At 46.2% G+C, this 71800-nt stretch overlaps 3 protein-coding genes and 2 pseudogenes across 4 annotated transcripts; 3 read left to right on the forward strand and 2 right to left on the reverse strand.

Moving 5' to 3' along the window:
• Positions 1–25902: 25902 nt before the first annotated feature.
• LOC112893455 (rust resistance kinase Lr10-like) lies at positions 25903–28507 on the reverse strand. 2 transcript variants are annotated; one of them, XM_025960800.1, is made up of 4 exons: positions 28378–28507; positions 27604–28297; positions 27335–27513; positions 25903–27220 (listed from the first exon to the last, which is right to left on the reverse strand). In XM_025960800.1, exons 2-4 carry the CDS (start codon positions 28065–28067, stop codon positions 26127–26129), a joined length of 1737 nt encoding a protein of 578 aa, XP_025816585.1. In that variant the 5' UTR covers positions 28068–28297; positions 28378–28507; the 3' UTR covers positions 25903–26126. The 2 variants fall into 2 exon arrangements, with proteins under 2 accessions (XP_025816585.1, XP_025816584.1); XM_025960799.1 differs by having other exon boundaries at positions 27604–28454.
• Positions 28508–30726: 2219 nt separating this feature from the next.
• LOC112893457 lies at positions 30727–33973 on the forward strand (annotated as a pseudogene).
• A 2343-nt stretch (positions 33974–36316) lies between these two features.
• On the forward strand, positions 36317–36962 carry LOC112893459 (G-type lectin S-receptor-like serine/threonine-protein kinase SD2-5). The gene has a single exon (XM_025960803.1). It carries the CDS (start codon positions 36411–36413, stop codon positions 36870–36872), a length of 462 nt encoding a protein of 153 aa, XP_025816588.1. The 5' UTR covers positions 36317–36410; the 3' UTR covers positions 36873–36962.
• Positions 36963–41031: 4069 nt separating this feature from the next.
• On the reverse strand, positions 41032–43607 carry LOC112893456 (rust resistance kinase Lr10-like). The gene is made up of 3 exons (XM_025960801.1): positions 42793–43607; positions 42509–42699; positions 41032–42394 (listed from the first exon to the last, which is right to left on the reverse strand). Exons 1-3 carry the CDS (start codon positions 43548–43550, stop codon positions 41301–41303), a joined length of 2043 nt encoding a protein of 680 aa, XP_025816586.1. The 5' UTR covers positions 43551–43607; the 3' UTR covers positions 41032–41300.
• Positions 43608–46811: 3204 nt separating this feature from the next.
• Positions 46812–49944, forward strand: LOC112893458 (annotated as a pseudogene).
• Positions 49945–71800: the final 21856 nt, after the last annotated feature.

Raw genomic sequence — 71800 nt, forward strand, 5'->3', positions numbered from 1 at the left:
AAGTTCCTCAGATCTACCTCAAGCCTCACATTTATCAGGCCCCAGGTGAAATTGGGGTAACTGTGAGAAGTTAGTAGCCTAGTTTAGACACAGATATGTGTATCTAGGAAAAGCCATTATCAGTTTTATTTTTTCCCAAGTTACTATAATTCTTTTGTTTGGTTTCCCATTGTAACACTAATCTGTTCTAGCAGTTTTCTTTTTCTGAAAGTTATAATCAAAATGCTAATATAAACAGGCTCAAAGCAAATTGGGAGTTGGGTTTTTTTTATCTCCAAAATGCTGAAGTGGAAAGAAAGGGAAAAAAGCAGTACTAGCACATAAGTGGCTGGTATTGCATATTCTCCAAAGTGTTTCCAGTCATGGATTTTCTACTGAAATTAAGTTTCCTGTCCTAGCCGTGAACTACTTTTCCGTGTATCACAAAAGTGTTACGGCCTTGCTGTTGTGGGGATTTATCGCCACAACAAACCTTGATTATCAGTATCAAGTGACTTTATGCAGCTGCACAACGAATTACCTACCACATTGCACAAGCCATCCAGAGTGAGCAACCGGAAGGCAAGAGACACTCACCTAAATTAATGCAGAGAAGGCATGTGGCGATGGATGAGGCACCCCGCAGGGCGGCCTGCTTCCCCTATGGTGGTGGTCGGTGAGGACCGACTTTGTACCGGGGGCGCCTGAGAGGACGAGAAGCAGAGATTCTTCAGCGGAACAGCACAGCGGCGGCACATGCAAGGAGAGCAGATTGTCCGGATCAACGCTGTCACCGCCTCAGTCGGAGCACCGGCAACGGGACTTGGGAGAAGGAAGGAGATGGAGATGGACGGATGGTCTCCCCGCGATAGTTTGGGCTGAGGCTCTCTATAGTTGAGGTGGGCTGGGCCTCCTTGCAATAATAACGATTGGGCCTTGAGGCACTAGTACACGGTTGACTGGGGAAGCAGTCCACCAAAGCTCAGCCCATAGAGGGTAGGCCTCTCACGAGGACCGTGTTACTTTGATAAAAAAAACCCGTTAAAGTGAGCTTATGGTCAAACAGCATATCAAGAGGATCCAGGCTGTTTCTCGCGGTCAAAAAGCTCGATGCTTACAACTTCAACAAACAGATGTGTTTAGGGCTACGTGGGGATGCAATGCATTGTGATGATCATCTGTGCAGATCAAAATGGCGTAGCATGCATCGGGCATGCATGACAGAGACTGCTGCAGCACAATCGCTGAATGAAAAAAAAATCATCTCTATGCAATTGGCAAACATGAAGTTATCCAACGGCCATACTGCTACTATTGATCTCCATCAAAATGACAAATCCTGCCTGCCAGAGGCCACTGGTTCTGGTTATAGTGGATCGAGCCTCGACCCTGGAGATCAAGCACGAATGCCCAAATGTTTCCGGCCTTTCCTCCAATACTTACATTTTACAACTTCACTTTACGAAGCTGGATGTGCCTAATATCGATACGCACAAGAAATGCAATGCTAGGAAAGCCTTTATTTGTTGTCTTTTGTTTTTAAGGAAGGTGTCCAAAAGGCAGCGTTGGATTGGATGAGGCACCCAATATGGGCCCTATGGCGGTGTCCAGTGAGGACAGACGGTGTGCAGACCTCGCGCCGCCGGGATTAGGGTTGGGGGCTGCCGGACCGGCGGTGGGGTCGGTCGAGACGGAGGCGAGGCGAGGCTGTGGGGGCGCCGCCCGCCGGAGCGGTAGGAGATGGAGGCCGGACAGGGATGGTGGGGGGGGGGCGTGGAGCTCGGACAAGACTAGCAATGGCCGCGGTGGGTGGCGGAGGCGTCGGAGCGACACCGGAGCCGGAGGAGGCGGTGGTAGGCAGAGGAGCTGGGCCAGCTTGTCTGCGCCCCTCCTTCTTCCGCTTCTGGGATGCGCTCCCTCGCAGTCGCACCTGCGACTGCGAGTAGCGCCCGCCATCGCCGCCACGGCCGGGGCATCGGAGCCGCCGGGACGCCTGTGCGGAAGGGGATGGTTCCCCGCAAGAGTATGGGCCTGCGACGCTCCATATCTGAGTTGGGCTGGGCTTCCCTTAAATAGTGAGTGGGGTGCGTTTCTTCGACCAAAACCAAACCGAATAACCAGCCCGCGCGCGTGCTATCGGGGGAAGCGCACGGCGAGCAGCAAGCTCGTCAGCTAGCGCTGCTGGTGGGGGCGGCCGCCGCTCAAAGGAGAAGAACTGAAGAACCAGCACGCCGATGAAGCTTCACAATGCCGTGCATGGCTCAGACCTGGAAGTTGGAAGTGCAGCAGAACCCGTGGATGTATGTGTGCTGCGAATGCGCACTGGCCACTGGGGCTATGGAAAGTTCAGAAATGCTGCAGAATCTATCCACATGCCATGATGCTTTCGGCTAACCATTAGATGAGTTTGTTCGTTCACCTGTATGAATGAATCCACAAAGTCGGAAAAAAATCTATTTTAATCGGGAACAGCAAGCATATTTCCTGCCTGAAAGTGAACATTTCTCGATTTGTGAAGTACAAGGGTTGACGATATTCACAACAAAGGTCAGGTATCTACAAATGTAAAACGTGAGTGTTATCCGCAGTTGTCTCCATGGATCAGTCAGTAACAACCGATGTAAGTATAAAAAAAATAACAACCGATGCGTACAATAGTCACTCAAGTTCGGTTACTTTATGAGAGAATAGGCATTAGAGAAAGGTAGCAAAGCAGGGGGATAAATACTAGAGGAAGGGCAATGATAGAGATTGCGACCTGTTTCTGAATCTATTGATCAATGATCTGATTCCATGCCTTGCCCTGATAATTGTATAGCCCCTGCCTGTGACTTGCGAGTTGGTTGGGCCAATCCCATTCCAAGTGAAGTCAGTCTCCAGACCACCAATATGAAGATACAGATAAGCCCTAAAACTGAACTCCAGTGCTTCTTCCAAGGATTCGTCCAGGGACCATATGACATGACAGTGTTACTTGCAGCCGCATAACTGAATGAAAATACCCTCTCTCTATAACATGCAGTTCGCAAACATAAAAAAGCTTATCCAACATCCATCATACTTCTCTAGATCTCCATATCAAATAGACACACACAACCTTAACCACATGAGGCTGGAGATGCTCGCTTCAAGATCAGTTGCCAATAATTTTCTTAAATTTCTCGCCTTTCTCCATAGGATAAGCATGGCATGCATATCCTTGTCACTAAGGTCTTGATTGGTTCCCTTCCAAAATGTGCCGTATCAAAATGTAGGCAAACTCATAAATTTTTGCACTCGTTTGGTTGAAGGCCAAAAAAGTAGCCCAGCTAACCAAGTGCTATTCTAAACTTGCCAAGATTTTGGTAAAAAAAAGATGGGCCCCCACGTTTTGGTATTGCCCATATTTGGACATGCCCATATTTTAGCATCCATCCAAGTACGTCCTAAAATATTTGGTAATCTAGCTGGATTATAAGAATGTCCGGTAGCCAAGTCATAGAAAAAGAATCGACCCATAATGACCGACGACGTCACGATCGCAAGGTTATGTCTTAGAATGAGACGTCTTGGCCCATAGTTGAGGCCATCACTGGTCAGTCAAAGCAACTAAGGCTGAGCTGACTCCACGTGGCTGCATCTGAATAGTAGCTTTCACATATGCCGTGCACACTGGGTCACATACTAATTTTCATTCCACCTGCCGCCGGGAGGCTGTGGCAACACGCGCATGGTGTTCAATCAGGAAAAGAAGTGCTGCAATAATAGGGATGGTGCCTAGACTAGCGAACCCACCACTGACTCGGTGCTCTTCATCCGATGTGCCTAGACGCCTGTAGCTACACGTTCGACGGTAGCTCGAGCACTGTGTGTTCAATTGCAGTCAGAATTCTTCCCAACGCATTCGCTCACGTTTCAGAACTCGCATGACCTGATCAACAAGTCCTGATTGTTTAACTGCCGCCTCGCATGATACAGGGCATTTCGACTGCGCATCCTGAGTTCCTGACCCGTGTAAAGAATAAGATGAACACCTTACTGGAATGTGCAGAGAGGAGTAGTATACACATATGGAAGGGTGCAGAGATCATGTCAACAAGTTCTAGGAATTTAGTGAAGTGCTAAATTGGAACTTTGGAACTCAAATCTGATGCAGTATGTTTCTTGTTAAGAGTAGTACATGGTGAAGACCGGCAATTCTTGCCTCAGGAGGATAATACAGGGGAATGATAAAGCATTACATGATAGTGCTGGCATAAATATGTGTGGATTATGCATAGCTGCCATATACTCCTGAGGCAAGAGAAAACAACGTGTTCTCAGAGGTCTTTTTAGGAAACCACACAATCACTGTATCACACACTAACAACCATGAGCTTAGTATGACAATCTACAACGGACAGACATCTGTCTCCATACATTTAAGACACACGTACAGAAATAAAGTATTTCACTCATCCTCCTCTATCACATTCAGTTCGGAGGACAGAGAGTACGAAGCCACTTCAGGAAGCATCTTCTCATTACAGAAGAACGGCCTGGGGGGCATTTGCAGAGCGTCTGCATCCCCTTCGAGCATCTCTATGACCTCGCTCATCGTCGGCCGATCACGAGGCTTCATCTGGATGCACCAGCACTACCGGATTCAGACCCTTTGTTAAGTATCTGGGACACTCGGCAAAGCCCGGATTACACTCGGCAAAGGGCACTCGGCAGCAATTTTATCGGCAAAGACGCAAAAGGCACTCGGCAAAGGCTTTGCCGAGTGTCCGGGACGGCACTCGGCAAAAGAAAGTAGCCGTGACGCGTTTCGGGCCGTGACGGCGTCTTTGCCGAGTGCCCTTGAGTTGGCACTCGGCAAAGTCTAGGCTCTTTGCCAAGTGCCTAAGACGTGGCGCTCGGCAAAGTCTAGGTCACTTTGCCGAGTGTCTGCCCTTGGCACTCGGTAAAATTTAGACTACACTCGGCAAAGTATTTTTTTATAAATATTTTATTTTGTTTTTTCTCCATCCCCGATGGGGGGCCTCCATTTTACACAGGCACATATTCACACAGGCATATTATTTGAAATTTCACCTGCACAACTAAATTCACCCAAGTCTTATCATCACACAACCAAATTTACCAAAGTCTCATCATCACACAACTAAAATCACATACACAAGTTCACCACACAAGAGTTAACAACGATAAAGGTTCTCAAATGCCAAGTCTACAAAGTGCAATACAAGTTTTACAACAACTAGTCTCTTTGCCATCGCCAACAAGTCTTTCCAATGTCAAGTGAAGGTTCTCAAATCCCTCTCTTTCCTGCATAGACAGTGTACCAATATATTATGAAATTAAAAGGCATTGACTACAAAAGATTTCATACTCTTTTTGACCAACAAGCATGCATAATATTAGGAATGCAGATTTGTAACCAAAATGATAAGGACATACCGATTTCGAGAACCATCACCAAGGTGGCAGATTTGGAGATGGCTGATTTGGAGTTGCCTGATTTGGAGATGGCGTAGCATGCGGATCATTTGATGCCGCCGATTGTCTCTACATAGAGGAGAAGAGATTGCATGTGAGACAAGATAAATGACGATCATACATAAATACAAATTATCCCCACTCACAGGAGTAGAGTACGGATCAGGTGGTGGAGGTTGCGTGAACAGAGAAGCTGGCGGAGGTACACCCGTTGCAGCTCTAAGACTCTGCATGTAAGTAAGTACATCAGTCATCCTTTGCTCCAACTCCTGTCGTTTCCTCGTCTCTTCTTCCAGCCGGCCCTGCACAGTTTTCATCCCAATGTTACAATAATGCAAAGAAAAGGTATGTAATAATTAATGAATGATGGATAAAGAAGGAATAATCTGGAGTGCCTGTATCTGATGGCGTGAAGTGTCCTGCCGAGGTCGTATGGCTGGGCTCGCACTCGTGCTCCTTGCTCAAATCTGAGAAAGAGTAGGAGTAGAGGACGAGTCGATTGCGCCATCGGCAATCCAGTACCGTCCTTTCTTCTTACCTCCTCCGACCCTCATGACGATCTCTGTGTCAAGGTCCTCTGTGGTGGGATCATATTCTGGGCCATGGACCTCCCTTGCCATCGATGTGTACTCACTGAGGCGGGTGTGGATGCTCGCATTGATGTATGCCTCGGACCTGTCCTCCGGGTTGTAGCTGACGTCGGAGGTCGCCTTTCCCTTATGGGACAGAGCAAATACCGTGAAGAGGTTGCAAGGCTGGCCACCATGTGATGATGACTGCAAGAAAAGCAACAAGATGATTAGAAAGCATGCATAATTGAGTGTTAGATGAAATAAATGTATTCGCGTACCCATGCTTCAGCGTATCCGTTGAGGTTGCGGCTGCCTTGATGGTGTGCTACACCTGGCATCATCAAACGTCGCTCCCGGCAAGCAACGTGATTCTCCTCCCACTCCTCGGAGCACCACTTTTGCACTATGCGTCGCCAGCAATCGAAATACGAGATGCACCAATTAGGAGTCACCTACAAGACACCAAGTACATGCATGACGTATTAGAAGATGAAATTAAGCCGTCCTAATGTAGAAAAAGAATCAAGCCATGGTGTTCTGTTCTTTACCTGTATGTACTGCTCCGGAGTCAAATAAATTGTTCTTGCTTCTTCTTTAGTGACCCTCTATCCAAGGACGGTGGCGTGGTAATTTCTGACGGCTTGGATACGCGCCTCGTAGTGCATCTCCCAGACTAGTTTCTTCTAGCAGTTGGTGATCACCACATCCGCCTCGCCCTCTTTACTAGCCTCGCATCTGAAGCAATCCTACATATACAAACACAATAGATCTCATTCATTTAATGTATAAAATTGTGCAATTAATATGCGATTTATTGAGCACTTACCCACAGCTCTTTCTTCACCCGCTCCGCCTTGTTGCTGAATACCCTGCGCTCCCGATCTTCAGCATCGGGGGCTGCGGCGTAGTGCTCGAACGTATAGGCCGGCTCCCACACTCCGCCGTACTCAACCATGCCAGGCAAATGTTGCCTGCATAGAACACCGATGATGCCATTGACGGTGCGCTTGTGAGAAGCTCCAGGGTGCACTGTGATATTCAGGTAATTAGAAATATAGACACTAGATTTTTGTGTGAAAAGTGTATGCTTGCTATGGTGTATGTGTGTAGCACAAAGGAATAGGGGTATAACTATAATTCTATAAAATATAGGTCCTTTAGTGTTAATAGGGTAAAATGGGAGGTAGCATCAAAATCTAGGCCAAATATAACACTAGGTGTCAAATTTATATCACCATAGGAAAGAAAGTGCAATAGATATGTTAAATTCTAAGAAAAATGGGTCTTTGTGTGAAAATAGGGACCCAAATGTGATTAATGCAAAAATATGGGTCCTCTTATGAAAGATAATCGAAGTATAAGAGTAGCTTCTAAAGTTTACTTAGGACTAAAATGTAAGAATACAAGTCATCATGGCATTCCATGAAAATTTACAAATGTGTACAAAATTACATCAAATCCATTTTGGTAAGGACAAAAGTAATTCAAATTCCACCTTTGCTCAAAATTTAACATGTAAAGCTGTAAACTTTGGCTTTCTGAACTTGAACCCTAAAGCAATGTTGTAGAGTTTGAAAAACTCTACAACTTCTATTTTGGTCATTTCCTCAGTAGGGATTTAGATCAACGGGAAATTTTACTTTACAGGGAAGTCCCTAGATCTTTTTAATTTTCCAAATGAGCCCCTCGGACTTTTCCCCTCCTTCTTCTTCCTCTGAGCCCCCTCTGTTCCCCTGCCTCCCCTACTCTGCTTCACACTGTCGCCGGTGCAGCTCCCCCGGCCACCGCCGCTCTGCCGCCGCCGCCGCGCCACCTCCTGCGGGGATGAACTTCACGCGTCGTCCTCCCCCTGCCCCGGCCCTGTTCCCCTCCCCTGCTGCCCTCCTCCGCGCGCGCCACGAATTTCCGAGCCGTCCGCCGGCCGCCACGCCCTCGCCGCCGTTGCCAGCTCCTGCTTGCACCGTGACCCCGCTCCTGGCCTTAACCCACGCCTAACGGCCGCCCTATGATCTTGTTCACCTGTTGCCGCCCTCCTTTTCCCCAGCATTTCCTTTCCCGAGCTCAACCCCCTCACCGGACCTCCTGAAAGTGCATCTAGGCCTAATGACCTATTTTGGTGATTAATAACAACCTAAATGAGTATCTAATGTTTCAATTGAGTATAATGAGCAGGGGTCAAAGAAACCAAAAAGGAGAAAAGAAAAGGAGTGAATCTTGACGATTATTCAAAGTTGGAGAACGGTACCGGATCAAGAAAAGAGTTGCAAGCAGAGAAATTTATTTATTTTATGTTTTCTTGAGTTTAGGTATACCGTACTATCAAGGGGGATGTGGAAAGTGTGTGGAAGATCACCAACAAATCAAATCCGGAGTGTAAGCCTTGTAGAAACTTATGAAAATCTGAGAGCTCCTGGCGGACTGTCCGCCAGGAAGCTAAAACAGCCTAAGTCCGAGAGCTCCTGGCGGACAGTCCGCCAGGCCTGGCGGACAGTCCGCCAGGTCACTGGAAAACTGTCTAACGGCTAGTTTCTAGTGAGACCATATAAATACCCCACGACCCCCATTCGAGAAATACTCTTGCCTAACCAGTGAAACCAAGTCTCAAGCACATTTCAAGCACTCCAAAGCTCCCCAAAGTGAAACCCTAGCTTCTCCACTCCAAATCTTTGGTCTAGGGTTGGGATTGAGCAAGATTCAAGCAAGATTCGTGTTCTCCCCAAGAGATCCACCTCTCTTGGGCATCTCTTGGCACTCTCCATCACTTTCCACATCTATTACTCTTGGAGCTTGGCTCCTAGACGGTTAGAGGTGCTCAAGAACAACCAACTCGTGGTGTGGTTGGATTGAGAAGTTTGTATTACCCTTGTTGCTAGTGAAAAGCTCAAGTTTGACCTTTGTGGTTGCTTGAGAGAGGAAAGGGTTGAGAGGAACCCGGTCCTTTGTGGACTCCTCAACGGGAACGTAGAATCCTTGAGTGGATTCGAACCTCGGGTGAAAATCTTGTGTCTCTTGTGCTTGATTATCTTACTTCATTCTAGTGTTTTTGTTATTCATACCTTCATCTAGTATTCTTGCCCGATCTGCTTGTGTACTTACTTTGAGCTAGATCTCTTCCGCATTTAGTGTTCCTTACTTGTTTTAGAGTCTTTCTATTCAAGTGGATTTTGGTATACAAGTTTTATTCTTCGAAAGGTTGCATTCCATTCCCGAGACGTCCCAGCGGACGTTGGAAGTGCCCAGCGGACACTCCCAGCGGACAGTCCGCCAGGCAGCCTCGGGCTGAGATTTTTGGGTGCAGGTTTTAAGCGACGATCGCCTATTCACCCCCCCTCTAGGCGTACTTTCAAGTGGTATCAGAGCGTGGTTCCTCAAATTTGAGTCTAAAAACTCGAGGAGATCATGGCCGGAGAAGATTCACACAAGAATCTTGAGAAAAATAAGGGCAAAGAAGATGAGACGCATAAGAAAGATGACAATGCCAAGTTTGATGTATCCGATTGCTCCAAGAAGAGTGGAGATCACAAGAAAAAGAGTAAGAGCAAAAGCAAGAGCAAGAGGATAGTGATTGAGTCATCCTCATCCTCAACATCAAGTAGTGATGAAGGGTCCATCTACATCAAGAGAAGAAAGAAGAAGAAATTGGTTAGTTCTAACTACTCTCGCACTCTTTTCAATTATGATAACATGAGTTCCAACAACAATTTTCTTTTCGTTTCTCTTGGAAAACCCCCACACTTTGATGGAACTAACTATTCTCAATGGAGGACTAACATGAGATGGCACTTGTTTTCTCTTCACCCTAGTCTTTGGGAGATTGTTTGTGTAGGCATTGAGCAGCCAGACAGCGACGATGAAAGTTTTGGACCAACCATGCAACAATTGTTCCACCGCAATGCTCAAGCCGCAACCATCCTCCTTTCATCCTTGAGTAGAGAGGAATTTGATAAAGTGGATGGATTGCAAAGTGCAAAGGAGATATGGGATACTCTCAAAGTGGCACATGAAGGCACCAAGACCATTCGGAACGCAAGAATTGAGATGATTGAAGGAGAACTTGGGAGGTTTGCCATGTTGGATGATGAAACCCCCCAAGAGATGTACACAAGGCTCAAGAAGATGATCAATCAAGTGAGGAGTCTTGGAAGTAAGAAGTGGACCGACCATGAAGTGGTCAAGAGGATGATTAGGGCCTTCTCGGTAAGGAACATAACCTTATATACTTTGATAAGGGAAAGCCCCAACTACAAGAAGATGACACCGGAAGAAGTACTTGGCAAGATCATCAACCATGAGATGATGGAAAGTGAAGCCAAGTATGTGAAGAGCTTGTCCAAGGGGACCTCAACCTCAAGAGGGCAAGACATTGCCCTCAAGGCAAACAAGAAGGAGAAGAGCAAGAAAGTAAAGCAAGAATCCTCATCAAGTGACAATGACAGCGATAGTTCAAGTCTTGATGATGATGACATGGCTCTTCTCATGAAGAACTTCAGCAAATTGATGAGAAATCGCAACTACAAGGGCAACAAGAGGCATGAGAGCTCCAAAAGAAGGACAAAAAGAAATTGCTATAATTGTGGCAAGAGTGGGCATTTCATTGCAAATTGCCCATATGAGAAGAAAGAGGACAAGGAAGAGAAGAGGAAGGACAACAAGGAGAAGAAGTACTTCACCAAGGACAAGAAGTTCTTCAAGAAGAAACGAAGTGGTGAAGCACATCTTGGCAAGGAGTGGGACTCCGATGATGAGAGCTCCAGCTCGGATGAAGAAGAAGTGGTCACACTTGCCTTTAACAAGACTTCTCTCTTCCCCAACCTCAAGGATGGGAAAAACATCACTCCCACTTGTCTTATGGCAAGGGGAGGTAAAAGAAAGGTAAAAACCATCCCATGTTCTTCTCCTAAGTATACTACTAGTGATTGTGAAAGTACATCTAGTAGCTCTAGTGAAAATGATAGAGATATTGATATGATTGCCATGCTCAAGAATCTAGATAAAAATGCTATTGCTAAGTTTAACGAACTCATGGAAGAATTGAATGAGAAGAATGATCTCCTTGATAAACAAGAGGACTTGCTCATTCTTGAAAAGAAGAGAAACCTTGAACTCAAGGAGATCATAACTAAGCAAGAAGAAAAATGTAAGGCCTTGGACAAGGAACTTGTGGAAAGCAAGGAGACTAACACTAGTCTTAAGAGTGCAAATATTGCACTTTAAGATGAACTTATTTGCTTAAACAAAAGCCTTGAATTGCAATTTGACACTCTCTTGTCCAATGCCTCAACATCTTAACATGACCCATCAATTAATCCCGCCATAGCACAATCATGCTTTAGATGCAAGGATATTGATGTTGATGCTTGTGCTACTAACGTAAAGTTGATTGAAAGCTTAAAAGTCAAGATCACGTCCTTAGAAAGTGAAGCACAACAAAAGAAGAAGGTTCTTGAGGAGGAAAAACTCAAATATGCAAGAGGTGCCTACTTGAATTCAAGACGACCTAACATCAAGGATGGTATTAGTTTTCAACGTTTTGAAAAGCATAATGCAAGAGTCAAGATCAACAGGCATGAATTCCCCAAATTTGTGAAGGAAGAAGCAAGTGGGAGAGTGGCTCCCAGAACTGGGCACCCGAGAGTGCCTGGCGGACAGTCCGCCAGGAACCCTCGGGTGGCAGATTTTCAGTCTTCCGCCCCACTTCTTCCAATGCATCAAAGCTTCCTACTAATCATTTCTATGACTTTAATGCATCTTATGTGATTATGAGAAATAAGTTTGGAAGAGTGTTTGCTAAATATGTTGGGCCACACCACAAGAGTCCAAAGACTTGTGTGTGGGTGCCCAAATCACTTGTGACTAATGTAAAAGGACCTAAGCAAGTTTGGGTACCTAAAAACAAAGTCTAAATCTGTTTTGTAGGGCTATGCCTCCGGTGGATCGAAGTGGATCATTGATAGTGGATGCACTAATCACATGACCGGAGAGAGGAACATGTTCTCAACTTATGAAGAGAATGACGATCCGACCGACTTAATCTCCTTTGGCAACATCAGTCAAGGAAGAGTATTGGGTGTCGGTAACATTGCTATATCTTCCGAACACTTCATTTCAAAAGTTTTTCTTGTTGAAACCTTGGACTACAACTTATTATCCGTATCACAACTTTGTAACATGGGCTATAATTGTATTTTTACTCATGAGGGTGTGATCGTCTCTAGGAGAAGTGATGGTTCAATTGCGTTTAAGGGTGTATTAAAGAGAAAGCTTTATGTAGTGGACTTCACCAAAGATAAAGCTCAACTTGATACATGCTTAATCACAAATTCCAACATGGGTTGGTTGTGGCACCGCCGCCTAGCCCATGTTGGTATGAAAAATCTTCACAAGCTCCTAAAAGGTGATCATGTCATTGGACTAACCAACGTTGTGTTTGAAAAAGATAGGCCTTGTGGAGCATGTCAAGCAGGAAAACAAGTTGGGTCTAGCCATCCCACCAAGAACATCATGACAACAAGTAGACCATTGGAACTACTTCATATGGACTTGTTTGGTCCTATTGCCTACATAAGCATCGGCGGTAACAAATATAGCTTAGTCATTGTTGATGATTATACACGTTTCACTTGGGTATTCTTTTTGCATGATAAAAGTGAAACACAAGGGGTTCTCAAGAAATTCTTAAGGAGAGCTCAAAATGAGTTCAACTTAAGAATCAAGAAGATTAGAAGCGACAACGGGAGCGAGTTCAAGAACACTCAAGTAGATGACTTCTTGGATGAAGAAGGAATCAAGCATGAGTTCTCCGCTCCCTATGCACCTCAACAAAATGGGGTGGCGGAGAGGAAGAACCGCATGCTAATTGAGATGGCAAGGACAATGCTTGATGAGTACAAGACTTCCGACCGGTTTTGGGCGGAAGCGGTCAACACCGCTTGTCATGCCATCAACCGACTATATCTTCATCGCTTGCTAAAGAAAACTCCTTATGAGCCTCTCACCGGTAACAAACCTAATGTTTCATACTTTAGAGTCTTTGGGAGCAAATGTTACATTCTTAACAAAAGAGCTAAGAGTTCTAAGTTTGCTCCTAAAGCTATGGAAGGTTTTCTACTTGGTTATGATTCAAACTCACGAGCATATCGAGTTTTCAACAAAACCACCGAGTGTGTTGAAATCTCATGTGATGTGGTGTTTGATGAGACTAATGGCTCTCAAGAAGAGCAAGTTGATCTTGATGAACTAGATGATGAAGAAGCTCCAATTGAAGCCTTAAAGAACATGTCAATTGGAGATGTACGCCCTCAAGAATCAAGCAAGGATCAAGGTCAACAATCTTCAACCAAGGCATCTCCTCCAACTCAAGATGATGATCATCAAGAAGATGGCAATGATCAAGGGGGAGGTGTTGAACAAGATGAAGAAGAGAAAGATGATGAACAAGAGGAGTCAAGAAATCAAGTGCCACATCCTAGAGTGCATCAAAGTATTCAACGAGATCACCCCGTGGACAACATCCTTGGTGACATTGCAAAGGGAGTAACTACTCGTTCTCGAGTTGCTAATTTTTATGAACATTACTCTTTTGTCTCTTCTTTTGAACCTCTTAAGGTGGAAGATGCTCTACAAGATGCGGATTGGGTAATGGCCATGCAAGAGGAACTCAACAACTTCAAAAGAAATGAAGTGTGGTCATTGGTGGAGCGACCCAAGCAAAATGTTGTTGGAACCAAATGGGTGTTCCGCAACAAACAAGATGAAAATGGTGTGGTGACAAGAAATAAAGCACGACTTGTGGCAAAAGGTTATTCTCAAGTTGAAGGTTTGGATTTTGATCAAACTTTTGCTCCCGTAGCTAGGCTTGAGTCAATTCGTATTCTTGTTGCCTATGCTACTCACCATAATTTTAAGCTCTATCAAATGGATGTCAAAAGTGCATTTTTGAATGGCCCAATCAAGGAAGAGGTATATGTAGAGCAACCACCAGGGTTTGAGGAAGCAGCATATCCTAACCATGTTTACAAACTCCATAAGGCGCTCTATGGGCTTAAGCAAGCTCCTAGAGCATGGTATGAATGCCTTAGGGATTTTCTCATTGAAAATGGTTTTAAAATTGGAAAAGCCGACTCCACCTTATTCACTAGAAGAGCCGGTGATGATTTATTTGTTTGCCAAATATATGTCGATGATATTATATTTGGTTCTACTAACAAAGCTTGTTGTGATGAGTTTAGTCAAACAATGATCAAGCGATTTGAGATGTCTATGATGGGAGAGTTGAACTTCTTCCTAGGATTTCAAGTCAAGCAACTCAAGCAAGGGACATTCCTATGCCAAACCAAGTACACACATGACATACTCAAGAAGTTTAACATGGAGCATGCAAAGCCAATCAAGACCCCCATGGGAACAAATGGACACCTTGATCTTGACATTGGAGGTAAATCCGTGGATCAAAAGGTATATCGATCCATGATTGGCTCACTACTTTACCTTTGCGCATCTAGGCCTGATATTATGCTTAGCGTTTGTTTATGTGCAAGATTTCAATCAAATCCTAAGGAATGCCATTTGAGAGCTGTTAAAAGAATCATGAGATATTTAGTTCATACATCTCACCTAGGTCTTTGGTATCCAAAAGGTTCAAATTTCAAACTAGTTGGCTATTCCGATGCGGATTATGCCGGATGCAAAATCGATAGGAAAAGCACATCCGGGACTTGCCAATTTTTGGGTAAGTCCCTTGTATCATGGGCATCCAAGAAACAAAATTCCGTAGCTCTTTCCACGGCCGAAGCGGAGTATGTTGCAGCCACACATTGTTGTGCTCAACTTTTGTGGATGCGACAAACTCTAAAGGATTACGGTTATACTTTTAACCGTGTTCCTCTCCTATATGACAATGAGAGCGCCATTAAAATAGCCAAAAACCCTTGTGAGCATTCTAGAACCAAACACATAGATATCCGGCATCATTTCCTGAGAGATCATAATCTTAAAGGAGACATAGAGATCTCTCATGTGAGAACAAACGACCAAGTTGCAGATATCTTCACCAAACCCTTAGATGAGAAAAGATTTTGTGCATTAAGGAATGAGCTAAACATCATTGATTCTAGAAATTTGGAATGAAGTGTTGCACACCTACTTGTCTAATGGTAAACCTTTTAACAACAAAATGATTTTCAAAATATTGTATGCCTTGTTTGTGAAAATCTTGGATTCTCTTGATCGTTTGGATCGAATTGGTTAACATGGTCATTTTATGTGATGTTTTCTTGAAAAACCATGTACTATATCCCAAATGTCTTACATCATATACATCCAATATACTCTCTAAGTTATTTGAATAATTGGATAGGTTACGTGAGAGAGGAATGTTGCTGGCTGAGGGCTTCTGGCGGACAGTCTGCCAGGCCTGGCGGACAGTCCGCCAGGAGGCTTCGGGTCCAGTCAACCGAGCTGACCAATTTCTTGTATCTCTCGTGATTCTCTTGTGGGCCCATTGTCTCTTATCCGGGGTAAGGTGTTGAGAGGTCATTTTCTTTGGGTGTGGCTCCTCATTCACTCTTCACCACCTTCTTCTTCCCCACGGACAACACCTTCCTCTCACTCACTTCCTCTTCCTCCCCACGGACACCACCTCGATTGTCCGTGGAACCAAGTCCTCAACCCCTCCACGGCAAGGGAAGCTCCTCTTCGTGCAGCAAGGACCTCCTCCCTTGGATTTCCACTCTTTGGAACCTCTTTCGTCCAACCTAGGGCAAGAACAAGGTATATGCAATCTTCCATCGATCTCTCTACTCGATGCATATCTTGAGGAATGCTTTTATATATGGATTCCTGCTAGGTAGAGCATGCTATTCCTTGAAAATCTTGAAGAATGGATGGCTAGGTTTAAAGTTCTCTTGTTCATGCTCATTTCATGCCTAAAACTTTGATTCAACCCGATCTCCAAATCTATCCATCCCAAGTTGCTCAAAATTTATTTCTAGCCTTACATTATCATCTAGAACATGCCTACAAAGTTTGAGCCTCAACAAACTAGTCCTTAACATCGCGCGATTTCGCGGGAAGGTTCAAAACCGAACCCTCCTGGCGGACAGTCCGCCAGGAAGGGTCTGTTCTGTATTTTCCCGCCTACTCCCGTGTTTGTTAACATTCATTCTTTCATTTCTTCTAATCAAGCACAACACTTCCTATACATGTCCAGATGGTGCATGAGAGGCGGACCAAATTCATGCATGATCCCACTTCCGACTCCAATTCGGATGAAATTGAAGAAGTGGAAGTCGTTCCTCCACCCAAGCGCCCCAAGAAGCCAACTCGCAAAATTCCGCTTAGTCGTGCTAGCCAAATTGGTGGTTCTAGCCATGGGGCATCGAGCCGTAGAGGTCAAAGAGCTGCTCCTCCACATGAAGCTGGACCTCAAGAGCCGGTTCCTCTTTTTGATGACTATCCTCCACTCCAACCCTACCGAAAATACATCATGCACAGACCGGAGTACACTAGGATCAACTTCGGTGATGTTGGAGTAAAGCGAATTGATTACACCACAAAGCAAGGAGGTGCTATCTTCAAAGAAAGAAGGGAAAATCCTTATGATTATGAGAAATACATCCCGGATAGGAGGTTTTGGAGCAAATTCCAAGCTGATTGGTACATATCCGTCTTTATTGAAAAGAAGAATGCTATCACTGTCTCAAAGTACATCAATTGGGCTGAAATGAGTGAGAAAAATAATCCAACCTTTGACTTGGTCATAAGAGAATGTGAGAAGAAATGCCTCTATGAATTCTTGGCCCTCAACCAAAATTGGAACAATAAGCTAGTTGCTCAATTTTGCTCCACTGCTTGGTTTGAAGGTGAGGACAAGAATTCCTTTATTCACTTCAATCTTCAAGGGCGTGCTTTCTGGGTTTCATACAAGCAATTTGCCACTATCCTCAAACTTGATGACACTCTAGATGAGATGGAGATTCACGATAAAATCAATCCAACGGATGAAGCTCTTATGACTCTCTATCGGGATGAGGATCCGGATTTAGCGACGACTCATGGACTACGTCCATATATGGAGATCATGAACAGGATATTCTGGGAGACCTTGACTCCCAAGAGGGGTGATCGCACCAAGATTCATGGTACGGTCAAATTGCTTCTCTTGGCTATGGATTTTGATCACCCGCCCTTTAGTGTCTTTCACTTTTTCTGGACGGAGTTGAGGTACATGCTCCATCATGGCAGTAATCCAGTTATCTACGCTCCATACATCCAAAGGATGATTAATGCTGTGACGGGAATGGAGTTTGGATATGACACGGTCCATGCACCATACTGTCCACAGCCTCCCAAGGAGCAAGAATTTCCACTAGAAGGCGAGTCTCCTCCATCAGCTCATTCTCCACCCCAGCCCACTATGGATATGCCCTCCACTTCAGTGATGCCTTCCTCCTCTAGGACTCGTCCTCGCAGGAAACGCAATGCTTTTATTTCTAGCTTGAAGGCTCTCTTCAAGGTATGCCGCAACACCAATGATGTAGTTCGCGCTTATGCTCGGGCAAATCAGCAGGGCATCAACCGGATTGAGCGCCACCTTGGCATTGAGGAGACGGCTTGGCCCGAGTTTCCACCATCTCCTCCTAGTGACTTTCCGGCTGAATGGGAGCATTATGATGTTGATGATGATGAGGATGATGAGTGATTGCTGCTCCTAGCTTCCATTTGTCTTTTCTCTTTTTGGTGCTTGATGCCAAAGGGGGAGAAAAGATTGTATCCTAGCATGTGTTCTTAGAGTCACGGTGAGCTTGAGTGTCGTCAAAAAATTATTTGAATATTTGGATGTATGTGTGAGACTATGTGTTTATTGCTTATCTCGTATTTGAACTAAGTTGGTTTGTAATAACTTATTTATGGATGATGCTATGCTATGATTGTGAACTTATTGCTTATCCTTGTTTATCCAATCTTGGTTATATCTCATCATGATGCTATAACTTTATTTGGTATGCTCATTATGAAATGGAGTTCATGAATATCTTGTGGATGCATGGATTTAGGGGGAGCTCATCACATATATATATTACCTCAAGCTCTATTGAATTCATTGTTTCTTATTTGGTTCATTTGGGTTGTCATCAATCACCAAAAAGGGGGAGATTGAAAGTGCATCTAGGCCTAATGACCTATTTTGGTGATTAATAACAACCTAAATGAGTATCTAATGTTTCAATTGAGTATAATGAGCAGGGGTCAAAGAAACCAAAAAGGAGAAAAGAAAAGGAGTGAATCTTGACGATTATTCAAAGTTGGAGAACGGTACCGGATCAAGAAAAGAGTTGCAAGCGGAGAAATTTATTTATTTTATGTTTTCTTGAGTTTAGGTATACCGTACTATCAAGGGGGATGTGGAAAGTGTGTGGAAGATCACCAACAAATCAAATCCGGAGTGTAAGCCTTGTAGAAACTTATGAAAATCCGAGAGCTCCTGGCGGACTGGCGAACAGTCCGCCAGGAAGCTAAAACAGCCTAAGTCCGAGAGCTCCTGGCGGACAGTCCGCCAGGCCTGGCGGACAGTCCGCCAGGTCACTGGAAAACTGTCTAACGGCTAGTTTCTAGTGAGACCATATAAATACCCCACGACCCCCATTCGAGAAATACTCTTGCCTAACCAGTGAAACCAAGTCTCAAGCACATTTCAAGCACTCCAAAGCTCCCCAAAGTGAAACCCTAGCTTCTCCACTCCAAATCTTTGGTCTAGGGTTGGGATTGAGCAAGATTCAAGCAAGATTCGTGTTCTCCCCAAGAGATCCACCTCTCTTGGGCATCTCTTGGCACTCTCCATCACTTTCCACATCTATTACTCTTGGAGCTTGGCTCCTAGACGGTTAGAGGTGCTCAAGAACAACCAACTCGTGGTGTGGTTGGATTGAGAAGTTTGTATTACCCTTGTTGCTAGTGAAAAGCTCAAGTTTGACCTTTGTGGTTGCTTGAGAGAGGAAAGGGTTGAGAGGAACCCGGTCCTTTGTGGACTCCTCAACGGGAACGTAGAATCCTTGAGTGGATTCGAACCTCGGGTGAAAATCTTGTGTCTCTTGTGCTTGATTATCTTACTTCATTCTAGTGTTTTTGTTATTCCTACCTTCATCTAGTATTCTTGCCCGATCTGCTTGTGTACTTACTTTGAGCTAGATCTCTTCCGCATTTAGTGTTCCTTACTTGTTTTAGAGTCTTTCTATTCAAGTGGATTTTGGTATACAAGTTTTATTCTTCGAAAGGTTGCATTCCATTCCCGAGACCTCCCAGCGGACGTTGGAAGTGCCCAGCGGACACTCCCAGCGGACAGTCCGCCAGGCAGCCTCGGGCTGAGATTTTTGTGTGCAGATTTTAAGCGACGATCGCCTATTCACCCCCCCTCTAGGCGTACTTTCACCTCCGCCGCCCCTCCTGGCTACCGTCGACAGCCACTGTTGCCGCCGCTCCATCCTAATTCAGTGCTCCCACAGCACCGCAGTGACCCACTGATGCTCTACAGCTCATCCAATTTCACCCTCCCGCATCCAAGCTTCGTCTTCCACAGCTCCGGCTAGCTCGAGTTCCACCGCAGCCTTCTACTCACCGTGGGCAGCCCACTCCGAGCCCTCCCGCACCACGACAACACCTCAGGTAGATTCCTCTCGACCCCGTGAAGCTGTACGACCTCCCAATTGAATCCCTAGTGCACCTCACCAGCTCCCCGACGTGCGCCGGCGATCTCCACCCGCCGCCGCTTTCTGTTCCTCGTGGGACACCTCTCTCCGGCCCTCCTCGACCCCAATTGCCTCTTCCCCAAGCTTCTCCACATCGCCCTGAAACTCCTCGACTACTTCCCCGCCACCCCCGACCACCGGAGCAAAGTTCCCGCCGTTCATCTCCACCGCCGGCCGCACTGTCCCCGTCGCGTCACCGCTACAACCCACCCCGACCCGATCCCGACCACCCCCAGATGCGCAAGACCTCAGTGACGCTTCCCCACCCCTCCACCCTTGCCGCCGGCGATCGCCGTCGCCGGAACCGGCCGGTCAAACTCCTGCCTCCCCTTCTGACCACGGCTAAGGACTATGGGTTGAAAGACCCAAAAGCCCAGGGGGCTGTCTGCAAAGAGTGTGACTCATAGGAATAGTACCCTAAGGACCCCTTTGTGTTATTTTTGATGCAAACTTTGAAATCCCATATAAATTCAAGGAAAAATCATAAAAATGCAAACTAAAATTTGTTGGGTTCCATATTTTAAGATCTACAACTTGCCTTAAAGGTTGACTTTCAGTTTCTGAGTAGATTATGCTCTAATTTAAATGCTAAGTTTAATTAGTTGTAGGCTTACGAAATGCATAGTATTTGGCAAAAAAAATGATAAAAATGTGAAACCAATTGTGTTAATTTTGTTTGGACATGTAGTATTTAAGAAAAATAATTAACCTACTATTTATATAATATTTTCATAAGGATAAGTTTAAATATGAATAAGGCTTAATTGATCTTGTATAATTAATATATGTAGTTTTAGATGTTTAAAAATTCTAAAAATAATTTGAAGTATTGTTCTTAAATAATGTAACATGTCCCTAAATTCTCAACCTAGGATTAAGTATAAAACAACCAGAACAAATAGTGCAGTATATGATTAAGTCATATTCTTAATTAATCAAAGTAAGTCTATAGTTAAATAATAACCAAGGGTCATTATAAGTAATTAACTAAGCAAATAAATAAAGTTAATAAATATAATTAGTTTAAATGTTTAAAGCTAACCCAACCTGCTACCTCATGCCATTAGTTAAATGTTTAGGGTAATCAACCCTATTACTTAATGTAACTAGGTAAAATAATTAATACCCGATAAATGACTGCCCAGTAGAAAAGTAAAGAATATGTTCAGTGAATAAACTATGTTTTCATTGGATTGCAACTTTATCATGAAATGAAATAACGATATATGCATCCGTTAAATTACATCTTTGCATATCATGTAGACTCAACGACTCTCGCCGACGGTGACTACGAACTAATCCCGGAACAAGGAGTGGAATCAGCTGAAGACCCCGGGAACGCCGTCGGAAATCTAACTGAAGCTCCGAACCAAAGTTCGGAAAACTTTAACACTACTGCCCCCAACCCCACGCAAGAAGGCAAGCCCCGAACATAACCCCTACTTTATTTACACTGCAATCTATATTATTTATATCTGTCTATGCATTACGTTCTTAGGAATTGTATGAGAAACCTAGTTACATTTTCCTAGGGACCAATGTATTGAACACTAGCACCTAAATTCGAATAGCCGCTCTGCTAATAGGACCGGTAGAAGTCGGGTGATTTCCGGTCACTCACACGATATAGGAGTTGCAATGTTTACATGCCTGTTATCACTATAAGGATGACAGACGGGATTTATATGGAGTATCATGGTCGAAATGATACCCCATCTGTGTTGGCGAATTTGATAAGGTCGCAGTGTGTGGTAGCGGTGGTTAAGCATTTGAAAGTAGTAACCACATGCCGCGAAATATGGTAAGCGGTAAGCCTAGTAACCAATCGGCCCGAGGAGTGGACATACCTCCCACCACTCGTAATTTGGTTTTTCCTGTTACTCGCTTCGACGTGTGGGAATACGTGTTGCTGGGCAACCAGGAGTACGGTCGTGTAGTCGCTCTACAGACGTACGTCCTGCACATTGGATGTGTGTATGGTCCTGCAGTCGCTTGTGGTGGATCTGATCCACGAGTCGGAATGAAAGGCAAACGGTTGCTTCGGAACAATCGTTGAATGTTCCAAGCGTGTGAGATTGAGACTGCTTGATCCCTTTACCACATAGAGTAACAAGAGCAACTTTATAGTTATCAAAGATGATGTTTGGCTAAAAATTCTACCATGCTTGAGTAGCTATAGGTGCTTATCTAGAATGAATAATCACATAGAACTTGAAAGCTAAAAGTTGAAATTAAGGATATACTCTTTGTTGCTTTTCAGCTGAAAACTTTACCCAAAACCCGAAAAGCCGTCATAAGTCTAGTTACATGGCTAAGTATACCATGAACGGGTAAGCCTTGCTGAGTATTAGTATACTCAATCTTGCAATGTGACCTTTTTGTTCAGGTGTTTCCCCTGACGACTCCGCTCTACCTATGCCATGGCCTTACCCTCTGCCTGATGGTTGGTCCGTGGAATGGGACCCATCCCTGGCCAATCCAGATCCCTCCGAGTGATATCATGCCAGGGCTAGCATGATATCTGAACTGGTGACGTATATAGTGCCCGTGTTTAAACTCCGCTGCCATGACTTGAGACTTAAAACTGTTTTGTAATAATTTCCATCAGTAAGAAACTGATGTTACTTTTAAACACTCATGCAATATATGCCTGCCTGTGATGTAAAATGTGGTGGCAATTGTATCTCTGGACTCGCCTTCGTGCGAGGTACCTTGTTTGATCCTGCATTCGGTGGTTCATCGGGACGTTACCCGACAGGCCAAGGGATTATACCGTTTAAAGCACGTTGAAGCCCTCAAATGTGGACTCACGTACTTGAGCCAGTGTAATTCAGGTTGGTTCTGCCACATGCACAATCTTCCAGCCCCTGCACAAGTGATTAAGAAAAATCATTAGTTTCTTTTCCAGATTTGAACATATAACATGTAGAAGTGGTGAAAACATTTAAAGTTACCTGTCCTTATCGGGAGTAATCAGCGGGCGCCTGTCACGAGGTATTGGTTGGTGAGGGAGACTCGAGGGACCTCGCAAGTAGACTCTCGACGCACCAGAGGCTGCGGAACCAGAGCCCGCGGAACCAGAGGCGGTGTGCTGCGCCTCCTCGTCCTCCTCCTGCGACTCCTCGTCCCTCTCCTGCACCTCCTCATCCTGCGTAGGCAACTGTGCCTCCTCCTCCGTGTCATCCTGCGAGGGCCCCTGTGAGCTCCCCCTCCCCCTCCTCCCCTTTCCCCTCCGTGATGACCCCTCTGCTACATCGCACGGTGCAGGGGCACTCCTCGCCCTAGAGTAAAGGGACCGTACGTTCCTCAAGTAACCACCGCCCACCATCTTTGTTCAATCACCTGAAATTAAGAAGAGTAAACCAATAAGTACAGATAAACATGACATACTTAGAAAGAGATGCAAAATAAATAAAACATAATTACATAATAATATAGTATTACATTGATTAAAAGTAATCTTCATCATCAGAATTAGCTGGATCATAAGTCTCATCATCACTATCAACCATGTCATAATCCGCATTATCCGAAGCATAACTATCGTCATTGACATTGCCTAAATGTAATGCTTCTAGCATTTGTAAGTCTTTCGCATTTTGCACCTCCTCCTCCTCCTCCTCCTCATCAGCAACCATTTCAACTTCCGTTCCGATCACTTCGGTTAAGTCTATCTCAAATCGCCCTTCTAGCCCCTCTTCTTGAAAGAACTCTCCGTCATATGTGTTTGGGTCCAAGTTGTAATCCTCATCGATTGGGACAGGTACTTTGCCATGCGGTGATACCTTGTACACAACATACCAACCCTTAAGATGCTCCTTGGTTTGGCACGCATATGGGAGATAATAAACTTGTATGGCTTGTTGGGCCACAATATGGACATCATCTCCTGGTAAGACGGAATCATGTCGGACCTCCACTAGCCCAAGATTAGAATATGTCCATCTCGTTACCTCTGGATCAAACCAATGGCATTTGAATATGACGAGATTGAGAGGTTTGGAACAATGAAAACTGAGTTCGTATATTTCTTCAATTCTTCCATAATACTCGACATTATCAAGGCCGGGAGTAAAAACTCCAGAATTTGTGGTCTTTCGATTGGGTCGACTTGCCTCATGGCTTCTCGTCCAAAAACGATATCCATTAGATAGTCAAAGCCATCGGCAACCTGTCTCAACTCAGCACTCATCCTATGACCCTGCAAGTTCAAGCACGATAGATCATTATATTATTTGCACGTAAGAACAACTACGAATGACAAACTAAGTACGAGCTAGATTGGACGGTACCTGTTGTTTGAACCAAGCAATGAAAGTGGGCGATCCATTCCCCGCACCCTGTCTAAGAAGGGTGTCACATTCCTGCTGGGTAGGATCTCTTGATTGACGCCAGAACTCACGAAGAAATCGCTTCATGTACGGCACCACCTCTTCAAGGTTGGTCAACACATATAGCATGATCTGACGCCACTCTTGAGGGCTCAATGTCTTAGTGGTCGAACCACTTGCACTACCGAGTTGCCCTTGCAAAAGGCTGAGGTTTGATTCATTTTCGCTAGCATTGTAACGAGGGGGAGGATTATGCACGCTAGGGAGGTTGTCACCTACAGGACAGCAAGTACATGCATGACATATTAGAAGATGAAATTAAGCCGTCCTAATGTAGAAAACGAAGCAAGTACATGCATGACATATAGCATGTTCTGTTCTTACCATAGTATGTTGTTGTGAAGTTGGACATCTCTTCATGAATGTATGCCTCTGCAATGGAAGCCTCAATTTTGCTTTTATTTCCACATTTCTTTCGAAGCACCTTTAGACATCTCTTGATTGGATAGCACCAACGACCCTGCACGGGCCCCCCATTCGTGCCTCATACGGGAGGTGCAAAATCATATGCTCCATCGGATTGAAGAAGCCGGATGGCAGGATCTTCTCCAACTTACAGAGCAACACTGGTGCTATTCTTTCTAAGTCTGCAACCACGGTCCGAGATAACTCCTTGGCACAAAGCTGGCAGAAGAAATAGCTCAACTCTGCAAGCACTAGCCAGACATGTAGGGAAACTCATAAATCTTGGCACTCGATTTGGTTGAAGGCCAAAAATGTAGCCCAGCTAACCAAGTGCTATTCTAAACTTGCCAAGATTTTGGTAAAAAAAAAGATGGGCCCCCACGTTTTGGTATTGCCCATATTTGGACATGCCCATATTTTAGCATCCATCCAAGTACGTCCTAAAACATTTGGTAATCTAGCTGGATTATAAGAATGTCCGGTAGCCAAGTCATAGAAAAAGAATCGACCCATAATGACCGACGACGTCACGATCGCAAGGTTATGTCTTAGAATGAGACGTCTTGGCCCATAGTTGAGGCCATCACTGGTCAGTCAAAGCAACTAAGGCTGAGCTGACCCCACGTGGCTGCATCTGAATAGTAGCTTTCACATATGCCGTGCACGCTGGGTCACATACTAAAGGCCTGTTTGGAGGGCCGCCGCACCTGCCGCACCGCGCCTAACTTTTTCTGCCGCGGGTGCGGCGGCCGTTTTGGCCGCCACCAGTTAGGCGTGGTGTGGCGTCCTAGGCGCCACACCAAACAGGCCTTAATTTTCATTCCACCTGCCGCCAGGAGGCTGTGGCAACACGCGCATGGTGTTCAATCAGGAAAAGAAGTGCTGCAATAATAGGGATGGTGCCTAGACTTGCGAACCCACCACTGACTCGGTGCTCTTCATCCGATGTGCCTAGACGCCTGTAGCTACACGTTCGACGGTAGCTCGAGCACTGTATGTTCAATTGCAGTCAGAATTCTTCCCAACGCATTCACTCACGTTTCAGAACTCGCGTGACCTGATCAACAAGTCCTGATTGTTTAACTGCCGCCTCGCAAGATACAGGGCATTTCGACTGCGCATCCTGAGTTCCTGACCCGTGTAAAGAATAAGATGAACACCTTACTGGAATGTGCAGAGAGGAGTAGTATACACATATGGAAGGGTGCAGAGATCATGTCAACAAGTTCTAGGAATTTAGTGAAGTGCTAAATTGGAACTTTGGAACTCAAATCTGATGCAGTATGTTTCTTGTTAAGAGTAGTACATGGTGAAGACCGGCAATTCTTGCCTCAGGAGGATAATACAGGGGAATGATAAAGCATTACATGATAGTGCTGGCATAAATATGTGTGGATTATGCATAGCTGCCATATACTCCTGAGGCAAGAGAAAACAACGTGTTCTCAGAGGTCTTTTTAGGAAACCACACAATCACTGTATCACACACTGATAACCATGAGCTTAGTATGACAATCTACAAACGGATAGACATCTGTCTCCATACATTTAAGACACACATACAGAAACAAAGTATTTCACTCATCCTCCTCCTCTATCACATTCAGTTCGGAGGACAGAGAGTACGAAGCCACTTCAGGAAGCATCTCCTCGTCACAGAAGAACGGCCTCGGGGGCATTTGCAGAGCGTCCGCATCCCCTTCGAGCATCTCTATGACCTCGCTCATCGTCGGCCGATCACGAGGCTTCATCTGGATGCACCAGAGCCCAACGACGCACAGCTTCTTCTCCAGCTCGTGCATGTCGACATCTTCACTGATCTCCCCAACCTGCTCCCCAGTCAGCTGGCCATACACCAGCGATGGGTAGTACGCCTGGCTGGAGCTCCCGGCGTCCGGGTCAGCGTTCCTGCGCCCTCCGGCCATCTCCAGTAGCAGCATCCCGAAGCTGTACACGTCGGACTTGCTGGATATGGCGCCGAAGCTCCGTGACACCATCTCCGGAGCTATGTAGCCGATCGTTCCCCGCATGGCGCTCAGTGGCACGAAGCTGTTATCCCTTGGGAACAGCTTGGCGAGCCCAAAGTCAGCAACTTTCGGGATGAAGTTGCTGTCGAGAAGGATGTTGTGCGGCTTGATGTCGAAGTGTACGATCTGCATGTCACACCCCTGGTGCAGGTAGTTGATGCCTCTAGCGATGCCTAGGGCAATCTCATTGAGCTTGTCCCACGAGAAGCTCTTCTCCGACGAGAAGATGTACCTGTCGAGAGATCCCCGGGGCATGAACTCGTAGATGAGTGCCCTGACCGTTTCCTCGGAGCAGAACCCGACGAGGCGCACCACATTAACATGGTGGATCTTGCCAATGGTGGCGACCTCGCTGATGAAGTCTTCTCCGTTGCAGCTGGAGCTGCCTAGCATCTTGACAGCAATGGGAACGCCGCCTGGCAGCAGCACGCCCTTGTATACGGAGCCATAGCCTCCTTGGCCGAGCTTCTCTCTGAAATGGCCTGTGACCGCAATGATGTCTGTGTAGGCGTATCTCGTTGTTACAAGCATTTGCTGCATTCGTAGAAACCTCTCGACTGCATCGACGGTTATTCTTGTTTTCCAGTACCTATGGGCAAGGAAGGCAAACACTGCCAGAGGCACCAATATGTACCTGCGAAGAACTGCACAGAAACCAAGGTTGTGTATATGAAAAAAGAAATGCTTTGGCGAGAATGTGTTAATTCAATACAATGATGCAGCTAAGACGATGATGTATGGAGATCTGAAGTGAGTACCATGAATAAACTTGAGAACCAACGTAGCATAAGGTAATATTGCACTGATGATGATGTCGCGGAGAAAAGATGTCACACGATTAGCTGATATAAATTGCTCAGCAACGCAGTCCCAGAAATCAAAGTCAACTGTAAGAATGTCCAAAGTCCGATGCTTGGCGCCCTCGTTAAAGAAGTCACTGCAAGACCATGCCATAGCATAGAAATTAAGGAATTACATTGGGACGAACCAAATAAACGCCTTTACCCTTCGAGTAATGATCAGATACCTCTTCGTCGACCATGCGAGGCACTCTCTGAAGTTCTTACCATACGTAAAAGGAAATCGAAGAGCAAATCCTTCCCTCATGACCTTAATAACATCTAGATAGCTTAATCCCTCAAAAGCATTATCATCTAGATAGCTTGCATTCCTAGACACCAGCATTTCTGGACCACCCCAAGGAGTCCTAGCCAGGAAACCGCATGAGGGCGCAAAATAATCAGCTGGGACAGAGTAGGAAGGGCTTATTGACACATAGATGAAAGAATCTGCTGTGCTCAGGCATTTGACCGATGAACCACTGTACTTTATTTCCTGCGAACAATTCATAAAGATAGCCCAATAACCGGGGTGGGCCAGCTCAATGCTGCGATGTGAGTTGCCACCGGGGGCCAGCTCAATGCTGCGATATGAGTAGTAATAATAATCATCTCTGTGATCCCACCGCGGAAGGGGGCAACTGTTTTGCATGCCCAAGTTGGTGTCAACAACCCAGAAGTGAGAAAGAGTGTAGTTGATGCTAAGCACGTTGTATGTTCCACTGCCGATGCGGATCGTAGCGCTGGTCTCTGTGCAAACCAGCTCGTACGATTGAACACCACACCCATGTGGATCACCTTGCCGACGGAAGGGATACGATACGTTGCTAAAACCACCGCAGGAGAAAGGAGGACAGAGAACATGATGCCGTCCCCCTACATCTGCAACAAGAGCAGCAAACACAGATAATAATACAGAGAAGGCTCGCAGGGAAGTAGTAGAGCAATGAGATGAAGCAGACATCGCCATGGCAGGAAGGTTCGCGCTACATAGAACGGCAAGCCAACGAACGGGGGCAAAGATGACTGAGTAGCTATAAAGTCACTACTCAAGGGTAGTAGCAGGGGGAGCAATCAATCACTATTTGTGCGAGAAAACTGCGTATACTGGCATTACATGATTGTGATGCCATTGACTTTTAACTTGGTACTCTTTCTTCTCCGTTTCTCCTTTTTGTCCGCGTGGACCTTTTGATGGGACCGAATGGCACTGCACGATTGTGATGCCACTGACTTTTGACTTGGTAGTCTTTCTTCCATTTCTCTTTTTTAGTATGCATGGCCCCTTTGATGGGACCGAAGAGGAACAAGTTTAACCGTTTATTGAGGTATAATATAATTTTTTACTTGGATATTGAATTATGTTGCGTGTGTTTACGAAATAAAGTACAGATACAGATATTTACATGCATGCACACATACTCTCACTTATACAAGCATCTCTACGAATCTGAACCAGTAAATCTCGAGATTGACAAGTCAGCATATACGCCTCACCGTGAGCGGGCACGCTATCTACCACTACAAGAATAGTTTTAGGAAAATGTAAGCACCCGTACCAAGTTAATAACTCGAACCCGGATATGCAAATTCTACCATAAGAAATTTTACCAGCTAAACTACCTTCAATCCGCATGTTCTGTAAGTTTCACTCCTTAATAGAAAATAACGCACTTGGTGTGTTCTCCAAAAAAAATGCATCCTTAGTGGCATGATATGAATTTTCCGTAGGCTACAGAACAAGGCAGGCATCAGGCCACCAGCAAAGAAGAAATAATTCATTAATAATAGTGGTATAAAATACGCAATTTAAAAAATCTGTAAGAAAAATACTCCGGTTTTAAATATATGATATGATCTAAACTAATTAAGCTGTCCATAACACCATATATTTAATATCGGAGTACGTGACCTTCCTCAGTAGATTTTCCAAGCACTTCTGTGGTGTCTGGTTGTTTCCTGCGAACTAATTAAGATGCACTACACACAACGCAATGCAACCACCGTAACCCGGCATCAGTTTCCCTTTTAAACTGTAATACTCCACACCAGTCACTCAGCTATCACCGTAAACCTTATTGGAATTCAAAACTTGGAAAATCATATTACTATTCAACCCGGAACTGGCTGGCCAAGACAGGTTCCCTGCTGGCCATGCTCCAGACCTGGTCCTGGCCAACAAAAAACAGTGGGAAAAATACTAGGAAAATTCAGAAATGTTTATTAGGAAGGTCTTAATTACTTCTCCTATTTTAAATTGTAAGTCGTTTTGTCTTTACTATATATATAATATTTACTATGTATTTAGATAATAGTGTATATCTAGATAGATGTATAGTAAAATCTATGTGTCTAGAAAACTAAAAAGATTTACAATTTAGAATGGAGGGAGTAACTGATTTGGAGGCGGACTCATTTTTTATTTTACCCATAGGAGGGCATTAATAATAATAAGACGAAGATACATTAACTTGCAAAAAAATCATACATCTTACAAAGTGCTCAAATGGGTCATACTCACGCATCTTGACCCGAGAGGTGCAATTGTGACCTGGGCCCATTTTGCGTGGCCTGGACGGCTAGACTAGACTGCACCGGTTCACTCCCATTTGCTGATGTCGTCTTCTAACTTTCACATGCCATCAATCCCATAGGCTGCTAGGCAGTAGTGACCAGACCATCACATATAGCAACAATCAAGCTAATCCTCGCCATAGGTCCTCTATCGTCTCATCAGCAGCTTCCAGCCGGGCCGATGGAACCTTCTTCAACATTCTGTGGCTCGTACTGTACCAAATCACCAGTTTGTGCAGATAGATGCGCAAAGATTCCAGTACCAAATCACCAGGTTGAAGGGGTTAGATGTAAGAGCTGCAGAAATTGCTTCATCCTAGCTACACGCTGGCACGCTGCCGTCATGGTCTTAACCACCACTTTTTGTTGTGCACTGCCGTCGTGGTTGCGCAGGTGCCGACCCAACTCTTCAGCCACTGAAACACGGCAGTAAGTTCCCCCCAATGGCCGTAAAGAATCATCGCCAATTACTCATCTATCACAAACCCATCAGAATTCAAAGCTCTCATGTAGTGCTTTGACTATGGAAAATATTAGTCAAGAATGCATCAATACCAAGTAACTGATAAGAATAGTTTTCGTATGATGTGACAACAAATAAATTATCACTGGTTTCCTGAAACCCTGTCACTATCCCAGCAATTGAAGTTCCATTGGCAGCAGGAATTCCAGCAAGCAGCTATCATGATAAGGACGGCATCCATCCGTCCAAGAGGTTAAAGCAAACATGTGCTCATTCTGAATCACTTGCAAACCTTCTCTTCGCCCACCTCCATCCCCAAATACACTCCATGGATTTGCATAAATTTCTTCTCTCAGCGCTGCTGCTTTCACTTCTGAACTATGCATCCTCTGCTGCCAAATCATGGGAAGAAGAAGACTTCCACAAAACTTGTCCATCACATAGATGCAGCAAACATCATGGGCCAGAGATCAGGTTCCCGTTTCGGCTTTCAACCCACCCTCGATCATGTGGCGCACCTGGGATGCAGTTGTCATGCTCTGGCCATGACACAATCCTAGATCACCCAATTCTTGGTTCCTGCAAAGTGACTGCAATATATTACAGGCATCTTGTCATGAACGTCATCCCACTCGCGTACTCATCATCAAGCTGCCCGCTTCAGAAGCTCATCTCAACAAATCAATCTACTGATGTGTATAGACCTATTCAGCGGTATTTTTATGATTCAGTACTAGTAGGTTGCTCAATTGATTCTATAGCAACAAATCAAGAAGGTATAGTTGGTCCAAGCACTTGCCTAAGCCTCAGTAACAACGCAAGCCAGTTCTGGTATCTGGTGCTATCTCAAACAGATATGTCTACTCTTCCCTTAGGGTGTGAGGTGGTCGCAAAATCCATCCCAATACCCTACACTTATGATAAAAATGGTCCAAAGTTTCGGACATTCTTTGGCAAGCTACTCTTCAAAGATAGGGCAAAAGGAGCAATCGACTTAGGTGAAACACCATTGAATTGGAGCCTCAGCAGCATTACCAGCATCTGTCAAAGGTGTGAACAAGAAGGGCGACATTGTGGATTCAGTTCAAACCATGGACAAGCATTCTGCCAGCATCACGGTATTGTTTTCCTAGCCCAGATCCCATACTGTCGTGGTGTTCCATTTTAAGTTGTAGCAAACTGCATCTTCATTTAGCATGTATTAGCCTTAGAATCTCTACTTTATCAAATGCCCTCACACTTCCCACAAGATTTCCACTAACGGCTGAATAGTTTTACAAAATTATACTGTGAGCCTTCTGTTTCTGTGCAGTAAGATCATGTTAACCCTCCTTATTTTTCTATCTGATGTTGTAAAGGAACTTTGCATCACGTTAACCTACAATATACAGATTTTTGCATACAGATAAACTATTTTACAAAATTCAACTGCAAATAAGTCCAATCGGTTCTTCTCTGTCACTAGCTAGTGTTCCGTGGTAGATCTTTGTGGTAGCTTACAGTAAATGTAGATTCTATAGAGACTAGAGACATCCAATGCCCAATGGCTAGCTTCTGGAAGCACAATAAGGCTATAGAGTCAACCAAGGCAACAGATGATAATGTTGAATTATAATGGTAATGGTCGAAAAAGGTAAACAGAAATAAGATACATTTGTATAAAGACAACTGCAATCATCAGTAAATTGGTTAGTGACTTAATCATGGAAGTTTGTGTCTGATGGAGTAATAGTTCTTATACCATATACCTGCATGTGCAAGTAAAAAATCCATATTGGTGAAAATAATGTCATTATTATGTAAAAAACTTCTATAATATATAACTTTTACTAGATTATAAAAAGGAATTGTCAAAATCTTGCAATAGATACTGCAAAAGGTTAACAACCTCCATTAAGTGAGAGCTGCAAAGGTGCACTGTTGCAGGCAGCATTTTAGAAATGCTTTAATTTTTCTTGTAAAAACAAATCACGGGAAGACTAATTTTCACTCTTCATACCTACAGGTTCGAATGTCAAACTCATTGCAGGTAACGCTGCCACTGAAAATTTACCTTTCTGATTGAATTCTTTGTTGCTACACCCCAAATTTTATGCTATAATGTTCAATAATAACCACTATATTATTTTCCAACCAAGTAATTTGACCATGGGACATAGCTATTCCTTTTCATTGTGCGGTTTGCTCATTTATTTTCTTTTAATTCAGCTACAACATCGGTAGCCACCTTCATTGTTCTAGTGACCACTGCACTCTATCTTTTACTGAAGAAAAGATATAATGAAGCAATACATTTGAAAGTTGAAATGTTTCTCAAGACATATGGCACCTCCAAACCCACAAGGTACACTTTCTCTGAAGTTAAGAAGATAGCAAGACGGTTCAAGGAAAAAGTAGGCCAGGGTGGATTTGGAAGTGTTTACAAAGGACAGCTACCAAATGGTGTACCAGTGGCGGTCAAGATGTTAGAGAACTCTACAGGCGAGGGAGAAGATTTCATCAACGAAGTTGCAACCATGGGGCAAATTCACCATGCAAATATTGTCCGCCTCCTGGGATTTTGCTCTGAAGGAACAAGACGTGCGCTTATTTACGAATTCATGCCTAACGAGTCATTGGAGAGATATATATATTCTTGCATGATTCCAGTATTTCCCAAGAGCTTCTAGTACCTCAGAAAATGCTAGAGATTGCTAAAGGCATTGCTAGAGGAATGGAGTACCTGCATCAAGGATGCAACCAGCGCATCCTCCATTTTGACATCAAACCTCACAACATCTTGCTAGACTACAGCTTCAATCCAAAAATTTCGGATTTTGGCCTTGCTAAGCTGTGTGCAAGGGACCAAAGCATTGTTACCTTGACTGCAGCAAGAGGCACAATGGGATATATTGCCCCGGAGATATATTCTCGGAATTTTGGTGGGATATCATACAAGTCAGATGTTTACAGTTTCGGCATGCTGGTGTTAGAGATGTTGAGCGGAAGAAGAAACTCAGACCCAGGTATTGAGAACCAAAACGAGGTTTACCTCCCACAGTGGATCTACGAGAGAGTAATCACTGGGCAAGACCTGGTACTTAATAGGGAAATTACAAAAGAGGAGAAAGAAAAGGTGAAGCAGATGGCCATTGTGGCACTCTGCTGCATTCAGTGGAACCCCAAAAACCGTCCATCAATGACAAAGGTGGTAAACATGCTGACAGGAAGGTTGCAGAATCTACATATACCACCTAAGCCGTATATCTAGTCTGAAAGCCATCATATGCCATAAAACATGGAGGACTTTTTTTTGTGAAAGTTTATAACATGGAGTACCTTGATTTAGCAAGCATGGTCAGGAGTCAGGAGTTACGCTTGATTTCACGTGTGAACAACTAAACATAGTAATGCTTAGACGTAGCATACACTGTATTTGGATCATTCCACTGTATCAGGTCACATGAGGGTGACTTTGTTAGTCTTTGCTATGTAATAACTTAATTCGAAACATATCACATCGAATTTGATTTCCAGTGTCATGGTTCAATTGTTGAGGTTGCCTAGAAAAGCTGTTACTATAATTTCTCTCCACCCTTCAATATTGTGTGTTACTCCTCTAAGTCCCTGCAAACCTCAGTAGGTGTTCTACTTTACCAGTTCATGGTTCAGAATGCAGCCAAAATATTAGAAAAGCATCATCATGCAGACCGCAGGGCAGTTAAGCAATCAAACCTCAGTAAGGTTTTACTACATATCCTTCCCACAGGTTGGAATTTCATCGAAATTGGTGATATGCCCGCGCATTATCATCATGCCGGGGCTATGAAATTGTGCGTGCTCATTCCCTACTCCAAGGTAACACAATTGTCCTGAGATCTAGGAATGCAAAAGCAAGAGCAAGGGCGTTATTGTTACCTCTGTCAGTACCAAGTAGGAGGCGGATTCGGAGATCTGCGCCAGTTTCCGCACGTTGCCCTCATCGAAGCGCAAGGTGGAAGCATCGAGGGTCGGAGCCATTCCGGCATTCGGAGGTGGTGGTGGGGAGACGTGAGACTCCTGATCGGCCGCCGAGCTTCGGTAAGGGGCTTACTGGAATTTGTCATTCGGTGGGCTACGACTGCGATCAACGGGAAGCGGTGGCGCCCTGCAACGCGTGACCGGCGCGCCGCAGCGCCGGTGGGTGGGGTACGGCGAAGGAAGCGCTCGGGTTTGGTGGTGCGCCGGAGACGGTGGCGGTAAGGTCGCGAGGTGGTGGCGAGCTGGTGATGAGCGCGAGGAGAGCATGGCCCATGGGCTCGGTTGGGCCCATGTAGAAATGTATCGAGAGTTTGGCGGATATTTATTTTTATTTTTTTTGCCATCCTTACTAAGTGTCAACATTCAAATGCCAGTTTTACAAATATCTTACCATATTTACAAATGCCTTAACATATTTGCCATAGGAGAGAGAAAAATTCTTATATTTTTGCCAAATTTGTAGACGTGGCAGGCCACGTCGGACGGCCACCGTGTATATGCCATGCGAAATGACATATGTACCCACGCGAGCCCACACTAAGACACCTTCCTTTCCTATGATAGCTACGTCCCACTCGTCATCCCTAACCTCCGTCCCCCCATCTGCTGAAGTTTCTTAAGAAGCCGTAGCCGCTTCAAAGCTCCCTCTTCCGTTGTCGGCGTCGCTCTTCGGTTTTACCATCCCCTCTCCCGAACCTGCTCCTGCTCATCTCTTTCCTTGCCGTGTCGGCGTGCAATGAGGAGAACGGCCGTGCGCTCGCGGCGCTCTGGCGGGCACATGACCCTGTCGGGCGGGTCCTGGGTTCCTAGAACCCCCTCCCTCTCCGGCGGTTCCTTTGTCATCATCACCTGCGACTGCGTCAAGGCCGTCTCACTACAGGACCCCGGGCTCTCCGGCAGCCTGGCACCTGCGGTCGTTGAGCTCCCTTCCAGGGGCTGTACCTGCACTCCAATGGCATCAAGGGACTAATACCCGCAGACACAGCAGAGAGCGGAGGTAGGCCCGCGGCACGGGGCAAGATCCGTCGCTATTGGCCCATCTGACCATGAACTGGTCGCGGGCCTCGTGCTCATGGTGGATCTGATGCCGCCGCCACTGGTCCTCGCCGTCGCATCGTCGACATGTGCCGACTGAGCGATTCCCCACGTAACATATTTGTCGTGTCCATTCGATCCGCCCCTAGGCTCCGCTGTCAATGCGGGCGCGGAGATGAGCGTTGGCGGTGGGGAGGAGGTGGTGTTCTACGAGTCGCGGGACCGCTTGCTCTCCTCCTGGTCCACCACCTCTGCCTCAGACGACGACCACGACCACCCGCGACCGGCGAAGATGGGTAGGATATGGTGCCACGGCGGCGAGGAGCTCATTGCGGTTCGTGCGACATGCGTTGCTACCCAAAGTAGATGGGAGGGAGGGAGATTAGGGATGACAAGTGGGATCCAGTTCTCATAGAGAGAGGGAGTTGGGAGGAAGTAGACTGGCTGGCTAGGGCAAATAGGTCATTTCGCATGATCTATCCAAGCTGGCCACCCGACGCTGGCTTGCCACGTCTGCAAATTTGGCAAAGATATAAGAATCCTTCTCTCTCCCGTGGCAGATATGTTAGAGTATTTGTAAAGCTGGCATTTGAATGCCGGCACTCTGTAAGGATGGCAAAAAATTAAATATCCCAAATTTAGACCGTAAATAGAAGGCGAAAATGTTCAGAGTTCGACGAATTGAAACATCTCTCGAATCTTTAAAACACAAAACCTGATCCTGATATTGGGCCAAAACCTGATCCTAAAAGACATTGCTAAGGGTCTATGTTATCTACATGAGGAGTGCATGAAGAGGATTGCTCACTTGGACGTCAAACCACAAAACATCCTCTTAGATGAAAACTTCAATGCTAAAATTTCTGATTTCGGATTAAGTAAGCTCATTGATCGGGATAAGAGCCAAGTGATCTGATTACAAGAATGAGAGGCACACCTGGATATTTAGCTCCTGAGTGGTTGACATCCCAAATCACAGAAAAAGCCAATGTATATAGCTTTGGCGTTGTGGTCATGGAAATCATCAGCGGTAGAAAGAATCTTGACACTTCGCGGTCTGAAGAAAGCATCCATCTTATTACCCTTCTAGAAGAAAAGGTGAAGAGTGATGAGTTAGAAGATTTGATTGACAAGTACAGTAGTGACATGCAAGTACACAAGCAAGAAGTATTGGAGATGATGAGGCTTGCAATGTGGTGTTTACAAATTGATTCTAAAAGAAGGCCTCAAATGTCTGAGGTGATCAAAGTCTTGGAAGGTCACATGAACGCAGAAAGCAAAATTGATCATAACTTTGTCGCAACAAGTAAAACAATGTTTGGTATTGCTGAAAATACAGGTTCCTCAGATCCACCTCAAGCCTCACATTTATCAGGCCCCAGGTGAAATGGGGGTAACTGTGAGAAGTTAGTAGCCTAGGTTAGACACAGATATGTGTATCCAGGAAAAGCCATTATCTGTTTTATTTTTTCCCAAGTTACTATAATTCTTTTGTTTGGTTTCCCATTGTAACACAAATCTGTTGTAGCAGTTTTCTTTTTCTGAAAGTTATAATCAAAATGCTAATATGAACAGGCTCAAAGCAAATTGGGAGTTGGGTTTTTTTATCTCCAAAATGCTGAAGTGGAAAGAGAGGGAAAAAAGTAGTACTAGTACATAAGTGGGTGGTATTGCATATTCTCCAAAGTGTTTCCAGCCATGGATTTTCTACTGAAATTAAGTTTCTTGTCCTAGTCGTGAACTACTTTTCCGTGTATCGCAAAAGTGTTACGGCCTTGCTGTTGTGGGGATTCATCTCCACTACAAACCTTGATTATCAGTATCGAGTGACTCTATGCAGCTGCACAACGAATTAACTACCACCTCATTGCACAAGCCATCCAGAGTGAGCAACCGGAAGGCAAGAGACACTCACCTAAATTAATGCAGAGAAGGGATGCGGCGATGGATGAGGCGCCCTGCAGGGCGGCCTCCTTCCCCTATGGTGGTGGTCGGTGAGGACCGACTTTGTACCGGGGGCGCCTGAGAGGACGGGAAGCAGAGATCCTCCAGTGGAACAGCACAGCGGCGGCACATGCAAGGAGAGCAGATTGTCCAGATCGCCGCCGTCGCCGCCTCAGTCGGAGCACCGGCACCGCCAGGATGCGTGTGCAACGGGACTTGGGAGAAGGAAGGAGATGGAGATGGACGGATGGTCTCCCCGCGACAGTTTGGGCTGAGGCTCTCTATAGTTGAGGTGGGCTGGGCCTCCTTGCAATAATAACGATTGGGCCTTGAGGCACTAGTACACGGTTGACTGGGGAAGCAGTCCACCAAAGCTCAGCCCATAGAGGGTAAGCCTCTCATGAGGACCGTGTTACTTTGATAAAAAAAACGTTAAAGTGAGCTTATGGTCAAACAGCATATCAAGAGGATCCAGGCTGTTTCTCGCGGTCAAAAAGCTCGATGCTTACAACTTCAACAAACAGATGTGTTTAGGGCTACATGGGGATGCAATGCATTATGATGATCATCTGTGCCGATCAAAATTACCTAGCATGCATCGGGCATGCATGACAGAGCGGCTGCAGCACAATCACTGAATGAAAAAAAACCATCTCTATGCAATTGGCAAACATGAAGTTATCCAACGGCCATACTGCTACTATTGATCTCCATCATAGGCCATTTGTTCTGGTTATAGTGGATCCAGCCTCAACCCTGGAGATCAAGCACGAATGCCCAAATGTTTCCGACCTTTCCTCCAATACCTACATTTTACAACTTCACTTTACGAAGCTTGATATGCATAATATCGATATGCACAAGAAATGCAATGCTAGGAAAGCCTTTTTTTGTTATCTTTTGTTTTTAAGGAAGGCATCCAAAAGGCAGCGCTGGATTGGATGAGCCACCCGACATGGGCCCTATGGCGGTGTCCAATGAGGACAGACGGCGTGCAGAGGTTGAGAGGGCCATCCAGATCGCCGCAATCAGAAGGCCCACCAGCGGCCTACTGTCGCTCCAGCGACCTCGCGCCGCTGGGATTAGGGTTCGGGGTTGCCGAACCTAGAGAGGATCGTCGGAGGCTGCCGGACAGGCGGTGGGGTCGGTCAAGATGGAGGCGAGGCGGGGGGCGGCCCCCGCCGGAGCGGTAGGAGATGGCAGCCGGACAGGGATGGTGGCGGGGGCGTGGAGCTCGGAAAAGATTAGCGATGGCCGCAATGGGTGGCGGAGGTGTCGGAGCGATGCCAGAGCCAGAGGAGGAGGTGGTAGGCAGGGGAGTTGGGCCGGCCTGTCTGCGCCCCTCCTTCTTCCACTTCTGGGACGCGCTCCCTCGCAGACGCACTTGCGACTGCGAGTAGCGCCCGCCATCGCCGCCACGGCCGGGGCACCGGAGCCGCCGGGATGCATGTGCGGAAGGGGATGGTTCCCCCGTAAAAGTATGGGCCTGCTACCTCCATATCTGAGTTGGGCTGGGCTTCCCTTAAATAGTGAGTGGGCTGTGTTTCTTCGACCAAAACCAAACCGAATAACCGGCCCGCGCGCGTGCTATCGGGGGAAGCGCATGGCGAGCAGCAAGCTCGTCAGCTAGCGCTGCTAGTGGGGGCGGCCGCCGCTCAACGAAGAAGAACTGAAGAACCAGCACGCCGACGAAGCTTCACCATGCCGTGCATGGCTCAGACCTGGAAGTTGGAAGTGCAGCAGAACCCGTGGATGTACGTGTGCTGCGAATGCGCACTGGCCACTGGGGCAATGGAAAGTTCAGAAATGCTGCAGAATCTATCCACATGTCATGATGCTTTCGGCTAACCATCAGATGAGTTTGTTCGTTCACCTGTATGAATGAATCCACAAAGTTGGAAAAAAATCTATTTTAATCGCGAACAGCAAGCATATTTCCTGCTTGAAAGTGAACATTTCTCGATTTGTGAAGTACAAGGGTTGACGATATTCACAACAAAGGTCAGGTATCTACAAATGTAAAACGGGACTGTTAGCCGCAGTCGTCTCCATGGATCAGTCAGTAACAACCGATGTAAGTATAAAAAAATAACAACCGATGCGTACAATAGTCACTCAAGTTCGGTTACTTTATGAGAGAATCGGCATTAGAGAAAGGTAGCAAAGTAGGGGGATAAATACTAGAGGAAGGGCAATGATAGAGATTGCGTACTGTTTCTGAATCTATTGATCAATGATCTGATTCCATGCCTTGCCCTGATAATTGTATAGCCCCCTGCCTGTGACTTGCGAGTTGGTTGGGCCAATCCCATTCCAAGTGAAGGCAGTCTCCAGACCACCAATATGAAGATACAGATAAGCCCTAAAACTGAACTCCAGTGCTTCTTCCAGGGGTTCGTCCAGGGACCATATGACATGACAGTGTTACCTGCAGCAGCATAACTGAATGAAAATACCCTCTCTCTCTATAACATGCAGTTCGCAAACATAAAAAAGTTTATCCAACATCCATCATACTTCTCTAGATCTCCATATAAAATAGACACACACAGCCTTAACCACATGAGCCTGGAGATGCTCGCCTCAAGATCAATTGCCAATAATTTTCTTAAATTTCTCGCTTTTCTCCATAGGATAAGCATGGCATGCATATCTTGTCACTAAGATCTTGTTTGGTTCGCTTCCAAAATGTGCCGTATCAAAATATAGGCAAGCTCATAAATTTTGGCACTTGTTTGGTTGAAGGCCAAAAAAAGTAGCCCACCTAACTAAGTGCTATTCTAAACTTGCCAAGATTTTGGTAAAAAAAAAAGATAGGCTCCCACGTTTTGGTATTGCCCATATTTGGACATGCCTATATTTTGGCATCCATCCAAGTACGTTCTAAAACATTTGGTAATCTAGCTGGATTACAAGAATGTCCAGTAGCCAAGTCATAAAAAAAATCCACCCATAATGACCGACGACGTCATGATCGCAAGGTTATGTCTTGAAATGAGACGTCTTAGCCCATTGTTGAGGCCATCACTGGTCAGTCAAAGCAACTAAGGCTGAGCTGACTCCACGTGGCTGCATCTGAATAGTAGCATTCACATATGCCGTGCACGCTGGGTCACATACTAATTTTCATTCCACCTGCCGCCGGAGGCTGTGGCAACACGTGCATGGTGTTCAATCAGGAAAAGAAGTGCTGCAATAATAGGGTGGGATGGTGCCTAGACTTGCGAACCCACCACTGACTCGGTGCTCTTCATCCGATGTGCCTAGACGCCTGTAGCTACACGTTCGACAGTAGCTCGAGCGCTGTGTGTTCAATTGCAGTCAGAATTCTTCCCAACGCATTCGCTCACGTTTCAGAACTCGCGTGACCTGATCAACAAGTCCTGATTGTTTAACTGGCGCCTCGACTGCGCATCCTGAGTTCCTGACCCGTGTAAAGGACAAGATGAGCACCTTGCTGGAATGTGCAGAGAGGAGTAGTACACACATATGGAAGGGTGCAGAGATCATATCAACTAAATTTTAGGAATTTAGTGAAGTGCTAAATTGGAACTTTGGAACTCAAATCTGATGCAATATGTTTCTTATTAAGAGTAGTACATGGTGAAGACCGGCAACTCTTGCCTCAGGAGGATAATACAGGGGAATGATAAAGCATTACATGATAGTGCTGGCATAAATATGTGTGGATTATGCATAGCTGCCATATACTCCTGAGGCAAGAGAAAACGACGTGTTCTCGAGGTCTTTTTAGGAAACCACACAATCACTGTATCACACACGGACAACCATGAGCTTAGTACGACAATCTACAAACGGACAGACATCTGTCTCCATACATTTAAGACACACATACAGAAACAAAGTATTTCACTCATCCTCCTCCTCTATCACATTCAGTTCGGAGGACAGAGAGTACGAAGCCACTTCAGGAAGCATCTCCTCGTCACAGAAGAACGGCCTCGGGGGCATTTGCAGAGCGTCCGCATCCCCTTCGAGCATCTCTATGACCTCGCTCATCGTCGGCCGATCACGAGGCTTCATCTGGATGCACCAGAGCCCAACGACGCACAGCTTCTTCTCCAGCTCGTGCATGTCGACATCTTCACTGATCTCCCCAACCTGCTCCCCAGTCAGCTGGCCATACACCAGCGATGGGTAGTACGCCTGGCTGGAGCTCCCGGCGTCCGGGTCAGCGTTCCTGCGCCCTCCGGCCATCTCCAGTAGCAGCATCCCGAAGCTGTACACGTCGGACTTGCTGGATATGGCGCCGAAGCTCCGTGACACCATCTCCGGAGCTATGTAGCCGATCGTTCCCCGCATGGCGCTCAGTGGCACGAAGCTGTTATCCCTTGGGAACAGCTTGGCGAGCCCAAAGTCAGCAACTTTCGGGATGAAGTTGCTGTCGAGAAGGATGTTGTGCGGCTTGATGTCGAAGTGTACGATCTGCATGTCACACCCCTGGTGCAGGTAGTTGATGCCTCTAGCGATGCCTAGGGCAATCTCATTGAGCTTGTCCCACGAGAAGCTCTTCTCCGACGAGAAGATGTACCTGTCGAGAGATCCCCGGGGCATGAACTCGTAGATGAGTGCCCTGACCGTTTCCTCGGAGCAGAACCCGACGAGGCGCACCACATTAACATGGTGGATCTTGCCAATGGTGGCGACCTCGCTGATGAAGTCTTCTCCGTTGCAGCTGGAGCTGCCTAGCATCTTGACCGCAATGGGAACGCCGCCTGGCAGCAGCACGCCCTTGTATACGGAGCCATAGCCTCCTTGGCCGAGCTTCTCTCTGAAATGGCCTGTGACCGCAATGATGTCTGTGTAGGCGTATCTCGTTGTTACAAGCATTTGCTGCATTCGTAGAAACCTCTCGACTGCATCGATGGTTATTCTTGTTTTCCAGTACCTATGGGCAAGGAAGGCAAACACTGCCAGAGGCACCAATATGTACCTGCAAAGAACTGCACAGAAACCAAGGTTGTGTATATGAAAAAAGAAATGCTTTGGCGAGAATGTGTTAATTCAATAGAATGATGCAGCTAAGACGATGATGTATGGAGATCTGAAGTGAGTACCATGAATAAACTTGAGAACCAACATAGCAGCCGCTAATATTTCACTGATGATGCTGAGGAGAAAAGATGTCACACGATTATTAGCTGATATAAATTGCATAGCAACGCACCACCAGAAATCAAAGTCAAATGTAAGAATGTCCACAGTCCGATGCTTGGTGCCCTTGTTAAGGAAATCATAACGGAACTCACTGCAAGACCATGCCATAGCATAGAAATTAAGGAATTACATTGGGACGAACCAAATAACGCCTTTACCCTTCGAGTAATGATCAGATACTCACCTCTTCGACCGTACGAGGCACTCTCTGGTGTTCTCAAGAGTCGTATAAGGAAATCGAAGAGCAAATCCTTCCCTCATGAGCTTAATAACATCTAGATAGCTTAATCCCTCAAAAGCATTAATATCATCTAGATAGCTTGCATTCCTAGACACCAGCATTTCTGGACCACCCCAAGGAGTCATAGCCAGGAAACCGCACGAGGGCGCAAAATAATCAGCTCTGGCAGAGTAGGAAGGTCTTATTGACACATAGATGAAAGAATCTGCTGTGCTCAGGCATTTGACCAATGAACCATTGTACTTTATTTCCTGCGAGCAATTCATAAAGATAGCCAGCCAATCACCGGGGTGGGACAGCTCAATGCTGCGATGTGAGTTGCCATGGTAGTTATAATTATCATCTCTGTAGTCCCACCGCGGAAGGGGGCAACTGTTTTCCATGCCCAAGTTGGTGTCAACAACCCAGAAGTGAGAAAGAGTGTAGTTGATGCTAAGCACGTTGTATGTTCCACTGCCGATGCGGATCGTAGCGCTGGTCTCTGTGCAAACCAGCTCGTACGATTGAACACCACACCCATGTGGATCACCTTGCCGACGGAAGGGATACGATACGTTGCTAAAACCACCGCAGGAGAAAGGAGGACAGAGAACATGATGCCGTCCCCCTACATCTGCAACAAGAACAGCAAACACAGATAATAATACAGAGAAGGCTCGCAGGGAAGTAGTAGAGCAATGAGATGAAGCAGACATCGCCATGGCAGGAAGGTTCGTGCTACATAGAACGGCAAGCCAACGAACGGGGGCAAAGATGACTGAGTAGCTATAAAGTCACTACTCAAGGTAGCAGCAGGGGGAGCAATCAATCACTATTTGTGCAAGAAAACTGCGTATACTAGCATTACATGATCGTGATGCCACTGACTTTTAACTCGGTAGTCTTTCTTCTCCGTTTCTCTTTTTTGTCCGCGTGGGCCCTTTGATGGGACCGAATGGTACTATATGATTGTGATGCCACTAACTTTTGACCTGGTAATCTTTCTTTTCCATTTCTCTTTTTTAGTATGCATGGCCCCTTTGATGGGACCGAAGAGGAACAAGTTTAACCGTTCATTGAGGTATAATATATTTTTTTACTTGGATATTGAATTGTGTTGTGTGTGTGTTTACGAAATATAGTACAAATGCAAATGCTTACATGCATGCATGCACACTCTCCCTTATATAAGCATCTCTAAGAATCTGAACCAGCAGATCTCAAGATTGACAAGTTAGCATATACGCCTCACCGTGAGCGGGCACGCTATCTACCACTACAAGAATAGTTTCAGGAAAATGTAAGAACCCGTACCAAGTTAATAACTCGAATCCGGATATGCAAATTCTACCATAAGAAATTTTACCAGCTAAACTAGCTTCAATCCGCTGTTCTGTAAGTTTTACTCCTTAATAGAAAATACCGCACTTGGTGTGTTCTCCAAAAGAAAAATGCATCCTTAGTGGGCATGATAAAAAGGTGCATCCTTAAAATGCATCCTTAGTGGGCATGATAAAAAAAGTGCATCCTTAGTGGCATGATATGAATTTTCCGTAGGCTACACAACCAGAACAAGGCAGGCATCAGGCCACCAGCAAAGAAGAAATAATTCATTAATAATAGTGGTATAAAATACGGAATTTAAAAAATCTGTAAGAAAAATACTCCGGTTTTAAATATATGATATGATTTAAACTAATTAAGCTGTCCATAACACCATATATTTAATATCGGAGTACGTGACCTTCCTCAGTAGATTTTTCAAGCACTTCTGTGGTGTCTGGTTGTTTCCTGCGAACTAATTAAGATGCTCTACGCACAACGCAATGCAACCACCGTAACCCGGCATCAGTTTCCCTTTTAAACTGTAATACTCCACACCAGTCACTCAGCTATCACCAAACCTTATTGGAATTCAAAACTTGGAAAATCATATCACTATCCAACCCGGAACTGGCTGGCCAAGACAGGTTCCCTGCTGGCCGTGCTCCAGACCTGGTCCTGGCCAACAAAAAACAGTGGGAAAAATACTAGGAAAATTCAGAAATGTTTATTAGGAAGGTCTTAATTACTTCTCCTATTTTAAATTGTAAGTCGTTTTGTCTTTTCTATATACATAATATTTACTATATATTTAGATAATAGTGTATATCTAGATAAATGTATACTAAAATCTATGTGTCTAGAAAACGAAAAAGATTTATAATTTAGAATGGAGGGAGTAACTGATTTGGAGGCTGACTCCATTTTTTTATTTTACCCATAGGAGGGCATTAATAATAATAAGACGAAGATATATTAACTTGCAAGAAAATCATACATCTTGCAAAGTGCTCAAATGGGTCATACTCACGCATCTTGACTCGGGAGGTGCAATTGTGACCTGGGCCCATTTTGCGTGGCCTGGACGGCCAGACTAGACTGCACCAGTTCACCCCCATTTGCTGATGTGTTGTCTTCTAACTTTCACATGCCATCAATCCCATAGGCTGCTAGGCAGTAGTGACCAGACCATCACATATAGCAACAATCAAGCTAATCCTCGCCATAGGTCCTCCATCATCTCATCAGCAGCTTCCAGCCGGGCCGATGGACCCTTCTTCAACATTCTGTGGCTCCTACTGTACCAAATCACCAGTTTGTGCAGATAGATGCGCAAAGATTCCAGGACCAAATCACCAGGTTGAAGGGGTTAGATGTAAGAGCTGCAGAAATTGCTTCATCCTAGCTATACGCTGGCACGCTGCCGTCATGGTCTTAACCACCACTTTTTGTTGTGCACTGCCGTCGTGGTTGCGCAGGTGCCGAACCAACTCTTCAGCCACTGAAACACGGCAGTAAGTTCCCCCCAGTGGCCGTAAAGAATCATCGCCAATTACTCATCTATCACAAACCCATCAGAATTCAAAGCTCTCATGTAGTGCTTTGACTATGGAAAATATTAGTCAAGAATGCATCAATACCAAGTAACTGATAGGAATAGTTTTCGTATGATGTGACCGCAAATAAATTATCACTGGTTTCCTGAAACCCCGTCACTATCCCAGCAATTGAAGTTCCATTGGCAGCAGGAATTCCAGCAAGCAGCTATCATGATAAGGACGGAATCCATCCGTCCAAGAGGTTAAGGCCCTGTTTGGCTCCGCTTCTAGCCCCGCTTCCTAGCAATTTTAAGCCGCTACCCGGCCAAACGCTTCGCTTCTTGAAGCGCTTCCCCCGCCAGCGCTTCCCCGACCTCGTTCAGAAACGCGGGTAACGAGCAGCGGGAGCGGACCAGCTTCTAGGCCGCTTCCCCGCGCTGGCCCCTGCCTCCCCGCGCCGGCCCCCGCCTCCCCCCGCGCGCCGACCCCCGCCTCCCCCCGCGCCGGCGGCCCCTCCCCCGCCCCACGCGCCGGCCCCCGCCTCCCCCCGCGCCCCGCGGCGGCCCCTGCGCCGCTCCCCCGCCCCTCCCCCGCCCCACGCGCCGCTCCCCCGCCTCCCCCCGCGCGCCGGCCCCCGCTTCCCCGCGCTGGCCCCCGCCTCCCCCCGCCCCCGCGGCGGCCCCTGCGCCGCCCCCCGCGGCGGCCCCGGCGCCGCTTCCCCGCGCCGGCGGCCCTTGCGCAGCTCCCCCGCGCCGGCCTCCGCTCCCCGCGCCCGCCTCCGCCCCGCGCCCGCCCCCGGCCTCTGCCCCCGCTCCCCGCGCCCGGCGCTGGCCCCCGCCCCCGTGCCCCGCGCCGGCCTCCGCCCCCGAGCCCGCCTCCGCCCCCCGCGCCCGCCTCCGCTCCCCGCGCCCGCCTCCGTCCCCGCGCCTAGCGCCGGCCCCCGCCCCCGCGCCCTGCGCCGCCCTGCGCCGGCCCCCGCCCCCCCCCCCCCCCCCGCCCCCCACCCGCCCTGCGCCGGCCTCTGGCTCCTAATTGCATGATTAATTGTATCATTATCTTGCTTGACAGTAATCTATGATTAATTTTATGATATATTAATTGTTAATAATTTATAAACAAGTTTCAGCTGTGCCAAACAGGGCCTGTGACCAGCTGCTTCTTTAACCAGCTGCTTCTCTTGCCAGCTAGCCACCAGCTGGCTTCTGAATAAGTTTCAGCTGTGCCAAACAGGGCCTAAAGCAAACGTGTGCTCATTCTGAATCACTTGCAAACCTTCTCTTCGCCCACCTCCATCCCCAAATACACTCCATGGATTTGCATAAATTTCTTCTCTCAGCGCTGCTGCTTTCACTTCTGAACTATGCATCCTCTGCTGCCAAATCATGGGAAGAAGAAGACTTCCTCAAAACTTGTCCATCACATAGATGCAGCAAACATCATGGGCCAGAGATCAGGTTCCCGTTTCGGCTTTCAACCCACCCTCGATCATGTGGCGCACCTGGGATGCAGTTGTCATGCTCTGGCCATGACACAATCCTAGATCACCCAATTCTTGGTTCCTGAAAAGTGACTGCAATATATTACAGGCATCTTGTCATGAACGTCATCCCACTCGCGTACTCATCATCAAGCTGCCCGCTTCAGAAGCTCATCTCAACAAATCAATCTACTGATGTGTATAGACCTATTCATCAGCGGGATTTATATGATTCAGTACTAGTAGGTTGCTCAATAGATTCTATAGCAACAAATCAAGGAGGTATAGTTGGCCCAAGCTCTTGCCTAAGCCTCAGTAACAACGCAAGCCAGTTCTGGTATCTGGTGCTATCTCGAACAGATATGTCTACTCTTCCCTTAGGGTGTGTGGTGGTCGCAAAATCCATCCCAATACCCTACACTTATGATAAAAATGGCCCAAAGTTTCGGACATTCTTTGGCAAGCTACTCTTCAAAGATAGGGCAAAAGGAGCAATCGACTTAGGCGAAACACCATTGAATTGGAGCCTCAGCAGCATTACCAGCATTTGTCAAAGGTGTGAACAGGAAGGGCGACATTGTGGATTCAGTTCAGACCATGGACAAGCATTCTGCCAGCATCACGGTATTATTTTCCTAGCCCAGATCCCATACTGTCGTGGTGTTCCATTTTAAGTTGTAGCAAACTGCATCTTCATTTAGCATGTATTAGCCTTAGAATCTCTACTTTATCAAACGCCCTCACACTTCCCACAAGATTTCCACTAACGGCTGAATAGTTTTACAAAATTATACTGTGAGCCTTCTGTTTCTGCGTAGTAAGATCATGTTAACGCTCCTTGTTTTTCTATCTTATGTTGTAAAGGAACTTTGAGTCACATTAACCTACAATATACAGATTTTTGCATACAGATAAACTATTTTACAAAATTCAACTGCAAATAAGTCCAATCGGTTCTTCTCTATCACTAGCTAGCGTTCCGTTGTAGATCTTTGTGGTAGCTTACAGTAAATGTAGATTCTATAGAGACTAGAGACATCCAATGCCCAATGGCTAGCTTCTGGAAGCACAATAAGGCTATAGAGTCATCCAAGGCAACAGATGATAATGTTGAATTATAATGGTAATGTTCGAAACAGGTAAATAGAAATAAGATACATTTGTATAAGGACAACTGCAATCATCAGTAAATTGGCTAGTGACTTAATCATGGAAGTTTTTGTCTGATGGAGTAATAGTTCTTATACCATATACCTGCGTGTGCAAGTGAAAAATCCATATTGGTGAAAATAATATCATTATTATGTAAAAAACTTCTATAATATATATTTTTTACTAGATTATAAAAAGGAATTGTCAAAATCTCTTAATAGATACTGCAAAAGGTTAGGAACCTCCGTTCAGTGAGAGCTGCAAAGGTGCACTGTTGCAGGCAGCATTTTAGAAATGCTTTAATTTTTCTTGTAAAAACAAATCACGGGAAGTCTAATTTTCACTCTTCATACCTGCAGGTTCGAATGTCAAACTCATTGCAGGTAACACTGCCACTGAAAATTTACCTTTCCGATTGAATTTTTTGTTGCTACACCCCAAATTTTATGCTATAATGTTCAATAATAACCACTATATTATTTTCCAACCAAGTAATTTGACCATGGGACATAGCTATTCCTTTTCATTGTGCGGTTTGCTCATTTATTTTCTTTTAATTCAGCTACAACATCGGTAGCCACCTTCATTGTTCTAGTGACCACTGCACTCTATCTTTTACTGAAGAAAAGATATAATGAAGCAATACATTTGAAAGTTGAAATGTTTCTCAAGACATATGGCACCTCCAAACCCACAAGGTACACTTTCTCTGAAGTTAAGAAGATAGCAAGACGGTTCAAGGAAAAAGTAGGCCAGGGTGGATTTGGAAGTGTTTACAAAGGACAGCTACCAAATGGTGTATCAGTGGCGGTCAAGATGTTAGAGAACTCTACAGGCGAGGGAGAAGATTTCATCAGCGAAGTAGCAACCATTGGGCAAATTCACCATGCAAATATTGTCCGTCTCCTGGGATTTTGCTCTGAAGGAACAAGACGCGCGCTTATTTACGAATTCATGCCTAACGAGTCATTGGAGAGATATATATTCTTGCATGATTCCAGTATTTCCCAAGAGCTTCTAGTACCTCACAAAATGCTACAGATTGCTAAAGGCATTGCTAGAGGAATGGAGTACCTGCATCAAGGATGCAACCAGCGCATCCTCCATTTTGACATCAAACCTCACAACATCTTGCTAGACTACAGCTTCAATCCAAAAATTTCGGATTTTGGCCTTGCTAAGCTGTGTGCAAGGGACCAAAGCATTGTTACCTTGACTGCAGCAAGAGGCACAATGGGCTATATTGCCCCGGAGATATATTCTCGAAATTTTGGTGGGATATCATACAAGTCAGATGTTTACAGTTTCGGCATGCTGGTGTTAGAGATGTTGAGCGGAAGAAGAAACTCAGATCCAGGTATTGAGAACCAAAACGAGGTTTACCTCCCACAGTGGATCTACAAGAGAGTAATCGCTGGGCAAGACCTGGTACCTAATAGGGAAATTACAAAAGAGGAGAAAGAAAAGGTGAAGCAGATGGCCATTGTGGCACTCTGGTGCATTCAGTGGAACCCCAAAAACCGTCCATCAATGACAAAGGTGGTAAACGTGCTGACAGGAAGGTTGCAGAATCTACATATAGCACCTAAGCCGTATATCTAGTCTGAAAGCCATCATATGCCATAAAACATGGAGGACTTTTTTTGTGAAAGTTTAAAGCATGGAGTACCTTGATTTAGCAAGCATGGTCAGGAGTCAGGAGTTACGCTTGATTTCACGTGTGAACAACTAAACATAGTAATGCTTAGACGTAGCATACACTATATTTGGATCATTCCACTGTATCAGGTCACATGAGCAGTGGCGGAGGGCCCAGTGTGGCGAGGTGTGGCGCTCGCCACACCTCGGCCCGGCCCAAGCGGGAATACGTCAGCCCGGCCCAACTAAAAAAACTCTAACCTTATCCCCAATCCCCAGTTCCCCACTGGCACTTTGCAGCTCTGCTCCCGCCGTCCCGCACTCCTGCGCCCGCCGCCCCGCAGCCGCAGGCCCCGCATGCCGCCGTCGCAGGCCCCCCGCGATGACGGCTCCTACCCGCAGAACTGCAACCCCGACACCGCCTTCAACTCGTCCAAGTTACCATGCCGCCCTTCCTCCTCAGTTCCTCCTCCCCCTTCGTGTTCTTCTTCCCGGTTGCCAAGCCCCCGCCCCACGCCGCCGCCCCCCGCCCCGGCGCGCCGCCCCCCGCGCCCCCGCCCTGGCGGCCCGGCCCCCTCCGCCCCCACCCCGGCGCGCTGCGCCCCCGCAGCCCGCCCCTGCCCCGCCGCCGGCGCGCCGCCCCCCGCCACACCTCATTTTTTGGCCGTCCTCCGCCACTGCACATGAGGGTGCCTTTGTTAGTCTCTGCTGTGTAATAACTTAATTCGAAACATATCACATCGAATTTGATTTCCAGTGTCATGGTTCAATTGTTGAGGTTGCCTAGAAAAGCTGTTACTATAATTTCTCTCCACCCTTCAATATTGTGTGTTACTCCTCTAAGTCCCTGCAAACCTCAGTAAGGTGTTCTACTTTACCAGTTCATGGTTCAGAATGCGGCCGAAATATTAGAAAAGCATCATCATACAGACCGCAGGGCAGTTAAGCAATCAAACCTCAGTAAGGTTTTACCACATATCCTTTCCACAGGTTGGAATTTCATCGAAATTGGCGATATGCCCGCGCATTATCATCATGCCGGGGCTATGAAATTGTGCGTGCTCATTCCCTACTCCCAAGGTAACACAACTGTCCTGAGATCTAGCAATGCAAAAGCAAGAGCAAGGGCGTTATTGTTACCTCTATCAGTACCAAGTAGGAGGCGGATCCGGAGATCTGCGCCAGTTTCCGCACGTATCCCTCATCGGAGCGCAAGGTGGCAGCAACGAGGGTCGGAGCCATTCCGGCATTCGGAGGCGGTGGTGGGGAGACGTGAGACTCCTGATCGGCCGCCAAGCTTCGGTAAGGGGCTTACTGGAATTTGTCATTCGGTGGGCTACGACTGCGATCAACGGGAAGCGGTGGCGCCCTGCAGCGCGTGACCGGCGCGCCGCAGCGCCGGTGGGTGGGGTACGGCGAAGGAAGTGCTCGGGTTTGGTGGTGCGCCGGAGACGGTCGCGGTAAGGTCGCGAGGTGGTGGCGAGCTGGCGATGAGCACGAGGAGAGCATGGCCCATGGGCTCGGTTGGGCCCATGTAGAAATGTATCGAGAGTTTGGCGGATATTTAATTTTTTTGCCATCCTTGCGAAGTGCCAACATTCAAATGCCACCTTTACAAATATCTTACCATATTTATAAATGCCTTAATATATTTGTTACAGGAGAGAGAAAAATTCTTTTATTTTTGCCAAACTCGCAGATGTGGCAGGCCACGTTGGACGACCACCGTGGACATGCCATGCGAAATGACATATGTACCCACGCGAGCCTACACTAAGGGTGCGTTTGGTTGGGCTTTTCTACCTGCTTTTCCTAAGCAAAAGCCAAAAGTCAACTAAAGGGCTTAAACGTCCCAGGTGTTTTTGTCCAAAAGCAGCTTTCACCGTAGTACAAATGCAAAAGCACCTCTCCCCCTGCTTTCAGTAGCTTTTGGGGTAAAAAATTACCTACCTGCCATTGATTATGAAAAAAACCGTTCGTTATATCCCACCTCCCGTCCCCATCCCACCCTATCCCACCCCCTCCTGCCGCCCCTCCTCCCGCCCCACCCCACCACCCCGCCACCCCGCCGCCCCCCGCACGACGCCACCCCACCCGCCCCGGCCGCCCGCCCTAGCCGCCTCGACGTCGCGCCTCCCCGACGCCTGTCGCCGCCCCGCCCCGACCCGCCCCGCCCCGACCCGCCCCGGCGCCGCCCCGCCTGCCCCGTCGCCGCCCTGCCCGTCGCCACCCCGCCCCGGCCTGCCCCGGCGTCGCCCCGCCCTGCCCAGCGCCTCCCCATCCCGGCACAAACACGAGAAGATGGGAGTGAAGATGCAGAGAATGAGAATACCATGAATACCATTCGTGATAAGATCGCTGATGATTTGGTTAGTGCGAGAGGAGAACAGTTTTGTTGACATATATTATAATTTTATGAACCGTTTATCTTGTGTAATTGCTACAGTTCTATTTATGTGGACCATATGGATGAAAAACTTAGAATATGTGGACCATATGGATGAAAAACTTAGAAAATTTAATGTTTTCCTTTCCAAAAGATATATTTACATGCGAAATAGTGAACATATTAGGTTTGTACGAGTATTTTGGTATATAGACAGTCCCACAAACCTTCGGGAGTATTACAGGTATTTCACCCACAGCACACAGTTTCCCATAGGTCACAGCTGCTCTAACCAAACGGTCTTCTACTTTTCCCACAGCAGTTTTTTCACAGCCCACAGCTCACAGCAGCTTTTTCAAAAACCACAGCCCAACCAAACACACCCTCCTTTCCTATGACAGCTACGTCCCACTCGTCATCCCTAACCTCTGTCTCCCCATCTGCTGAAGTTTCTTAAGAAGCCGCAACAGCTTCAAAGCTCCCTCTTCCGTTGTCAGCGTCGCTCTTTGGTTTCACCATCCCCTCTCCTGAACCTGCTCCTGCTCCTCTCTATCCTCGCTGTGTCGGCGTGCAACGAGTAGAACGGCCGTGCGCTCGCGGCGCTCTTGCGGGCACATGACCCTGCCGAGCGGGTCCTGGGTTCCTAGAACCCCTCCCCCTCCGGCAGTTCCTTCGTCATCGTCACCTGCGACCGCGTCAAGGCCGTCTCACTACAAGACCCCGGGCTCTCCGGCAGCCTGGCACTTGCGGTCGTTGAGCTCCCTTCCAGGGCTGTACCTGCACTCCAGCGGCATCAAGGGACTAATACCCGCAGACATAGCAGAGAGCGGAGGTAGGCCCGCGGCACGGGGCAAGATCCGTCGCTATTGGCCCATCTGACCATGAACTGGTCGCGGGCCTCGTGCTCATGGTGGATCTAATGCTGCCGCCACCGGTCCTCGCCGTCGCATAGTCGACGTGTGCCGACCGTGCGATTCCCCGCGTAACATATTTGTCGTGTCCATTCGATCCGCCCCCAGGCTCCGCGGTCAATGCGGGCGTGGAGATGACCGCTGGTGGTGGGGAGGAGGTGGTGTTCTACGAGTTGCGGGACCGCTTGCTCTCCTCCTGGTCCACTACCTCTGCCTCGGACGATGACCACGACCACCCACGGCCGGCGAAGATGGGTAGGATATGGTGCCACGGCGGCGAGGAGCTCATTGCGGTCCGTGCGATGTGCGTTGCTACCCAAAGTAGATGGGAGGGAGGGAGATTAGGGATGACAAGTGGGATCCAGGTTCTCATAGAGAGAGAGGCAGTTGGGAGGAAGTAGACTGGCTGACTGGGGCAAATACGTCATTTCGCGTGGCGTCCGTAAATTTGGTAAAGATATAAGACACTACAAGAAAACGGGTAAAATTCGTCGGCCAAGAACCGACGAATTTATAATAAATTCGTCGGTTACCGACGAATATAGGCCGTCGCCCAAGTGTCGACGAATTTAAAACCTTATATTCGTCGGCCCCGACGAATTTCTATTAAATTCGTCGGTTTATCGTCGGCGGCCGACGAATATTTCGTCCACGTGGCAACTTTCCATGTCCAGCTACAAAACGCCACGTGTACACTGAGTTCGTCGGTCAACGACGAATTTATGGCCAGCGTGGACTAAATTCGTCGGTGACCGACGTATTTTCTGCCCACCTGGCTCGTTCCCTCGACGGCCAACTCGGTGCCACGTGTCATTTATATACGTCGGTGACCGACGAATTCAGGACACGTTGTCACCTAAATTCGTCGGCCACCGACGACCTTTCGTTTTTTTTTTTTTTTGCTATTGTTCTGTTTTCTGTTCCTCCCACTTTGGGAGCCTTCAAAACAGGTTCAACACTACCAAAAATACGACCAGATAACATGTTTCACATAACATCACAAATCTCAAATAAATTCCATCACAAGATAACATGTTTATTCAAAGTGCAACAACAAGATAACAAACAAGTTCAATACTACTAGTAATACCGGTATCTTGACATAACATGTCCAACCCAAGTTCAATACTAATAACATACAACGTCAGCTGCCGCCCGGATTGACATTCTGGTTGGTGACTTCTTGAGTCGCATTGTTTGGAGTATGAGGTGCCTCATGATGCGAAGTTGAACCCTATAGAAGAATTAAAACGTTAGTTTGGCAAATGGAGAGAGCATTCACTAGTTATTTTCACTTCAGATCAAAGAAAAATTAAATGATTCACTATCTAGTAATGTCAATCCATTTGATTCACTGTGAAACAATAAAACAGCAGTGTCAAACAATAAAACAGTAAGGAGCTGATTTGTTGCCCGCACGCCCTCCATCCAGGCTCCAGCGATGCAAGGCACGCGCGTTTGGATGCCTGCGCCACGGCCAGGGCCAGGCCCTCCGGGTGCAAAAGTGGCCTCCCAGCTACTCCAAGAATTTGGAAATAATGTGTGTTCAAACAAGATTTGGAGCTACAAACTGTGATAATTCCCTGCCGTAGTAAAAAAATTATTTCACCTCGGTAGCAATACACATTGACACACATATTATTATTGGCGGATCAATCGTTTTGTGCACTAAATTTAAAGTAGCATACCTCCATTGGAGAAGGGTGTGATGATCCTGCAAATGGAGGGCGACCATATGGCATCCCTTGTGGTCCGAAACCCCACGGCGGGAACCCGAATGGAAAGAACCCCATCATTCCTTGCTGAAGAGGATCAGGTGGCTGAGAACCCTGAGGAAAACTCCACGGCATGACCTGCGATGGTGGCTGTTGCACTCCCGCACCTGTGCCGCCCTATAGCAACACAGAATTGAAGTTACGACTTTCATCTTTATCTTCATAAAAGTAGTCATATATATACCTGTGCAACATCTCCTGGAGGTCCAGACTGTGTCCGGCGTGGGACAAAGGGCGGCGACTCAAAGGGAGGTCTACCGCCCTGAAATTGCATAGCTGCACTGAACATCTGCAAAAAAGATTAATGATTTCTTTTGTTAGTGATAAATAAGAAATTGATGGAAAATGATCAATTATCAAATACATACTTGTTGCATCCACATTTGTTGTGTCATTTGTTGCGTTTTCAGCTCAGTCATTTCTTGCCTCATAGAACTAAGCTGCTCGGCTAACTCATCCTCTCGAGTGGATCGCCGAGTTTGCTCGGTCCCAACTGAGGCAAAGGATCGCCTACTAGTACTGAGACTCCTGGGGTCCAAAACCCCGTCACCGATCGCTAGCCTACAAAAAGTAAAAATAGTTACTTTCCAAAAGCATTTATCTTTGTAGTACAATATGTCAACCTACCTCCCATGTGGTGTACCTCCTCCAGCAACGTACACTGCGTCCACATCGACCGGCGCCTTCTTCCAGTCCACCTCAGGCCCGTGCCTCTTCTGCATCTCGTTAGCATAACGAGTCTGCAACATGTTGAATTCGAGTTAAAGATATTAAATGATGTGGTATTATGCTTATTCTTGCTTACCAACTTCTCCGTCGCATTGTCATCACATAGAATTTCCGGGTGATCCGGATCGGAGCCTTTGTGACCCTCCATGAAAACCTCAATCATAGAAGGGGTAACCCCACTAACTCCCTCCTACAATACAAGAGAAAATAGTTCATGTTTAAGTAGCATATACTTAAAAAATTATAATTTAAATTCATACCATTCGTTGGGTTTTCCCGATGTGTCCATCTGCTCCATACCGGTGGAGGCCCGGCTTGCTCTTTCGATTGGCCCGATTTCTATCCGAAATTGCTTTGAACCTGTCTGAAGCCCAAAACTCGCATAGTCTTGGCCAAACATCTTCACGCTGCGTGAGCCAATCCACTTCACTCTGGAGATACTGCTCAGCTGTTAGGTGAATCCTCGCCGCATCTTCGTTAGTCATATGAGTCTTCTCCACCTTCTTGTAATATATAGTAACAGCTTTGACGCGTGCATCAGACATGGTATCCTTCACAACTTTGTTGGCCGACGAATTGAAGACATAAATGAGATGCGGGTCTTCGTAGCTCTTTCCCTCCTCCAACTTGTATTGCTCCTGCACATGTAAAACATGAGTAGTCGTTATGTTCTGCAACAAAAAAAATCATTTATTCATGCAGCAAAAAAGTCGTAGCAAGCTCACCCAAAACGTATCCCACACCACGTCACTGTGGGATTTATCAGCTCGATAATTCTTCAATTTCCAATGATCCCATTTGGTTGCAGGGACAAGCTCACCATTAATTTGAACCAATCCAGGGTAGAAGTAGCGACAGGCTCTCCCAAGCACACTGTTCACCTTTGTCCGATGCCCTTGGCCATTCCAACCAATCTCCAGCCACCCTGTTTTACCGCTAGGCCGAATAACCTGTCGCTGCGCCAAAGGTTTAGCTGGTGGCAACATAAGAGATCCACGAAACCTGAAAAAGCTAACTGACTGTTAATTGACAATAAAACATATAAATGCAACTAAATCTCAAGTGCATATACTTTGTTTAGAAGGGAACTGCAAATAAACCTGAAATTTTCTCCTTCCCCCTGTGGCTGTTGTGTCCCTGCGTCTGCATCTTCAGCATGCCCTTGGTCCACCGCATTTGCCGCTGGACCATGCACTTGCTCCCCTGCATCCTGCTCCCCCTCAGGCTCAACCCGCTCCCCCTCAACATCCTGACCAACTGCAGCCTGCTCAGGCTCAACCCGCTCCCCCTCAACATCCTGATCAACTCCAGTTTGCCTAGGCTCTGGTTGCGAGATGGAAGAAAGGATCTGCTGCCTCCTCCTCCTGTTGGACTCAGTGCCCTGCAGATATAAATAGCTTTAGATGATGCTGCAACCAGGGGAAAAAAATGAGCAGCAACTTAATTTCATATTTGTTAGAGGATCAAAAGTTTCTTGCTGTATTAGCAAATATACACAAAACCTTTGAGAATCAATTGTACCACAATTTTGTGATGGTTCTGTTACCCTTTGGAACTGTGTCGATTTGTGACATTCATTGGAGCCTGTAACTGTGTCCGTTTTGTACCAGTGAACAATGTTTTGTGATGCAATAACCAGTGTTTCTCCAGCAACTCCATGTATGCAGCGTGAAGTATGTTGCAGACATAACTTTGCGTCATGGCAATTTTCAAAAATGCTGGTCTTTTATAATTGAAGAAGAGGGTGAAGGTTGGCCCAATAATCTGCTAGGCGGTGGCTTCCCATACAATAGACCACATGCTACCCACGCGAACTGGTGATATTGTGGCTTCAGATCCATCGGGTGCAAAAATGAGCAGCAACTTAATTTCATATTTGTTAATTTCATCTACGTGTACATGTATTAGCAAATATACACAAAACCACTTATACAATGGGGAAAACAAAGGGTATATATAAATCTAACAGATTCCACCTTAACAAAAGGAGAGCTCTTTTCACTCTCTACAAAGGAGATAAGAGAACTTGTATTAGTACTATCAAGAATAATCTACTGTCAATTTGGTAGCTCAAGCAAAGATGTATGAATTACAAAAGGAACATGGGACTACACCATCATTTCAGCATACACAAGCATCCAGTAAATGTTCCAAAATGAAAAGGTCATTCTCAGTTCTAAATCCAGAGTTCTAAATACTGGTCATTCTCAGTTCTAAATACATGCCTACAGAACAAATAGTTTATGTAAGAATCAAGGATTAACTGGTATTAGGTGAATTATCAAAGAAGCGTACAAAGCAACCTTTAGTATGTAACCCTCAAGTTTCAAGCTCAGATTCTGCTTTCCATAAGAGTGTTAGAGGATCAACTGGTTTCTTGCTTCCATAAATTTGGTTTCTGGTTGATTCATCCAAGATGGTTGTGTATATGATCATCATTTTCAAAAATTCAAGATATGCTTTCCATGCTTATTTGCAAAGTTGAAAAGATGGTTGTGTATATTATCTGGAAAACAGAAATTGTAGTGCCATATCCTTACCGAAAACAAGTCAGTTGATGTCTCCGGTAGAGATTTGCTGCACCTCTTTTTCCTCTTGTCCTTATTACCCCCCATCGGATGCCTCCACATCTGCACACACACAAAAAGAGTAATTAACATTTTTATTCACAAAGCAATACATATAAGCAAACACAAATAAGAGTGAGTACTAAATTTATTGAGTGTACATTTCAAAAGTCATCAGCATCAGATTCTTCTTGAGCGACACGTGTGTTAAGCCTTTCCCTCTCAATAAGTCTCTGTGACTTTCGAACAGTTTTGTTGTTTGATGTACCAGGTTCCTCACTAATTAATTCCACAACAAGAGAAGCCAACTCATTTTCGAGTCCGATCCCATCGGATACTCTAAACTCTTCTTCGCTTTCTCCTTCACCATCTTCTTGGTACACATCAACATTTTCATCATCTTGAATACCGATATTATAGTTATCATATTGGTGAGGGTTAATTTCAGGAGTAACTCTGGACACAACCCACCAATTCTTGAAACTAGGGTGAGGGTGACTCATATAATACACTTGCTTCGCTTGATGAGCAAGTACTATATTATTGTACTCATTGCCTTTGTATCGCGATGCATGCTTCACCTCCACCGTGTCATGACCAATCACGCGCGTGCTAGCTATTGGATCAAACCATATACAGTCAAAGGTCACAATCTTAAGTGGTTTGCGACCTCCAAAAGTATACTCCGTTATATCTTGGAGAACGCCGTAGTAGTCATCTGTGTCTCCATCATTATTGACTGTTGATGCTACTACTCCGCTGTTCCTTGTAGATGCAAGAGGACGGTTCGCTTCTAATCTTGCTGTTCGAAATCGATATCCTTGAATATCATAACGACTAAATTTCCTTGCGGTTAGTTGGCCATGTGATATCTGTTGCAAGTCTTCGGGGACTTCAACATCAGGTTTCTTGCACTACATCAAGAGTTAAGAGTTAATATAGTTGAAGTAAATACTACTGAAAGGAAGAACTAGCTCTCAAGAAAGATGATTACATGCTCGTGGAACCATGTAATAAAACTGTTGCCACCAGATCCCCCTTTTACTAAAATATCATCCCATTGCTTTTGTGTAAGCTGTTGACCACGTGGCTTATATGCTTCCTCAAACATGTTAAAGAAAGGAGTAAGTTCTGGCATGTTGCAGTACATGTACAACAGAATCCGGTTACGCTCTGGTAATTCCACATTATGTGCAGTACTAGCTCCGACCCCTGTACCCTTCCATTGGAACACACTGAGGTCGGACAATGGAGCTTCATTCACGATATGGTACCGTGTCGAATGAGCATTGACATTGTTCGCGCTTGATAGATACAAGTTTGAGAAGTTTGTAATCTCTTTCGCTGCGAATGCCTCGGCAATACACCCCTCAACCCTTGCCTTATTCCGCACCATAGCTCTGAGTTTTTTCAGTTCTCTTTCCTGACTATACATCCACCTGAACTGCACAGGTCCTCCTACACGCGCTTCCCAAGGTAAATGCACCATCAAATGTTGCATACAATTCATAAATCCAGGCGGGAACACTTTCTCCATCTTGCATAAAAGGACAACTACTTCCTTCTCAAACTTTAGCATCAATTTCTTTGAGATTTCTTTAGCACATAGCTGCCTATAGAAGTAACTCAGTTCAGCCAACATCTTCCATAAATCGTGACTCAAAAAGCCACGAAACATTACCGGCAAAAGTCTTTCCATCAAAATATGGTAATCATGACTCTTCAACCCATTGAGTTTACCGGTACCAAGATTAACTGCTCGCTTTAAGTTAGCCGCATACCGATCTGGGAACTTCAATGATTTCACCCATCGAAGTATCTTTTTTCGATCTTCCGGCTTTAAACAGTACGGAGCTCGGGGTCTACTCTCATTGCCATTAGCACTTCGTTGCACCTCAAGGAAAGGACGATCACAAAGCATGGCTAAATCTTTCCTTGCATTGAGGTTATCTTTTGTTTGACCTGTGAAGTCAAAACACATGCTTATGATGCTTTCTGCAACATTGCGTTCCTGGTGCATCAAATCCACATTGTGCGGTAGAATCAATGCCTCCGCATATGGTAAGTTCCAAAGGAAAGATTTATGACTCCAATTGTGTTGTTTACCGTACCCTTCAAAACTAACTCCATCAGCGGCCAACTTTAGATCTTCAAGTTGATGAATGATATCTTTTCCTGTTAATCGCTTTGGAGGGCCCTCTGTAACTTTTATGCCTTTTCGAAATGACTTTGTGTCATTTCTAAAAGGGTGATTCCGTGGGAGGAACCGCCGATGACTATCAAAGAAGGTGACCTTTTTCCCGTGATCCAACCTATATGCTTTTGTATCACTCTTACATATAGGACACATCAATTTTCCATGGGTACACCAACCGGACCAAATACCATATGCCGGCAGATCATGAATTGACCAAAGATATGCAGCACGTAACTTGAACGGACGCTTCGAAAAAGCATCATAAGCATCCTGCCCTTTCCACAAATCTTCCAACTCTTTCATCAATGCCTCCATGAATACGTTGATTTTCGTTCCAGGATGCTTAGGGCCCGGAATAATAAGGGCAAGGAACATGAACCCTTCCTTCATGCATTTGGTAGGAGGAAGATTGTACGGCATCATGAAAACTGGCCAACATGAATATGAGGTGGAGCTTGTGCTGTATGGAGTGAATCCGTCTGTCGACATACCGAGACGAACACTCCTAGGATCACTCGCAAATCCTGGATCAAAACTATCCAGTGCTTCCCAAGCCTCACCATCGGATGGATGGATCATGATATCCGGATCTTGCTCACTACGATCCCTGACTTTGTGCCACCTCATTTGCTCTGCCACCTCTGGATTCAGGAATAGACGTTTAAGTCGTGGACCGATCGGCATGTACCGGAGCTGCTTGATCGGCACATTTGTAGTGACAGAACATCCATCCTCGTCTACCACCTCAATATATCTGGACTTCTTGCAGACCTTACAATGGGTGAGGCCTTCATCATTAACCAGGCCTTCACCACGATTCCAAAACAACATGCAATTATTTTCGCATGCATCGATCTTCTTGTAATCCATACCGAGACCAGCCACAACCTTTTTGCAGTGGTACAAGTCTTTCGGCAACTCATGGTTTTGAGGGATAAGATCCATAACGAACTTCAGGAAATCATTGAAGCAGTTATTTGATATGTTATACTTGGACTTCATCGCCATAAGCCGTGTTACCGCCTCTAGTACGGTCACATGAGTTCCCTCGTGCACTTTGCGCTCTACAGCCTCTAGAAGCTTATAGAATTGTTGGATTTCCTCCGGTGGCTCTAACGACTCCCCTTCTAGATACTCATTCCTAAGATCCGCCAACATCTCATCCATGCGGTCCACATCCTCCTCCTCATCCACCACAGCAGCATCCGGCACTGGATCCTCCACCTCTCCTAGCTCATACCACACCAAGTAGTTGGGCATAAACCCATTCTTCAAGAGGTGCAGTTGAAGGTTGTGCAGATTTTGCCGCCAACAATTCCGACAGATACTACATGGACACTTCACCGTAGAAGGGTTATTGGCAAATGCACGAGACACAAAATCTTTAGCCACCTCGCCCCATTCTCTAGAATGACTAAAATTGACACTATCAAAACCATCGTACATCGCCTTCCTTCTGTCGTCAACCATTTTCAAAGCTAAAGAAATAAAGAAAAACAAGTGCCAAGGTTAGTAAGAGATGGCAGTACAACCAAGTTTAGTTCTCTGGTTTCAATCATTTTCTGCCACCTCTGGATCACCAGGTTCGGTGTATGAATAAAATTGGCTGCTTATCCAAATGACAGTGGGCAGCTTAAATAGAATGCACAAATTCCAAGTAGTGGCAGAAACTATATTAGAATAATGCTTAAAAAAAGTAGCAGCAACCTGAGTGCAGCAATCTTGCAAGATAACCGACATGTAAACATACAGCACTACTCATACTCCAGGAAAATTAGTACCAGGCCTAAACCGAGATTATGAGCAACTAGGTGTGATGCTCTAATAGGCACACGGAACACTTGACTTAAAAGGACATCTGATCTGTGACTTAAAAGGAGTGTGCTCGTGCTCACCTTGCCAAGTAGTGCGGCCCAATTGTTGAGGGCGCGCTGCCGTGAGCACGGCGACGGAGGGTCTTGCCGACGATCCGTAGCAACAACGGTGAAATCTGCGGCCATTTACAATATACTAAATTAGCATACACACATCAATTAATTGGATTAGAAGTTGGAGGATTCAGTACTAAGCAACTAAATAAGGATCTGATTCATATTACTAGGTCTTCTAGACATTAATTCAGCTAGGCAATTCAGCTAAACAGTGCAGGCATGATATGAAATCCTTTTAATTGTAGGTATCAACAAGTGCAGACATTAATTCATACTAACAACAAGGAGTACCGGGCACTTACTGCAAGAACTCGACGGAGAACGGCTCGCGGGGAGATAGAGGCCGGGGAAGGCGCGGAGGAGGCCGGCGCCGGCGACAGATGCAGAGGAGGCCAAGGAGGGCGCCCCGGGTGGCGCCGGCGACAGGCCGAGCGCGTAGACCCCCGAGGGAACGACGAGCGGGAGGCAGAGGGCGCCGGGGAGACGCACACGCCCGCAGACCGGCGGGGGCGTCACCGGCGATGACGAGGGGCCGCGCGGATCTGGGGGACCCCGGCAATGGCGAGGGGCGGCGCGGATCCGGAGGCCGCCGGCGATGGCGAGGGGCCGACGCGCGCAGAGGATGGCGCAGCAGCCGGCGGGCGCGAGATGTGGGAACCAGGTGGGAGCGGGCGGGGTGAGCGCGCGGATCTGGGGACGCGGGGATCTGGAGACCTCGGCAATGGCGAGGGGCAGCGCGCGGCGGCTCCGGTGGAACCAGGTGGGAGCGGGCGGGGTGAGCGCTGCGAGATGTGCGAAGTCCAACCGGGCGGGCGGAGGTAACCCTACAAACAATGTTCGTCGGCCATTATACATCGGTCACCGACGAATACAAATATAAATTCGTCGGCTTCCGTCAGGTACCGACGAATTTAATTTATATTCGTCGGTGACCATGTATTCGACGGGACCGACGAATATAAGGAGTTAAATTCGTCGGGCCCCGACGAATTTAACTGGGCCGACGAATCTTTGCGATTTTCTTGTAGTGAGAATCTTTGTATCTCCCGTGGCAGATATGTTAGAGCATTTGTAAACCTGGCATTTGAATGCCGGCAATCTGTAAGGATGGTAAAAAATTAAATATTCTAAATTCAGACCATAAATAGAAGGTGAAAATGTTCAGAGTTCGACGAATCAAAACATCTCTCGAATCTTTAAAAGACAAAACCTGATCCTGATATTGGGCTAAAATCGAGCGCTGGATGAGCCACGTCAATGATAAACACCATTCGTTCGATTGTTGTCCCATTTAATCACACGGGTGGAGCACAAGCTAGCGCCATAACTCTTTTCCAGCTCCTTCTCGAACGCCCGTCGCATTACTCGAGACCCGCTCTTTAAATCTCGAGCAGTCACACGGCTTTATACAGTGATTCTTCCCCTTCCGCAGCTCATCTCCCGCAATGCTCACAGGCAGCTTCCTATCGCTGCACGCTCACACAAGCAATAAGGAAACTCCCTTCCAATCCCCTTGAGCCCACCTCGATCTGGTCTGCAAGGGCCACAACAGATCGATAAATCCCGCCAGCGCCCAAGAAGCATCTCCAAAACATATTTTTGCAGATCAGGAGTCATCAGGTCTCATCTTCACGGATGCATTGGACATCACATAAAATCCAACCATATGAGTATTTGCTAAAAAAAATAATCTGTAAATGCATCTAACCAAGCTCAATTAAACAAATAACAGACAAAACGCAACAAAGGGCGCGGCGGGGGCTACTAGAAATCACGCGTGTGACTAGGAGTCAAAGTATCACGTAGTTATATTTTCTAAAACCGTATATCCAAATTAAAATCCGACTGCACCACTATGTTCCTTGCGACGAAATCTTCGAAATAAGATCACACTTGGATAAATTTTTGTAGAATATTTTTTAACGTGGAATAATTTCTTTTGCCGGAATAATTGTTGCAGCAACATAAAAAATATTCCGCCTGTGTACGATGGTTTGACTGTGAGTCACATACGTGACTCCTAATATTTCCGGGCGTGGATTTTGTTTTCTCGAATCATCTTTATTTTTCTACTTTTTCTTGAGTGGGGTCTTTATTTTTCTGCCGAGGAGCCACGTTTAGGGGGCAAGCTGCGCGCATGCAAAGCAAACAGGCCCACTGCTCTCTCACACCAATCCGAAATCCGATCACTCTCACACTGTTTGATTGAGCTCTGTGATGGTTTTCCTCCCTGTCCCTAGGTCCTAGGATGATCACGGGTACGCATCCGTAGTGTTATCGAGGTTTGAAACACCATATCAGTGCGATATCATAACGATGCTTCATCCTATCTTCCATCACAACGTTCAAGATGGATGCTGAAAGCATCATGGCGCCCATCCTAGAATAAAACATGAGAGCTTTGCCTATTCTATTTCTTCCAACCCTCATTAATCTGTGATAGATTCTTCTACCAAACCAATAACCAATAACTAATATTCTATTCACTTATAGTAACTCAGCGTAATGGAAAATCTAATCTTTGATGCTTGTGATTTCTAACTTCGCATAGGATTAAAGCATCGGTTCTGCACCACACTACGCTGCACTCAGCTACCACAAAGCTTCATCAGTTAAACACATTTAAAACTCCTTTTTTTGGCTTTTTCTAAAAAGTGAAACTCTCATTTTTTCCTAGTGCTTAGCCCTGTCATTTTCGCGAGAGTTTATTTCACTAGAAAAAATTGTTAAGACACTGTCACATCACCACAACCTGACATCCGATCGGTCACGGCCGCATCGCCGTCGAACCAAACTGAAAAACACAGATGGCAAGCCTCTCCGAGTCTCCGACCTTCAACCCGCGACCGCACCACACCCACCGGGCCACCACCAGTCAAGAGGTGAAAAACCCTCGGCGCCCCTGCACCCGCCGCCACGTGGGCCCGGACGCGCCTTCCACGCTTCCACCCCCATCCACAAGCCCAAAACCAAAACCAACCAAAACACCAAACCCAGATCCCCTCTTCTCCGTCTCGTCCTTCAGTCCATTCAAAGTTGATGCGCCGCACAACACCGAGAGATAAGCGAAGCCTCCTCGAAATCTTAAAAAAGCGGAGGGAAAATCACACTCCCCAGCTCAAAAATTTCCCCTCCAGCACTGCTCCAAACCCTAGGCTTCTCGGCGCCGCGCCTCAGTCCCCTCCCTCTCGGCCGTTCCCAGTCTGCTGCGGTGCGGCGGCGGCGCTCCTCGCTCGAACCAGCGGAGAGGAGATCCGCACTGGCGTGGTTTGGTTTCATGTCATTTTTGCGAGTGAGTAATCCTGGAGCTCGCTTGGATGGACTCCCGTATCCTAAGAGTTGCCTTGGCTCGCGCACCAATCTCTACCCACTCCATTCACTTAGTCATGGATTTAGTCATGGATCTTATTTAGTACATTGTTTGACACCATATGACTTATTGGTACCGATTAAGTTGCCGGCGTAGTTTATTTTCCAACATGTTTTGGTGGTTCAACTGAATCCCCATTCCCGACCAAGTGCGCCTCTGCACCGGAACAAGGCATCATTGCCGGACCTAGAGTTTAAAAATTGGCTGTACATGATCTCTAAAAATATATTTTTACTTAACCATATTCTAAATAAAAGCAAAGTTTTAAATAGCCGGCTATAGCGGCTGCTGTTAGGAATGTAGCCGCTATGGCATTTAACGTGCTAAAGCCGGCTATAGCCCGCTAAATGCCGGCTATAGCCCGCTAAACGTCTTAGCAGACGATTTAAAACTATAAATAAAAATTATTATAGATAGTTTGAAGCATATATTATTTTACAAGCTAAAAATTATTACTTAAACATACATTCCATTCCTCTTTAGACAATAGCTTCTCAAAATTAAATAATAAAGACTTTACATATCTATGTATGTTCTGTCAGTGTTTTACCGTTACGCCCACCGAGGAATACCCCCGAGGTGGTGAGTTTATAGTTATGGTATCGCTGAGATAAGTAACTAGAAGGAGCAAGAAACATAAGGTTTAGACAGTTTCGGGCCGTCGAGAGCGTAATACCCTACGTCCTGTGTGGTTTGTATTGCCTTTGATGGTGATTATCCCTTAGGGGGTCCCTATCCGCCCTTATATAGTCTGGGGGGACAGGATGATATGGAAGTCCTGGTCGGGTACAAGCCCAGGAGTCCTGCCCGAATACTTCTCGGGTAGTTTCCTACCGTGTCCGACTAGTTTCACTACTGTATGAGTAGTCGTACTGCACTACGAGTAATTACAACAGATGTAGGGCGTGGGCCATATCCCATCCAGTATCCTAGGAGAAGTATGCCACGTGCACAGTCCCATATGCCCGGGTCTGATAAGCCCCCGAGTTCTTCGTAGTTCAGTACTGCAGGCGTCCGAATACTTCTGAAGGTTCTTCCGAACTTCGTTCTGAAGGTATCTTCCGAGTACTTTCTTAGCTGTGTTGAGGCTGTAAGGTGCTCATGCTCCGAGTAGTTTGTTAAGTCTTCTTTTCTATGGGGTGCGATTAAACTCACACTCCATATGGAGTAGCCCCCAAGCCTTAGGTTCGCAGCCCCCGAGCCTTGAATCTAAATCCCCAAGATTTAAAATAAAGGATCCAAAAAATCGTGACATGCAAAATATAACGGTAAAGATTTGATGGTGAAGATGAACAAATTGGTTCAGTAAATTTGAAAACCTCTTTTTTCGGGATAAATTCCCTAAAAAAATGGTTAAACAAATTACTTCTCCAATAAATACCCAAAATTACCTCTCAAATCAATCTTTGTTCTCTAAGTCAATGACTGAATAAGACTTCTGGGTAATAATCTGAAAAATAATAGTTAACAAATATCTACCCAAGTTAAATCATAAAAAGCCTCTTGGATTAGGTATTATCGAGTAGTTTTACAGCGTCCAGCATTTAAGCATGAGAGCTGTCCCTTGAAGCGCGCTGTGCCTTGTCCCTTCGAGCTCCCGAGCCAAGGAGCCAGATGAGAAGAATAGAGTACATGTTGCAATTGGTGGCGTCAACCCCTGAGCCCAGGCATCGGGCAAGTAGCCGCTGGATCTTGAACAGTCGATGAAGCCATCTAGTCGTAGTCGATCCCGACTAGGGTTGTAGTCAAGACGAGTAGTCGAAGTAGTCGAACAAGTATAGAACTAGTCGCAAACCAGTAAACCCCTTGCCATGGAGCGAGACCCCTTGAGTAACATAGTGTACGAGTCAAAAACTAGTAATATGTTACTGGAAATAAGGGAGCAAGGTCCCTTCAGCAAATTTACGCGTAGTACCAGTCGTAAACAAGTAAAATAGAGTTGTACTGGAATTATGAGCGTAAGGCCGCTTCAGGAACCTAAGATACTAGTTAGAAACTAGTAATTAGTTACTATAAGTATGGGAGCAAGGCTCCTTCAGCAAACTTGCGCGTAATACCAATTGTAAATCAGTAAAACGGAGTTGTACTAGAAGTATGAGCGCAAGGCCTCTTCAGTAACCCAAGATACTAGTCACAAACTAGTAAAACTAGTAATTTGTTACTGGGATCGAGGCCCCTTTAGCAAACTTGCGCGTAATACCAGTCGTAAACTAGTAAAACGGAGTTGTACTGGAAGTGTTAATCTCCAGGCGCCAATAGAAGATGTCCCAGTTGATCAAGGATGAAAATGGCGCAGATGCTCGATATTCCAAGAATTAGGAATCTTCTGGCCATCAGGGTACTGTAAGCGATAAGATTCAGAGCTTGTAACCTTGTGCACAATGAAAGGCTCTTCCCATCGCGAGTTAAGCTTGTATAGCCTGGTATCATCCTGGGATTAGTCGAAAAACCATATCTCTAACATTGAAAGAGCGTCGTTGAAGGTTCCTGTCGTGGTAACGACGAACTCCTTGTAAGTAGCGGGCCGACTAGAACAAGATATTGCATCTGATTTCCTCAGCTGAGTTAAGCTCGAGATGTCTTGCAGTGTCAGCCTCGCCTTCTTCAAACATCTCCAGTCATGGAGACTTCCACATCATGTCAGCTGGTAATATATCTTCAGACCCGTATACGAGAAAGAAAGGTGACTGTCCTGTGGCTTTGCTTGGTTGTGTGCAAAGCCCGCAGACTACTGATGAGATCTCATCGATCCACTTGCCGTCCTTTTTGCTGTTCTCATCATAGAGTCTTTTTTCTTCAATCCATCAAGAATCAAGCCGTTGGCCCGCGGGTGAGCCACTGAAATATATTTGACTTGAATGGAACTGCGTTTATAGAAATCCCAGACTTGATGCGAGTGGAAATTGGATCCCAGAACTGTAATGATAGTATTGGGGAAGCCAAAACAATGTAAGGTGTCGCAGATAAAAGTAACAACTAGATCCGCAGAAAGCGTTGCGATTGGCTTGTACTCCATCCACTTGGTAAACTTGTCGATGGCTACCAACACGTGTATGAAACCTCCTGGCGCAGTTGTTAAGGGCCTATCATGTCCAGGCTCCAGCATGCAAACGGCCATGAGGGTGGTATAGTGATGAGGTTACGAGCCGGAACATGAGGCTGTTTGCCAAAGAACTGGCAGTTGGTACACCGGGGAACGAGTGTTTCGGTATCTGCCAAATCAGTTGGCTACTAAAACCAGATCAAAACGCCTTGCTAATTAGTGTGCGAGAAGCCGCATGGTTCTCGCACACGCCTTCGTGAATCTCTTGGAGTATCTCTTTGCCCTCCTCCGTGCTAACACACTTCATGAGTATGCTTGATGCTGATCCATGCTTGTACAGGTTACCACCAACTAGAACATACCCTTTGCTGCACCTTAGAATCCGAGTAGCTTCAGCACTTTTTGGGTCGACGCCGGGGAGTAGTTTGTGCTCCAGGATATAGTCGATGAAGGCCACCCTCCAGTCGACCTCGATCATCAAGACCTCTCGGTCGGGTTTCTTTGGACCCTGAGCGATGGAACTTGAGTTTGGTGCGTTGATGGAAGGATGATGTAACTCGTGAACGAAAACTCCTGGTGGGACATTAGCTCGATCAGAACCTAGTTTGGAGAGCACATCCGCGCCCACATTGTTGTCGCGAATCACATGGTGACTTTCCAACCCCGAGAACTTGTTCTCGAGCTTGCGTATTTTTGTAACGTACGCGTCCATCGTATCCTTGTTGATATCCCACTCCTTGTTGACTTATTGAACCACTAGTAAGGAGTCACCGTAGACGAGTAGTCACTTGATGCCTAGAGAGACTGCCAGGCGTAGCCCGTGCAATAATGCCTCGTACTCGGCATTGTTGTTAGAGACCTCGAATAGAATTTGGAACACGTACTTGAGCTGTTCTCCTCTTAGGCTAATGAAAAGTACTCCCACGCCACCTCCACCGAGTTTGAGTGAGCCGTCAAAGTAAAAGACCCAATGCTCTAGTTGGTTGGTTGGGGCTTCCACCTGGTTTTCTTGCCACTCCGCCATGAAATAGACTAGTGCCTGTGACTTGATGGTTGTCCAGGGCTTGAAGTCGAGTGTGAGGGCTCCTAGCTCCACGGCCTAGTTGGAGATGCGTCCGGTAGCATCCCGATTGTGGAGATATCCGCCAATGGAAAGTCGGAGACCACCAGGATATTGTATGTGTCGAAATAATGGCGAAGCTTCCTGGAGGTGATGAGTATATCGTAAATTAGTTTCATAATTATTAGGTAACGAACCTTGGATTCAGAGAGAACTTTGCTGATGAAGTAGATTGGTTGCTGCACTCCGAAGGAGTGGCCTTCTTCCTGTCATTCCACCACGATTGCCGTACTGATGATGTGAGTAGTCGCGGTGATGTACTGATGATGTGAGTAGTCGCGGTGATGTAGAGTAGCAGATTTTCGCCTAGTTGGAGAGCCGTCAGGATGGGTAGCAACTGCAAATGGTGCTTGATATGAACGGGGGTGCCCGATCTTCCGTCAGGTGAAGGAAAACTCATTTTGGTCGGAATGCGACACACCGATCCGGCTTCAAGTCAGCAACTCGAACCCCGCAATCTTAGCACCACAACTCCTCTGGTTATCAACCGTAGTCACAATTCGGTTGACCTCACCGAGAAGGCTAATCCCTGCCTGCGAAACGAAGAACACAAGCAAGAACTCGAAAGAAACGCAGCACTCAAATTGAAGTGACAACTGCAGATGATTGATTAAGCTCGAAAGTTGGGGTTCTACGAACCAAAAGACGGCGACTGTTCAAAGACAGATTGATCTAAAGCAAAATCCGAACCCTAATGAGGGCGGTGGCTATTGAGATATAGGGGATAGGGGCGTGGCTTCCCCCTAGACGCGCCCCTAATGGGCTCAACAAAGATACACGGCCCAAAGGCCAAAATACGATGTCGCAGCACCGGAACAGAATCTGGATGCCAACTTCCTCGGACAATTTCCGACGACTCAGAAGGAGTTTGGACCTGAAACCAACGCCAATAGAAGCTCCATGAAATTATCTTTCCGTCCATATGTGGATCGTCGAATTCGGACTTCGGATGTGGCCTGGGCATCCAATTTACATCAGGCTGCTCCTGGACTCCGAGGTGGACTCGAAGTTAAATTGGATTGGGTCTCCATGTGGCTTGGCGGCCCTTGCTGTTTCTCCACACCTCCATGCTCCTCTCCATGTGTTCCCTGGACCTCTCCTTGGTTCCTAATCATATTGTAAAAATTAGGTAGCAAACCATTCTCACAATTATTAACAGAAACGCTTAGGAGCGAGCTCACCTCTAAATTTAATTGTCGCGCCCGAGCTCTTGTGATTGGAGCTTGAATGGTTTGAATGTCCAGCGAAGGAACCTCTTGTATATCCATAGGAGTGATGTCCTCATTAGTGCTTGAGATCTTGCTGCATCTGGTTTGCCTCCTCGGTCCACTCGAACTGTCGTGAAGCTTGAGCAATTTGAAGAAGGGTAGTCCCCTTTCTCCAAGTCGAGAGATGAATCGATTCAAAGCTGCCATGCAGCCTGTGAGCTTCTGGACGTATTGATCATCCTTGGAGCATCCATGGCTGTGATGATGTTGATCTTCTCTGGATTTGCATCAATTTCTCGGTGACTAACAATGAACCTGAGTAGTTTTTCTTGTGGCACGCCAAAGACGCACTTCGTCGGGTTAAGCTTCCATCAAAACTTCCGCAAGCTATTGAATGTCTCCTCGAGATCAGTGATGAACTCATCGTGGGATCTGGTCTTGATGACCACATTATCCACTTAAGCTTCAACGTTGCGGTGTAGCTGATCCGCAAAGCACAGTTGGATGGCCCGTTAATAGGTGGCTCCTGTGTTCTTTAACCTGAATGATATTTTAGCGTATGCGTATGCCCCTAGGGGGTGGTGAACGCCGATCTAATCTTCTTCCT

This window comes from Panicum hallii, chromosome 5 (genome assembly GCF_002211085.1).
Source record: "Panicum hallii strain FIL2 chromosome 5, PHallii_v3.1, whole genome shotgun sequence".
Classification (NCBI taxonomy): Eukaryota; Viridiplantae; Streptophyta; class Magnoliopsida; order Poales; family Poaceae; genus Panicum; species Panicum hallii.

What these genes read in the sequence shown, in the direction of transcription:
- LOC112893459 (XM_025960803.1), top strand. Translation starts at nt 36,411, where the DNA reads ATGAGAGGCACACCTGGATATTTAGCTCCTGAGTGGTTGACATCCCAA.
- LOC112893455 (XM_025960799.1), bottom strand. Translation starts at nt 28,385, where the DNA reads ATGGCGATGTCTGCTTCATCTCATTGCTCTACTACTTCCCTGCGAGCC. An exon ending in CTCGCATGGTCGACGAAGAG is followed by an intron (nt 27,514 to 27,603) that starts GTATCTGATCAT and finishes ATGGTCTTGCAG; the next exon opens with TGACTTCTTTAACGAGGGCG. An exon ending in GGTTCTCAAGTTTATTCATG is followed by an intron (nt 27,221 to 27,334) that starts GTACTCACTTCA and finishes GTTTCTGTGCAG; the next exon opens with TTCTTCGCAGGTACATATTG.
- LOC112893456 (XM_025960801.1), bottom strand. Translation starts at nt 43,550, where the DNA reads ATGGCGATGTCTGCTTCATCTCATTGCTCTACTACTTCCCTGCGAGCC. An exon ending in TGCCTCGTACGGTCGAAGAG is followed by an intron (nt 42,700 to 42,792) that starts GTGAGTATCTGA and finishes ATGGTCTTGCAG; the next exon opens with TGAGTTCCGTTATGATTTCC. An exon ending in GGTTCTCAAGTTTATTCATG is followed by an intron (nt 42,395 to 42,508) that starts GTACTCACTTCA and finishes GTTTCTGTGCAG; the next exon opens with TTCTTTGCAGGTACATATTG.